This window comes from Erinaceus europaeus, chromosome 10, assembly GCF_950295315.1.
Source record: "Erinaceus europaeus chromosome 10, mEriEur2.1, whole genome shotgun sequence".
In the NCBI taxonomy this organism is placed as follows: domain Eukaryota; kingdom Metazoa; phylum Chordata; class Mammalia; order Eulipotyphla; family Erinaceidae; genus Erinaceus; species Erinaceus europaeus.
This window is the reverse complement of record NC_080171.1, coordinates 24,545,222-24,617,310: the sequence shown is the minus strand read 5'-3', so window position 1 is coordinate 24,617,310 and position 72,089 is coordinate 24,545,222. Positions and strand designations below refer to the sequence as shown.

The window sequence follows — 72,089 nt, the reverse complement described above, 5'->3', positions numbered from 1 at the left end:
CCACATGTGCCCTCAAGGTTGCTATTGGCATGGCCATAGAGTTTATGTTAAAAGATAGTTCCTGGGAATCGGGAGGTGGCGCAGCAGGTTTAGTGCAGGTGGCACTGTGGGTTTAGTGCAGGTGGCACTAAGTGCAAGAACTGGCTTGAGGATCCCAGTTTGAGCCCCCGGCTCCTCACCTGCAGGGGAATCACTTCACGGGCGGTGAAGCAGGTCTACTGGTGTCTTTCTCTCCCCTGTCTTCCCCTCCTCTCTCCATTTCTCTCTGTTCTATCCAATGACCACAATATCAGTAATAACAACAATATAATTACATACAATAAAACAACTAGGGCAACAAAAGGCAAGATAACAAAAAAAAGGGGGGGGAATAAGATAGTTCCTGCTTCCCTACACCTTAGAGTCTTTGTTAAAAGATAAGTTCTTTTTCCCCATGAATCACCCAGGACCTTCCAGATAACGGCTGACTACCATGACAAATAATATAAAATATAATCATAAATGAATAGGAAAGATACATCCCCCAATACTCAGTTGGTCAAGGCACCAAACCTCCTTTTCTATAAAGCATTCAAATCAGATGCCCTGCTAACTACGAGAAGCAAATTGTTTGTGTTTCTTCCACAGGAATCCCAGAAAAAAACATCTGGACCCCTGCACACCCTGACATCACCCACTAGATGGCACGACTACAGTGGCAAACCCCCCGAAACCCTAGATGTCACCTGACGCGATCTGAAGAACCTGATTCACAGACTCCAAGGACAGAACTTTTTTACTGCCTGTCTGCCTTTCCTGCTTCTGCTTTGCCTGTCACGTTTTGGCGGTTCCAGCTCACTCTCTACAGAAAAGCAGAATTCCAGAGGCTGACCTTCCTCATGCAGCATTTCATCCCCTGCCATTTCTCCCCCTAGTCGCCTACTTTGGACTGAGACTTTTATCGGACTTCCTGGTATACCCTTTGGACACTTTAGACAATTTTACAGCAGCTTTCTTCCCTTCACGTTGCTGGTTTTTCATAGACTGACCCTGAGTAGTTCACAGACTTTACACACTATTGCCCTGGGCATTAGATAAAAGGAAAGGGGAAGATGCTGGGAAATTATGCCAATGCAGTCACATCTGCCATGTTGTCTCCTCAGGCTACTGCTAGTTCCTGCGGGAGTTGGGACATTCTCAGAGTGCCTGTTCCGCCATGTTGTGCCCTCAGGGCATTGTCTATATCCCCGCGATATCGGGAGTGCTTTGGTTACTCCTCCCCCCTCCCATTCTCACAAGAGTTATCATCCTATCCTGGAGTGCTATGGTTACTCCTCCCCCTTCCCATTCTCGCAAAAGCTGCTCCTATAAAGGCCTTTCTTCTTCCGCACCTCTCTCTCTTGCCAGTGCTCCACTCCGGTGTTCAGATGTAGGAAAGGTTACTGCGTGAGGCGGCCATTTTCGCTACCTCCACGTGGCCCAACCTGCTTCTCTAGCACCCAACTCTGAGGTGCCAGCGCAAATAAAGATTTGTGTTTCCTCTTTGCTCCGGACCTCCTCTCTCTCATCTCTGCAGCCCGCGCTCAACAACATCTGGCTCAACAACAGTACCACACCAAATTTCTGTGGCTCCACCCTCATAGTAATAACCATCACATTTTTCACAGTCTTAGAGATAGTTTACTTTCTGGAGGTTCTTTTGTTTGCTTGTTTTTGTTTTTGGCCTCCAGGTTTATCACTGGAGTTTGGTGCTGGCACTACAAATCCACTGCTCCTTGGGGACTATTTTTTCCATTTTATTGGATAGGGCAGAGAGAAGTTGAGATAAGAGGGGTAGACAGAAGGGGAGAGAAAGGTAGACACCTGAAAACCTGCTTCATCACTTGTGAAGTGACCCCTACCCCCCTGCAGGTGAGGAACCAAGGGCTCCAACCAGGATCCTTTTGCTTTGTGCTATATGCGCTTAACTGGGTATGCCACTGCCTGGTCCCGTGTTTCTGGTGTTTTTTGTTTGTTAGTTTAATTCTTTTTTATTTATTTATTTTCCCTTTTGTTGCCCTTCTTTTGTTGCCCTTCTTTTGTTGCCTTTCTTGTTTAACATTGTTGTGGTTATTGATGTCATTGTTGTTGTTGGATAGGACAGAGAGAAATGGAGAGAGGAGGGAAACACAGGGAAGGAGAAAGATAGACACCATTAGACCTGCTTCACCAATTGTAAAGCGACTCCCCTGCATGTAGGGAGCCGGGGGCTCAAACCAGGATCCTTACACAGGTCCTCGCACTTTGCACCACATGCCCTTAATCTGCTGCGTTACCACCCGACTCCCCAAAATTTTTATTTATTATTACACTGTGAGTTTCTAAACAAGTCCCATTTATAGTCTTTAGTTTCTGAGGCAATTACTCTAGTGTTCTCAACAGGAGAACAATGTGGAAAGGCTCCCTCTATACAGCCCCACTGCTAGGCCACTGAGGTGTAGCTCTTCTCCTGAGTTTCCTGATCAGTTCTCTGTTCTGATACATCAGCACAGGGCCTCCCCCCTGCTGCTCCAGCCTCTGAGGGCAGTAGCAATAGAAACTCACAATTGCATTTGGTGAGTCTTATGGGAGTCCTCCCATCAGCAGTCTTTTTGTTGGTAAAACAGACTGGGGGTGGTGCCTCAACTGGTAAAACTGCTGGACTATTAACAGCTGCTCAATCTCTCCTTAGGCTCCTCTCCATATAAGAGCCACACGTGAATTTACTTATCAGTGACTAAGTGGGTTCTTGAAGTCGTTCTACTCCTGCTTTGTTGAGGTCACAGGTGATCTCCTTTGGTATTCCTAACTGACCCTGGAGAGGAGAGGAGAGAAACACAGCTGATTTGCGGTGTCCTTTTAGGTCTTTCTACTTGTTTTCTTCATTTATTGACTCACTGCAAGCTATTGTGCATTTTTGCTTTCAGGTATATGTTTTGCCCTATTTTATGGATACATGTGTACATATGCCCTATCTCATGGGACCTGGTCTATAGCTAGGTTTTGGAATTTTGTTAGGAAATGAACCACCCGAAATGGAATTAAGAAGTCCTATGAGAAAGGAACGGCTTCATCCAGTAATGATGCTGAAGGGTTGACATTCCACACCATTATGTCTCTGGACACATTCCAAAGTGAAGCATGATGAGGTGGTACTCATTGCTTTGAATAGGTTGGGATCAGACGATACAGTATCAGTTGGTATGAACTGAGAGAAGCATGCAGGAAAGTGAGGCTCACCTTAGAGGTTACAGGCCTGGGGAAAATACTAGCTTTATAGAGGAAGTGGGAGGCTCCTGTTGTCTTAGGGCTTAAGAAAGCAATAGATAGTTATTGCTATAATCACATTGTTTGGCAATTGGTTTAACTTTGAAAATCTCTTTGTTAGGATTTGCTGTATCATACAGAACCTCAACATAATTTATGTCCTTTGATATTATTTGTACATATATCTATATCTTATAAAGTAATGCCACCAGTTGCTTCTGTTCTCCTGGTCTAAGCTTTTAAGAGAGTCAGTATTTCAATGACTCAGCCTATGGTCTGTGCATTTAAAAGTTTGAGACATTCAATCATTTTTTCCCCTCTCAAATTAATTAAATAGTGATTTATATGACAATTTAATAGGAGTGTACATAAACACCATTCCCACCACCAAAAGACTTTGTCCCATCCCATCCTTCCTCCCAACCCCCACCCCACTCCCAGTGAAGCTGAGCATCCACCCTCACCCTCCACCCAGAGATTTTTACTTTAGTGCCCTACTCCAGATTCAATCAAATCCTGTTTTGAGTTTCCCTTTCTGTTATTCTTTCTCAACTTCTCTCTTTATGACTTAGCTTACTTAACATAATTCCTTCTAGCTCCATCCAAGATGGGTCAGAGAAGGTGGGTTCATTGTTTTTAATAGCTACATAGTGTATATATACACTATGTGTATATACTATTGTGTATATATACCACAGCTTTCTCAGCCACTCATCTGTTGTTGGGCACATGGGTTGCTTCCGGGTTTTAGCTATTACAAATTGTGCTGTTATGAACATAGATGTACATATATCTTTTTGGTTGGGTGTTATGGACTCCTTGAGGTATATCTCTAGGGGAGGAATTACTGGGTCACATAGAAGGTCCATGTCTAGCCTTGTGAGAGTTCTCCAGACTGCTCTCCACAGAGGTTGTACCAATTTACAATCATTTATCTAGAACCAGAAAACACCTAGAATCACCAAAACAATCTTGAGGAAAAGAAACAGAAATGGAAGCAACATACTCCCAGATCTCAAACTATATTATAAGGCCATCATCATTAAAACAGCCTGGTACTGGAACAAAAATAGGCACACAAACCAGTGGAACAGAATTGAAAGCCCAGAACTAAACCCTCACACCTATGGACATCTAATTTTTGATAGAGGGGCCCAAAATTTTAAACGGAGGAAGGAGGATCTCTTTAGTAAGCCATGCTGGGAAAACTGGGTTGAAACATGCAGAAGAATGAAATAACTACTTTTTCTCACCAGAAACAAAAGTAAATTCCAAATTGATCAAGGACATGTTAGATGTTAGAGCAGAAAATATCAAATACTTAGAGGAAAACATTGGTGGAACACTTTCCCACCTAAACCTCAAGGACATCTTTGATGATACAAACCCAACTGCAAGGAAGACTAAAGCAGAAACAAATCAATGGAACTACATCAAATTGAAAAGCTTCTGCACATCCAAAGAAACTATCACACAAACAAGGAGACCCCTCACAGAATGAGAGAAGATCTTCATTTGCCATACATCAGACAAGAGTTTAATAACCAAAATATACAAAGAGCTCAGCAAACTTAGCAACAAAAAGCAAATGACCCCATCTAAAAATGGAGCAGAGGACATTATCAGAACATTCACTACAGAAGAGATCCAAAAGGCTAACAAACACATAAATAACTGCTCCAGGTCACTGATCGTCAGAGAAATGCAAATAAAGACAACATCGAGATACCACCTCACCCCTGTGAGAATGGCATACATCAAAAAGGACAGCAGCAACAAGTGCTGGAGACATTGTGAGGACAAAGGAACCCTTCTGCACTGATGGTGGGAATCTAAATTGATTTTAAGAATTAGAACCTAGCAAGGTTTTTTTTCTTTTTAAAACACTTAAAGCCTTTATAGTGGCAGATATTTATTAAAATGTGAACAAAAATTTTAATTAATATATGCATTCTCAGCCAGCTGTGATGATATCATCTCTTATTATAATAGTTGAGAAACATTCATTGATAGCTGATGAGAGTATTAAATGTCTCTAATGTTAAAATACAAGTTTTACGGATCAGAGAGATAGCTCATAGGTACAGAGCCTTCATTACGTGATCCTGATCCAGGTCCAAGCCCTGTCACCATGTGGGAGGTTCTATGGCAACAGAATGCTATGGTGTATCCATTCCTCTGTCTTTCTACCCAAATGGAAAAAAAAAAAGTGTGGTCCAGGATAGTTCCAGGATAGTTCACACAAATTCCAGGTCACTGTTCCACCAAAAAAAAAGAAAAAAAAGAAAACGGAACCAGAGTTACAGCAGCACATTTTACTCTATGTCAGTTCTTTGTGTCTGGCTCTGGCATAAAAATAATGTTAACTCCAAGAAAAGACTTAGATACTCTCCTCACCTACTTCCTATTATAGTTCTCTCACTCACTCAAAGCTAACCTTAGCAAAGCAAAGACTGCAAAAGCTGAATAAGGGCAAGAGACTGGCATACTTTAATGAGGACTCTTTAGTCACTATCAGGCCACCCCATCAGCTGGGGTCCTATTTGGAGAGTCTTGAGATTCCCGAACAGACATAATGGGCATAGACCTCAAATAAATCCCTCTCACTTTGTTGCCTGTCATCTCTATCAGGAACAACACAATAGTCCCCTTTATGGGCCCCCCATAGAACCTTGCCCTTAACGTGGATCAACAATGGTAGAGACTGTACCATCCTCAGAAGGGAGACTGGAAAACATACTGTATGTTCCACCTGAGGAAGATGGGTCCTGAAATTGGGGCAGCTTGGAATGTTCCTACTCATGACCACAGAATGTGAGCTCAGATCTACTGGGATGCAGAGGTCACCTAGGTTCCTGAATATGAGCCCCAGACCAAATCAAGTAGATGGGGTTTACAGTCAACAATATTTATACCCCTTTCCCATACTAGGGAGCTACTCTCTTCCCTGATCCAGATTTCTGTTACTTTTCCAGCCATGACATCATCTCCCCAGACAATAACTTGGATCCACTGGTATATCAGATTTCATGCTCAGGGGGAAAACAAAAATCTAGTATAGCCACAGACCCTTTGGAATATAACTAAAATATGCCTACTAGCTATCTACAAAATGGATGACCACCACCCCCCAACTCTTCATCTGCACTATTCCAGCCTTTAAGTTCATAATTTATGAACAATTTGTTTGGCTTTATATGTTAACTCTCTTTTCAGCCACCAGTTTCCAGATGCTAGCAGGATGCCAACAAGACTTCCCTGGACAGACAAGCCCACCAATGTTTCCTGGAGCTCAGCTTCCCCAGAGCCCCACCCTACTAGGGAAAGAGAGAGACAGGCTGGGAGTATGGATCGACCTGTCAATGCCCATGTTCAGTGGGGAAGCAATTACAGAAGCCAGACCTTCTGTATCCCACATTTACTTTGGGTCCATACTCCCAGAGGGTTAAAGAATAGGAAAGCTATCAGGGGAAGGGATGGAATACAGAGTTCTGGTGGTGGGAATTGTGTGGAGTTGTACCTCTTATCCTATGGTTTTGTCAGTGTTTCCTTTTTATAAATAAATAAGAAAGAAAGAAAAGAAAATCACCTATAACACCCCCCGGTGTAATAGAACTTGTAAACTTTAAAGGTTTTGTTTTCAAAACTGCTCAAAGCAAAGTGACTCCAAGTTATCACAAATTATTGACTCCAAGTTATTTGGATCCAGGTGGTGGTGCACCTGGTCAAGCATACACATTACAGTCATAAGGACCCAGGTTTAAGTCCCTGGTCCCCGTCTGCAGGGGGAAAGCTTCATGAGTGGTGAAGTAGGGCTGCAGGTGTCTCTTTGTCTCTCTCCCTATCTACTTCACACTCCCTTCTCAATTTCTTTCTGTCTCTATCTAATAAATAAATAAAAATAATTTTTTAAAAATAATTTGAAAAAAATATGTAAAGTTTTTGTTTTCAAAATTGCTCAAAGCAAAATGACTCCAAGTTATCACATTTACTTTTTTCCCCATGTATTTGGGAGGTTAATGGTTTCCAGTATAGTTATACAATTTCTCATCTCCCCATGAGAGATGTCTGTAGAACACTTTCATCCCAATTTATGTCATTTCCACCATGCATCAGGACCTGAAGGCCTTCTTCATCATCTCCTTCCTTCTCCTTCCCCTCTAAGTCCTTTGCTGTTACTATTCTTCTTTTCAGACACATAGCTGAAAATTATTCTTTTATCCAATAATTGGACATCCAATTTATAAAAAAAAACATTAAATCCTCAGTATGCACACATATAACAAAATTTCCATTCTAAACTAATGTATTTCTATTAAATGTTGAAAATTTTCTAATATGATGGCCCATGTTTAAATATATTTAAAATGAAGCTATCAATCTAAAACTAACATCATATAATGTTGTATTTAAATCTAATAGTCAAGAAGACATAGAATGTTTCTTTAACAAGCATAACCCAACCAGTTCTTCTTCCAAAAAAAAAAAAAAAAAAAACACTGTAAAAATCTGAATAGACATAAAAGGACCAAATCTTGTGTTTTCATCTTTATATCCTTATGAATTAGCACAGGTTGATGTGCTTTCAGTATTTAATAAGCATTGAATAAATAAACTAGTATTAAAATATTCTCTTTGAATTTTTATCTTTAAAATTTATATTAGGAAGAAGCAAATACAACAGTATGGGCATCATTTCCTTCAATAAAGTGGAAGGAAAAAAATAAGGCCATTATAAGAAAGAAGAAGAAGGAGGAGGAAAAGGAGGAGGAGGAGGAGGAGGAGACGAAGAAGAATGTTTGTTGCTTTTCTTAGTAGAGGGAGAAAGTGAAGTGAATCTGCTGCTACTTCATAGCCATGCCTCTAGAAGTCCCCCGCAGATAATTTTCATACCACTGATATGATTGTCCAACATGGACATTGAAAAGGAAGGGGGGACCTTCTGGGAGGTGTGGCCATGAAATAAATCTGGTCTGCATTGAGCTGCGCCATTTTGGCCACTTCAATTTAAGTGCAGCAAGCAGTGAAGGTTTTTCCTAGTGCCAGAAGAAAAGAGAAAGGGACCACCCAAGTGGAATTAAGGAGTCCTATGAGAAAGAAAATGTCTCACCCCAGTAATGATGCTGAAGGGTTGACTTTCCATGCCTGCCGTCTCTGGACACATTCCAAAGTGAAGTATTCATAGAGTAGGTTGGGATCAGCAGGTGCAGTATCAGTTGGGATGAATTGAGAGGAGCATGCAGGAAAGTGAGTCCTACCCTAGAGGTTCCAGGACTGGGGGGAATTGGGGCTTTATTGAGGAAGTGGGACGTTCCTGCTGTCTTAGGGTTTAAGAAGGCAATAGTAATTTATTCCTATAACAAAATTATTTGGCACTTTGGTTGACTTTGAAAATCCCACTGTGGTCTTGCAGTGTTTCTATTTATAAATAAATTTTTTGAGAAAAGATAAAGGGGCTTAAAACATCTCAGTCAATGACTTGGGGGGGGCTACAAACAAACAATGAGCACTTATGACCACAAGACAGCCCCAAGCAACCACCCTCCCCCACCCCACCCCATCCTCTGAGGATCAAACAAGAAAAGCCTAGTGATGCCAATAGCACCACCTGCTGGCCAGCAATAACCAGCACAATAAATGTGCAAACAGGGACAGAACTAAATGGCTAACCATGCCATAGCAATCAGATAGAAATGAAACAGAGGAACTCCAAGGAATTATAGATTTAGAGAGACTCTCAATACATACTACATAAAGATCAGTATGAGGACTCTCTAAGAATCTAAGCAAGACTTGAAAGAGCACTTTACTACGGAATTAAAACCCACAAGAGAGGAACTCAGCACAGATTTTGCTAAGAATCTTAAAAGCTTGGAAGAAGAAATTTAATCAAATTCACTATGCAATTAGGAAGCATGAAAGAAAATGTTCAAACAGAACTCCAGGGTGTAATAAACACTCTAAGTGCAATTCACACTCAGGTAGAAGGCTTTGGAAGTAAGCTCACACATGCAGAAGAAAGAACTTCAAATCTAGAAGATACAGCCAGCCCACTCTTTCGATTTAAAGATGAGGGAGAGGAATGGTTTAGAAAGACTGAAGCAACTCTCTGTGAAGTTTCAGACTCCATCAAAAGATTGAATATAAGAATGATAGGTATATCTGAGGAAGAGGACAAGGCCAAAGGCCCAGAGTCTATTTTCAGAGCAATTTTAACTGAGAATTTCCCTTGTTGGATATTACACCAACTCCCCTGAATCACTGATGCTGTGGTCTATTTACATAATCATTGTTTTGCCTGAGACCCGCCCTGCCTGTAGGGTATTGTTTTATCCCATTGATTAGAACCTTTGAAACAGCTGCTATGGAAGCTTTCTACATTGGAGCTCTTTTCTTTTCTCCACCCCCTCTCCTAGCCATTTCCTTTTCCCACTTGCCACTTCCGGTTAAAGATATATATAAAGGCATTGTCTCTGATCAATAAAGGCATTGCATTGCTTCCCTCTCCACCACAAGTTTCTGGTCTCTCTCCCACATTGCTGAGTAAGCAGCAGCTCATATTGGCTCTGGTCGAGTTCTCTCCAACCCAGAGAGCACATGCCCGGGAAGAAACACCCACGATGCTAGCCCGGCATTCCCTGACTTAGGAAACCCTCAGAACATTCTCATTCAAGAGGCAAAATGCTCACCCAGATTTATAAATACAAAAAGATTAAACCAAGGCACATCATTGTAAGAATATCAAAACTCAATGACAAGGAAAACATTTTGTAGGATGGTAGGGAAAGGAACAAAGTTACATACAAAGACAGAGCTATCAGATTTCATCAGATTTTTCTACACAAACTCTAGAGGCAAGGAAAGAGTGGAATAACATATTCAAAGTTCTAAAGGAGAGGGAATTACACGGAGAGAGGACAAAAAGAGAAGAGATATTTAGATGTAGTCGTAGGGTTATTTGTGGCTTGGAGGGGGAGAGGATAGAACCTGGAAGGAAAAGGGGGCAAATATGTTCAAATGTAGATGGATAGCTGTACAGATAACAATTAACCCATATTTGCAGCCTTGGGACAGCCTTGATGGTCTGCAATAGAGGGACTTGGGACTCAAACTCTGGTGGTGGAAATGGTGTGGAATTCTACCTATGTTGACATGTAACTATGTAAATCATTATTGAATAGCCAATTAAAAAGGAGGGAAAGTATCTACTATTAATGCTTATGACAGATACAAGCACCTTTCAAATGTTAATTGTTCATAATAAAACATAAATATGTTAAATGAGGTAAGCCAAAAGGAGAAGGACAAATACAGAATGATCTCTCATAAATGGAACTTAAAAAATACAGGCAGATAATGTCTATGTTCAGTGGAAAGGCAATTATAGAAGCCAGACTTTCCACCTTCTGCATTCCACAAAGAATTATGGTCCAAAGGGAGAAGAATAGGAAAGCAGTGTGAGGATAGATAACATAATGATTATGCAAAGACACTCTCATGCCTGAGGCTGTAAAGTTCCATATTCAATGCCCCACCACCAACAACAACAACAACCATCACCACTATAAAAAAAGAAAGAAAATCTCTCTATACCTCCCTTTCCTCTCTCCATTTCTGACTATTTCTATCCAATAAATAGATAAAGATAATTTTAAAAAATTAGGAAAGCTATTAAGGGAGGAGATTGGATGTGGAATTCTGGGGGTGGGCATTGTGTGAAAATGTACTCATCTTATCCTATAGTCTTATCAATATTTCCATTTTATAATGTTTAATTAAGTAGATTAATTTTAAAAAGCTAAAAATTATTGAGCCTCATCAAAACTTGTCAACTAGCAGACTCTACAATCCTTCCAAACTTGTCTCTGTCTCTTTGCTGGTGTTTCTTCCTTGGCATACCCATCAAGTTTGATATGGGGGCTCCAATTATACTTAGTGAAGTTGAAGCATATAACTAAAAAAACAACTGTGCTTCACAACAACTGACATCACACTAATCTCCTAAACAAGAATGAACAAGAAATATGTCTATATATGGGCAAGGCAGTGGTGTGCCTGGTTGAATTCACATGTAACATAAGCAAGAACCTGGGTTCAAGCTCCAGGGTGAAGCAGTACTTCAAGTGTCTCCCTGTCTCCTCCCACCCCAATTCTTATAAGATTACAGGTAAATAATTCTACATCATACCTACTACCAAAGATCTGTGCTCCACCCCCCTACCTCGACATTTCACCTACCAATAACTACCATAGTTCTCACAAAATCATAGAAACAGTTTACTGTTATGCCCAGAGGTTCGAGTCCCAATATCACACAAAGAAGACCAGAATCACATGAAATAGCAAGAGCTTTTATTAGCAAGCTTAAGCTTGGGCCACCGATACCCTTTCAAGCAAGGGGAGAATCTGCAACCCTGATCATTTTTCATCCCACCTTTTTGTGGTTATCACAGGATGGGTACAGGTGGAAATATTTACTCAGAACAAAGAACAGTTGGTTTTGGGTTTATGGCTGTTCTCAATATTTAGGGCTTTTCTTTAACCTCACATTTACCACCACCCCCTTTTTAAAGGAAGCATATTATCTTACCATGCAAAAAAAATAAATGTTAACCATATAGTCTAAAAAAAAAAAAAAAAGAGGGAGACTTTCTTTTGGAGGCAGGGCTACAGAGCAGCAGCAGCTGTGTTTCTTTCCTCCCCTCTCCAGAGTCAACTAGGAATACCAAAGGAGACCAACCACTTGGGACCACAACAAGACAGGACTAGAACTACTTTGGGAACCCACCAAATCACCCGTGAGTGCAAACACATGTGGCAGTCATGGACAGAGAGGAGCCTAGGGAGATATTAAGTGGCTGGTAACTGTCTGGCAGTTTACCAGCTGAGACACCACCTCCACTCTACTTTGCCAACAAAAAAAAAAAAACTAATAAAGGGAGGAGAGGACTCCCCTAAGACTCACCAAATGCAATTGTGAGTCTCCATTGCTACTGCCCTCAGAATCTGGAGCAGCAACAGGGAGGCCCTATGCTGACACCAGGGGACAGAGAACTAACTAGGAAACTCAGAAGAAGATCTATACCTCAGTGGCCTAGTGGTGGGGCTGTAAGAGTCTCTTTGTATAACCACTGGATTATCTCTGCCCCACCCTGCTTTATCTCTTGTAAGGAGTCAGTGATTAAGCTAACAAGACTACTTATAGTTTAAAAGCCCTCAAACTCCCATAGCCTACAGGGAAGAAAAAGAACAAAAGAGGCTTTTAAGCCACTGTGCTCCAACTCAGGATTAAAATAATATTGAGGGAGTCTGGCGGTAGCACAGCAGGTTAAATGCTGGCAACACAAAAGGCAACGACTGGCATAAGGATCCTTGTTCGAGCCCCCGGCTCCCCACTTGCAGGGAAGTTACTTCACAAGTGGTGAAGCAGGTCTATCTTTCTCCTCTCTGTCTACCCCACCTCTCTCCATTTCTCTCTGTCCTATACAACAATGACTACATCAATTACAACACAATAATAACTACAACAAGGGCAACAAAAGGAAATAAATATTAAATAATAATAATATTGAAAAAAACTGTCAATTTCCACAACTGTGAACCCTCTGATTACCTCACTTAGAGACAAGTCAATCCAGGAAAGAATGATCAGTTTTTTGAAAAGTACTAAGAGAGTGACCTCATAACAAACTATATAAAATGGTTAAACTAACAAGAATAAATATTGGAGAAATGAACCAGGACGACAGCCCAGCTAAAAGCCCCACAAAGGTTGAAGCACAAAATAATGAGGTCAACATCCAAACACTAGTTAAGGAAATAATCACAGGAGTGAGTACAGAGTTTGAAAGAATTGTCATCAGAAATGCAGCAGCAACAAATGAAACTTTGGAAGAAAACACTAATTATTTCAAGGTTATTAGAAATAATAACCTTGAAAAATAACCTTGAAAGCTGAAATAGCTGAGCTAAGAATACAACTAGATGAACAAGCTAAAACAGTATCAGAACAGGATAACAAAATATATGAATTCCAGAAAACAGTAGAGGGGAGAGAGAATAGAATAAATGAAGTTGAAGACAGAATTAGTAAGATCAAGAACAAATTAGAGACAACTACAAAAGAAGTAAGAGATCTCAAAAAGAGATTAAGAGATACTTGAAACAACAACAGAGACCTATGGGATTACTTTGAAAGAAATAATATACGCATTATTGGCTCACCAGAGGAAGAAAGAGAGGGAGGGGAAGAAAACATTCTTCAGGTCATAATTGCTGAGAACTTCTCTAGTCTAGAAAACATCAAAGACATAAAGGTTCAAGAAGCCCAGAGGGTCCCAAACAGAATTAACCCAGACTTAAAGACACCAAGAACCATCCTATTTAGAATGGAAAGGAATAAGGATAAAGAAAGGATCCTGAAGGCTGCAAGAGAAAAACAAAGAGTCACCTACAGAGGAAAACCTATAAGATTAGCAGTAGACTTTGCCACACAAACATTACAGGACAGAAGAGAATGGCAGGATATCTACTGAGTGCTCAACAAGAAAGGCTTTGAACCAAGACTACTGTATCCTGCTAGATTGTCATTCAGACTAGATGGAGGCATAAAAACCATCTCAGACAAGCAACAGTTGAATCAACTGTCACCAAGCCTCCTCTGAAAGAAGTTCTGAAAGGTCTCTTATATAACAGTCAGACAACCATAAATAGGTCATATATCAGAACACTCTAAAAATCTACAAGAATGGTGTTAAAATATCTTCAGTCTTTGATATCAATAAATGTCAATGGCCTGAATTTGCCTACTAAAAGGCACAGAGTAAGAAGATGGATCAGAAAACACAACCCAACAATATGCTATCTACAAGAAACCCACTTAACAAGACAAACACTGACTCAAAGTGAAAGGATGGAAAACTATCATACAAGCCAATGGCCCACAAAAAAGGGCAGGAGCAGCTAGTCTCATATCTGACATGATAGACTTTAAAGTAAATAAAATTTTAAAAGGTAGAGATGGACACTACTTAAAGCTCAGAGGATCAGTCAATCAAGGGGACGTAACAATTATTAACATCTATGCACCCAATGAGAAGCCATCTAAATGCATCAAACATCTACTGAAAGAGCTACAGAAATATATTAACAGCAACACAGTCATAGTAGGGGACTACAACACTCCACTCCCTCAACTTGAATGATCATCCAGGCAGAAAATCAATAAAGACATAAGGGAGATAAATGAGGAGATAGGTAAACTAGAACTATTGGACATTTTCAGAGTCATTCATCCCAAGAAACTGGAATACACAGTCTACTCAAGTCCACATGGGTCATCCTCAAGGATGGACCATATGTTATGCCACAAAGACAGCATCAGCAAACTCAAGAGCATTGAAATCATCCCAAGCATCTTCTCAGACCACAGTGGAATTCAACTAACACTTAACTGTCAAAAAAAGATTAGTAAGAGTCCCAAAATGTGGAAGCTCAACAGTACACTCCTTAGCAACTACTGGGTCAAAGAGTAAGTCAAGGAAGAAATCAAAATGTTTTGAGACTTCAATGAAAATGAAGACACAAGCTATCAAAATATTTGGGACACAGCTAAGGCAGTACTGAGAGGGAAGTTCATAGCCATACAAGCACACATTAGGAAACAAGAAAAAGCACAAATAAATAGCCTGATTGCACACCTTAAAGTCCTAGAAGAAAAAGAACAAAGGAACCCTAAAGCAAACAGAAGTACAGAAATGACTAAAGTTAGGGCAGAAATCAATAACATTGAAAATAAGAAAACCATACAAGAGATTAACAAAAGTAAATTCTGGTTCTTTGAAAGACTGAACAAAATTGACAAACCTTTAGCCAGACTCACAAAACAAAAAAGGGAGAAGACCCAAATAAATTGGATAGTAAATGAAAGAGGAGAAATTCAACATATGGCTTCTATGAACAACAATATTCCACCAAGCTAGAGAACCTGGAAGAAATGGATGATTTCCTAGATACCTACCAACTTCCAAAACTAAGTAAAGAGGAAGTGGAAAACATGAACAGGCCCATCACAATTAACAAAATTGAAACATTTATCAAAAATCTTCCCAGAAATAAAAGTCCTGGACCAGAGGTTTTACAAATGAATTCTACAAAACCTTCAAAAAAGAATGTATACCTCTACTTTTAAAAGTCTTCCAGAAGATTGAAGACACTGGAATACTCAGTCTCTTATCTCCCTGTGAAAGTTTTAAGCAGGAAACTCTCATCCACAACTTACATCCATTTACATAGGAGGACTTCAAGATTCTCTTCATCCCACCCACATCTGCAGAGTCCTTTGCTTTGGTGCAATACACCATACCTATGTGCTTCTCTCTATGCACTCATTTATTTTTTTCATTAGTGATTTAATAACGATTAATAAGATTGTAAGATAATGGGCTATACAGTTCCCACCACTAGAGTTCTGTGTCCCATTCCCTTCATTAGACCTATTCTTTATCTCTCTGGGAATATGGCCCATAATTCTTTTTTTTTAATTCACTTTTCTATCCCTTGGGCAATATTTTACTATACTATGTCAAACTAATAAATTTTACCTCAACTGTTTATTCACAGCTATTTCCATCAGTTGCCAAGCCAATAAAATACATAAACTCTATTATTTTTTTCCTTTCTTTTTTTAAATTTCTTTATTGGGGAATTAATGTTTTACATTCAGCAGTAAATACAATAGTTTGCACATGCATAACATTTCCCAGTTTTCCATATAACAATACAACCCCCACTAGGTCCTCTATCATCCTTTTTGGACCTGTATTCTCTCCCCCCACCCACCCCAGAGTCTTTTACATTGGTGTAATACAACAATTCCAGTTCAGGATCTACTTGTATTTTCTCTTCTGATCTTGTTTTTCAACTTCTGCCTGAGAGTGAGATCATCCCATATTCATCCTTCTGTTTCTGACTTATTTCACTTAATATGAATTTTTCAAGGTCCATCCAAGATCTGCTGAAAACAGTGAACTCACCATTGTTAATAGCTGAGTAGTGTTCCATTGTGTATGTATACTATGACTTGCTCAGCCACTCATCTGTTGGTGGACACCTGGGTTGTTTCTAGGTTTTTGGTGATTATAAAATTATAAGATATCAGGGATATGATTCTGCACCATTCCTACAACCAGAGTTCTGTATCCCCATTTCCTTCACTGAGCTCTACAGAGCCCTTTATGTCCTCTTTATCACTTCTCACCCACTGGGAATATGTGTTGTTAAAATTCGGAGGCTCTTGCTGGCCAGGCTAGCTTCACGGGCAGGTAACAGAGACAACCAGAGAGACATACGGCTGGCCAGGGAAGCTTTATTTCTTTATTCAGGAACAACGATTCATAAACTAAACCAAACTAATCACCAACAAAACTCTGCTGTCTCTTTGCAGCGGCAGCGGCACTCTCTCTTACTCTGGAACTCAGGAACTCTGCAACTCTTCAACTCTCCAACTCTGGAACTCTCTAACTCAAGCGGGGTTCTTAGGGGCGGGGCCAAGCGGGCCCACAAAACTAACTGGACTGATCCAATTCTCTTGGCGGGGGAGAACTACCCAATGTAAAGCATACAACAATGAATTGTTGTTCCTGAATAAAGAAATACAGCTTCCCTGCCCAGCCGTATGTCTCTCTGGTCGTCTCTGTTACCCGCCCGTGAAGCTAGCCTGGCCAGCAAGAGCCTCCGAATATTAACAACAAATGGTGCCCATGTGGACCTGACCTGCGCATCTCTCAGATAAATAAAGACAATTTGGCTACCTATGCACTATGGCCTTCTCTTCTGCTTGTGAAGAGATCTCCAAAGGCCTCTGCTCTTTCTTCAAGAGACTGTTTTGCTGTTTCTGGAACATTTATCTCTGGACCACTCTGTGGTTTCCACTCACTCGGGCGAACTCAGAACAGCCAGCGGGAATAGCCAGCGGGCAGGAGGCGAGGCGCGGAGCTGCTGTTTCCACCTGGTTAAACAGCCAGCCAGCCAGCTGTGCCCAGACAACCCCGCGCACCGCGCCCGCAGCCCCGCAGCCCCGCAGCCCGCAGGAGGCTGACGCCAGCCCACAGGAGCCCCATGCCACCACACAGGAGCCCGATGCCAGCACGCAGGAGCCTGATGCCAACATGCTGGAGCCCGATGCCAACATGCTGGAGCCCGATGCCAACACACAAGAGCCCGAGGCCAGCCCACAGGAGCCGGCTCTCCACCGCGTGGCGCAGGGCACTGGACGTGTGATCCCTCCACGCTGCTTGGCCTCTGCGAGCAGGGCAGCAGACATGGCAGGGCCATGGGGCAGGGCCACAGCGGCCTATCATGGTCACCACCCCTGGGCACCTTGGCCCACGCCTTCTACAATGCTGGCCCACCTGCCCTCTTGCTATAAATTCTGGAGCTATCTCAGACCTCCTGGACCCCCAGGCTCCCTGCCGAAACTGGGCACACGAGATCTCCAGCTGCCAGTCCGGTCTGAAGGCAGACAAGCTGGAGTACGCAGAGATTTGTACAGAGATCACAACCTGCAAATCCTAAAAGTGAAGCTGCGCGGGAAGCCACCTCCGGATGGTGAAACCCCCCCCAACAACTAAGACAGTACAGATTTAAATTCGTGTTTAAAATGACATGTCTTCGTAACAAAGGTTTCTCTCCTTGTGTATTAATGACCATGTTTATGTGTATGTTTAAAGTTTGATAAACAGTAACTTTAAGGTTAAAATCTTACTAGTCAAAGTTAAATGAAAAATGTTTTCAACTTAATTCTCATAAAGATAAAATTAACTTACATTTAAAGTCTGAGGTAAAAATTAGTTAACAATCAATATATTTTAACTAAGTTGGTCTAAACAAAAGGTTAAATAGACTTGTTGATATGTAAAACTCTCCATTACCTTCTCTATTAGAAATGGTAGATCGCACAATGGCTATGCTAATTATTCTCATGCCTGAGGTTTCCTTTCCTGCGCAGCACAAAAGATGGGTGTAACAGAAGGTTAAAAAGACGTTGTTGATATGTAAAAGTCTCAAATTCCTTCTCTATTAGAAATATGCTAATAACAAGTTTTGTTTCATAGTAAGTAAATTGCAGCCAGCTGCCTTTGAGACTCTAGGCCGTTCCCCACCCCCATGCAAATGTCCGTTGAGACAAGTACGCCCCCCAGAGGCAAGAAATGTTTTTTTAAGCTGATAAAGTTTAGCCCACAGAGGCAGATATGGCCCCCTCAGGCCTTCCCTTAGCAGTACACTGGTTCTTGTTACTTGCTTACATGTTTCTCCATGTTTGTGCCAGTTTCTTTTTTAAAAATGCCTGTATGATATATGTTTCTGTTCACCCCACACCCTTGATACTATAGTCATTTAGTTAAAAAGAAAAGGGGGAATTGTTGTATGCTTTACATTGGGTAGTTCTCCCCCGCCAAAAGAATTGGATCAGTCCAGTTAGTTTCGCGGGCCCGCTTGGCCCCGCCCCTAAGAACCCCGCCTGAGTTAGAGAGTTCCACAGTTGGAGAGTTTCAGAGTTGCAGAGTTACAGAGAGAGAGTGCTTGTGCCGCCGCAAAGAGACAGCAGAGTTCTGTTGGTGATTAGTTTGGTTTAGTTTATGAATCGTTGTTCCTGAATAAAGAAATAAAGCTTCCCTGCCCAGCCGTTGTTTCCGCATCTCTGTTACCCGCCCGTGAAGCTAGCTGGGCCAGCTAGAGCCGCCAAATTTTAACAACAAATATGGATCAAAGTTGTTTTGGGGGTTTAGAAGGTAGGAGTTCTGGATTCTGTAGTAGCTTCTCCACAGGACAGGTGCATTGGCAGGTCAATCCATACACCTAGCTTGTCTCTATCTTTTCTTAGTGAGGTAGAGCTCTGGAGAGGTGAGGTTCCAGGACATATTGGTGGGGTAGTTTGCCTATAGAAATCAGAATGGATTCTAGGGTCTGCAACCACAAGTCACTTTTCAATATCTGGGATGTTCCTTAAGATATCCAGAACACTCTTCTTTAATTCAAAACATGTACACTTGAACATAAACACAGTTTATCTCACTGTGGGATAACTTTTAGTTCATTCAGCCATGTAAAGTAAGTTTTCAAAATTTCCTTCATCTTTATCATTGCTAACAAGTGTGTCTAAGAGGATTGAGAATGCTGATTTGAGTCCTTTCTGACTCTGTTTCTCAGATGATTACTTCTGGACCTTTAGAAAGGACTTCTTTTATTAATAGTATTATTTATTTATAAAAAGGAAACACTGACAAAACCATAGGATAAAAGAGGTACAATTCCACACAATTCCCACCACCAAAACTCTGTATCCCCTCCCTTGATAGCTTTCCTATTCTTTATCCCTCTGGAAGTATGGATCCAAGGTCACTGTGGGATGCAGAAGGTGGAAGGTCCGGCTTCTGTAATTGCTTCCCTGCTGACATTGACAGGTAGAATGTGAGGTCTGATCTACAGGGATGCAGAGGTCATATAGGCTCCTAAGCTAAATATGGGCCCCAGATCAGATCAAATCAATGGGGCCTACAATCAACAATATTTATACACCTTTCCCATATTTGGGAGCTACTCTCTTCCCAGATCCAGCTTCCTGGTCCTTTGTCCAGCCATGATATCATCTCTCCAGACAATAACTAGAAAGGATTTCTTAATGTGCTAGTCTTGGTGTTGCTATGAAAACCATATGGAGAAATATCTTTTTGAGGACAGTTGAAATATTAGGTTTCAGGCAGCCTACTCAGTTCACCCTTGGGAACATGTATTTGATTTTACATATGATAACCAACAAAAATGTAATTCCATAATCCACCACCTATGTCATTTAAATTTCTGCACTGACTCATTTCCTGATCAAAGGGCTTATTAGCTATCTACATTTATAGCTGGCTGCATTATTATAATCAAGCTCACTGTCTTTGGATGCCATTCAAATGAGACCACTTCCTTTGTAAATTTCAAGCCTAAGCCTGCAATGTCCTGCAGACTCATTTACCCTACCTAGTCTTTCTGAACCCAGTCACAGTAACTTGACTCTCCAGGAATGGCATGCTCCTTAACAATGCTAATTATACCTACTTTCCTCAACTCAACTACAACTATCCAGGAGATGTTGTGATTTATTGCAAAAGGCTAGGTCTACCCTTGTTTCTTAAAACCTAGGCTGGGAGGAGGGCGAGAGTATTTTACAAAAAACTGAGGGATTTTACCTATGTATCAATAACTGTATTTACTATAAGTCATTATTCCCATCGTAAAAAAAAAAAAAAAAGGAAAGAAAATCCTTGTAGAACCATAAAGTTGTTTTTGAAAATAAATTCTTGAAAATTCATGAGTTGTTTAGTGGGATTTTCTTTGGATGGCGATACTTTCCTGAAGATTTTTTAAAATTTATTAGTTACATTTATTTATTTATTTATTTATTTATTTATTGGCTAGAGACAGCCAGTAATTGAAAAGAAGGGGGGAGAGAAAGGGAGAGAGAGACACCTACAGCCCTGCTTCATCACTTATGAATCTTTCCTGCTGCAAAAGTGGGGACCAGGGGCTTGAACTCCAGTCCCTGCACATTGTAGTCTGTGAACTCAACCAGGGGCACCACCGCCTGGCCCCACTTTCCCTGAGATTGTAACTTTTTTCATTGGCTTAGAAACCAGAATTGATGAAGAACCTCAGTCTGTATGGAGGGCAAGTAGTTGTTCATTGAGGGACTCAGTGTAGATGATCTTCACTGTGGTGTTACCCATGGTTTGGGGAACAGAGTCTGAATTTATTTTTGTCATAAACAGGGCTTCACCACTTCAGGTTGATTTTATTTTTAGGATTGGTTCCTTATTTTATTTCATTTTATTTTATTTATAAAAAGGAAACACTGACAAAACCAAAGGATAAGAGGAGTACAACTCCACACAATTCCCACCACCAGAACTCCATATCCCATCCCCTCCCTTGATAGTTTATCCCTTTGGGAATATGGGCCCAGGGTCATTATGGTGGAAGGTCTGGCTTCTGTAATTGCTTCCCTTCTAAACATGGGCATTGGCAAGTCAGTCCATAGTCACAGCCTGCCTTTCTCTCTTTCCCTAGTGGGGCAGGGATCTGGGGAATCAGAGCTCCAGGACACACTGGTGAGGTTGTCTGTCCAAGGAAGTCTGGTTGGCATCATGCTAGCATCTGGAACCTGGTGGCTGAAAAGAGGGCTAACATATAAAGCCAAAAAAATTATTGACTAATCAAGAACCTAAAGACTGGAGGCTGATTTTTTTTTTGCTTGTAATTTTTGTTTTGTTTTCCAAATAGATACAGAGACAGAAATAAGAGGATAAAGGGAAAAGACCACACACAGTATTGAAGTTTTTGGATCGTGTGCATGACAAAGCAGTTACACAGTTCAGGTGAGCTATCCTGCTAGCTCCACAGCCTGACTTTTAATCTTACACTTCACTAATGGGACACACCTATAACCTGGAAAAATGTGAGCCAGGAGTATCACTGAGTTTGTTTGTTTTTTAAATTTTTTTATTTAGAAAAAGGAAACATTGACAAAACCATAGGGTAAGTTTTACATAAATCCCATTTGAACACTGGTCATTCCTCAGTCATGCCACTATGTGGCAGTATTGTACAATGGCACAGCAGACTCGTTAGCTTTTATTCTCTCTAACCTAGAAATGTCAAAATCCAGATAAAACTCACATACCATAAAATTCACCATTTGAAAGTGTATAGTTGGTATCTTATGGCGTTGTACCTGTTAGAGTGCACAAGTTACAGTTTACAAGGACTCACGTCAAGCCTCAACCTACAGGGTTTCGGAAAGCTTCATGACCAGTGATCAGTGTTTCAGATCCCTCGCTTTTTCCTTCCTCCCTCTCTCCCTCCCTCCCTTCCTTTCTTCCTTTCCTTCTTTCTTTCTCTCCTACTTTCTTTCTTTCTCTCTCTCAACCACCACTTCCCTCTCACTTTGTCAAATAAATAAAGAAAATACATGAAAATTACCAAAGTGTTCAATTTAGTGATTGTTAGTATATTCAAAAGAATGTTCACCCATCACCCTTAATCCCATAGCATTTTATCAGCCCCCAAAGAAACCATGTATGCATCATCAGTCACTCTCCATTGTCCATCTCCTCCCAGCAACTCCTATATAATCTGTGAGCCAAAAAATTTGCATATTCTACACATCTCATCCTAGTGGGAGCATATACTATATGACCTTTCCTGTCTGGTCTTTTTCACTTAGCCTAAGGGTTTCAATGTTTCTTCACATAGTAGCATCATCAGCTCCTGTTTCTTTTTAATAATGAATAGTATTCCAATGTGTGGATAGTCCACAATGTATTTATGCATTAAAAATGAAGGACATTTGGATTGGTCCTCATTCTTACTACTCCGAGTAAAGTTGTTATGAACATTTGTGTGCAAGTTTTCACACATGTCTTCAATTCTTTTGGGAGCATGTGTAGGCATGAGATTGGTGGGGGGTGTGGCAACTCTGTATTTTTTGAAGTTGAACAAATGCATGATGCCGCCAAGAGTAAATAAGTATGCTCATTTCATGGTACACTTGTAGAAAAGTTAGGAGCAGAGATAATAAACCAGAGTGTCTGAGTTTGCATTTAGGTCATGCCACTTCTTAGCTGTGTCAATGTAGCAGGTGACTTAAGCACTGTATCTCCATATTAATGTGTTCTAAAATAGGGGCAATAATAGAATCCTCCCCAAGATATTGTAAAATTTATATGACTGAATATATGAAGATCATAGAGATACAATTTGTGATCATAAACAAGCAGATGTTCTGCTGTTTCTTCTGTTTTTAATCTTTCTTATAATTATTACATTTTGTTTTGTTGATTGAACAACTGAAAAACACAATGATACCAGATAAAGTTTGTGATTAAAATAGAGTAATCACAAATAACAGTAATTTTAAGGTAGCAGTAAAGTCAAGCGTTTTTGGGCAGGTGGTGATTATCTTTCAGAGTGTAGCCTGGATAAGACAGGCTTCATATGGTTCAGTCCAAGCCTGGGATAGCACGCTAAGAAAACATAGACTGACAGCCAAAGCACTGAAGAATGACACACTTGCTTAAGGAGTCACTGCAAATGCTCTGCAGTTGAAGGCTGCATTCCTAAGATCTTCTTCAGGTATTTTACTTTCTACATTTCCCCCTCATTACCACGGGACTAGTGCAGTAGCAGTGCAAAAGATTTGCATGTGAGAGGTCCCAGGTTTAATCCCTGTACATCAGTAGCCACATAGGAGCAGTGTTCTGATCAGGAAGAGGCAGGAACTTCCTCACCCCACGCCAACTTTGTTTAGATATATAGATATTGAGGGAGAGATGGAACAACACTATAGCACCAAAACTTTCCCCAGTACCATGGGAACAGGCTTGAACCTGGATTACTCCAGCAAAGCAGGCACCCTCCCATATGTCTGGCAGCTCTGAGAGATATTTATCTAACTGGAGCTGAAAAACAGCTCACTCAATAGGATATACGCCTGAAATGCATGAAAATATGTGTGAACCTCAGCATTCAAACCCTGGCCCTACAGGGGATGCACCATGACACTTTAAGAAAGTTCTGTGGGGAGTCAGTGGTAGCACAGCAGGTTAAGCACACGTGGAACAAAACTCAAGGACCAGCGTAAGGATCCTAGTTCGAGTCCCCAGCTCCCCACCTGCAGGGGGGTTGCTTCACAGGCTGTGAAGCAGGTCTTCAGGTGTCTTTCTCTCCCCCTCTCTGTCTTCCCCTCCTTTCTCCATTTCTCTCTGTCCTATCTAACAATGACAACATCAATAACAATAATAACTACAACAACAATGAAAAAAACAAGGACAACAAAAGAGAAAATAAATAAATAAATAATAAATAAATAAAAGTTCTATGAATGGAAGAGTAGTGCTGTGGTGTTTATCTTTCTCTGTCTTTCCTTCTATCTCTGACTTTTTCCCTCCCATCTATATGTATATATATATATATATATCTAAAAGAATAAATAGAAAGAAAAATTCCCTGGAAATGGTGGGATTCCACTTATGTGAAGCCCTAGCACAACAGAAAACAAAACCATCATCATCATCAGAGGGGAGATTAGAGCATTTTCACCTAGAACACCAACTTGTATTGCCTGAAGCCTAAAAGCCACGGGTTCAACCACCAGCACCGACCTGTTCCCGTAGCTGAGTGGTACTCTTTTCCTCTCTTCCTCTCTCTCTCTCTCTCTTCTACAGCCTCTCTCATTATCTGTTTCATAGTAAATAAATAAGTCTTAAAATATCTACCCAAAGTAGCTATTTATAGTTCTCTCCCTCCTCAATCTCTGTTGACTTCCTCCTACCAAAGCCCATGCAGCTCACATGACTCTAATCTCATCGTGATTCTCTTCCTCCTGTACCCTTGAGAATTTTGATCTGGTCTCTTCCCTTGGGAACATGCTTTAGTCTAAACAGACACCAGACTCTGATGCTCAAAATGATCTACCTTATTAAATAAATTCCCCCTATTTACAGCTTTCACAAGAAGGCTACAATATCTGTTTGTGCCATCCATGAAGAGAAAACAGCAAATCCAGGCTTTAGTCTTTTTTTTTTTTCTGTTTGTTTGATTGATTGATGTTTGGTTGGTTAGTTGGTTGGTTGGTTAATTGGTTAGTTTGTTGGTCTTTTGGGTTTTTGTTTCCCTTTTATAGAAAGTACCCCTCTAAGTGATACTAGGTCAGACAGTGCCCCCACATTTCTTCCAAACAGCCTGCCAATTTATTCTCTCCCATGCAAGCTTCTCATCTTTCTCCTGATCTCCAAGAACACATCAAAAGAAACTAATTAGCTGGCCTGACCTTATTGTGGCTACAGTATACTTTTACCAGAAATCAGCAAATTACAGACATCCCTGTAACTGATGGAGCCTGTGAAATCCGGTGATATAGCCTGGCAAAAACAGCTCATTTGGATAGGGTGCTGCTTGCCTTGTGAGCAAACCAGATTCAAGCCTGGCCCTCCACCACATCAAAGGAAGTGCTACAGCTTCTATCATTCTCTCTGCATATAGATACTCACAACAACCCAACAATCCAGAAGCAATGTAGGACTATCTTTCCACCCAGGCCTATCCCAGCCTACACTGGATCTAGAGAAACTAGTCATCTTTCTCCCTTGAGGTCTTGCCTTGAAAGAGTTAGGCTTCAACTGGTACAAGTACACCAGCACTGCTCCTGTCTTCCCAATTCTCCCCAGCTTTCAAAACCAGTGTCTGTTAGCGAGCATAAATCAAACCACCATCCACTGCAAGGAAGCAAAGATGTTTATTGACGAATTGCAATCCGGGCCGAGATGGTGACTGGTGTTAGTCTACCAAGCCCGACCCCGAACAGGGCTCAAATCACACAATTTATAGAAATTCAGACTACACTCAGGGAGGGGGAGCACATCACCTTATCAACCTACATCCAAGAACAGGCTATAGCAAACACAAAATCTAATCATTTCAAACTTAGCAAAAGCATGATCCATTCAAAGCAAAGCGTGGGCTAGTTTCAAATATAGTAAGATCACACAACCAATAGAATTCAACCAGGCAGGGTCGCCACATCCTCCCGCCATCAGCTATGACCACCCATCCGGTAGACAGCACACCACAAAGTCTGTGCAAAGGTCCTGATAAGGCTTGTCCCCATGCAGGGTCCTTCGAACAACTTACAAAACAATGGGTGGCCTTCACTGATTAGGTCCTGTTTATTCAAGGGGGAAGGGGCAAGGAATTTTCCACTTCACTCAGCAAGACAACTTAACTCTAAAGGAACTTAACACTTAAAACCTAAAAAGAAACTCAACCAAGAAATCTACTTAATAAATCATTAATATTTAAGAGGGGGGTTCCAATGTAACAGCATGTTATTGCCTGTCACAGTGTCACTTTCCTTTTACAGTGCTAATATGAACTTCTTTTTTGCATTGTCAGCTCTACTTTGTACAACATCAGCAAGAAATTCTGGGTCAGAGATCTCCCATTATGACTCTAAAATGTCTGTAACTCCAGTCCACAATTCACACTTAGCATACTTCTCTGCCTAGCTTGTTCATGCACGGGTTTCTGTGGAGTCTGCTTCCCATTTAACTTTGTACTTTGCCATACCTGGTTAAGTTCACTCCCAGGTAGAGGTCATGCACACAGCCTTCACACTGATGCTTTAGCTGGTAGCATTTCTCAGCTTCACAGGCTATATTGCTTTGTGTGCCCTAGGAAAAGAAATTCTGTGATTATGACTCAGAGCCTTTTCCTCACATCCTTGGCACGCAGCTACTTTTGATTGGGGTTGTTTGTTTGCTTTCCAATTTCTGATGGAAAATGAACTGAACCTGTCATTTTGAAACTTAATTAATAGCAGTTCCCAAGGACAGGTCACCAAGACAATTGCAACAAGTTTCTGAAACGACTGACGCACACTTCTTTAGAAATTATTCTTTTGACTAGTTAAAACTAGTTTCAGTCATTTGTTTACCAGCACAGCATTTGTTTCATTTTCAGAATAATTTACTTTAGAGAACTCTCATGATACTGTGTAGACCAGAAATGTAATAACCTACTTTGAAATAGCATGTTAAAACAGATATCTCATCTTTGGTTACCTTTGTTCCCTCACTACTAATATCCATCTGACTTATTTTACTCAGCCTAAGGCCTGTCTTTATGGCTGCAAATGACAGGGTTTCTTGTGTTTGGATAGCTGAGTAGCATTTCCTGTATATATATATTACAATGTCTTTGGTCATCCATCCATGAGCACTTAAGAGTATTTACACACTTGACTAGTGTGAATAATTTCATCATGAATTTGTGTTTTTATATTATTTAGACTAGGCTAAGTTGTTGAGCAGCTGTTTTTATTTTATTTATATTCTTATTTTATCTTTAAAATCTCCTCACTATTTTCCTGAATGGATGCACCAATTCCTATCCCCCATCACTGCATACAAGGTTCTTTTTACTTTCTATATTCTTGTCAGCATTTGTTCTTCAGATCTTATTGATAGTTGCTACTTTCCAGGGTATGATGTTATATTTTATTGTGATGTAATTAGCCTTTTTCTAGTAATAAAGGATGCAGAGCAACTTTTCACATGGCTATTGACCATTTGTATGTCTTCCTGTAGAAGTGTCTCTTCAGATCCTCAACCTATTTTTTTATTTTATTTTTTATTATCTTTATTTATTTATTGGATAGAAACAGCCAGAAATCAAGAGGGAAGGGGGAGACAGGGAGAGAGACAGAGAGACACCTGCAGCCCTGCTTCACCACACATGAAGCTTTCCCCCTGCAGGTGGGAACCAGGGGCTGGAACCTAGGACCTTGCACACTGTAACATGTATGCTCAACCAGGTGCACCACCACCTGGCCCCCTCATTTTTTTATTTTTAAATATCAGGATGTTTGACTTTTTTTGTTATTGGGCTTTATGGACTTTCTATAAATTTTGGGTATTAACACTTATCTGATATTTGATTTGCAAATATCTTTCTCCATTCCATGTTCTACTCTCCAGGAGCTTTTAAAATTGAGGTGGTCCCATTTGTTTATCTTTGATTTTATTTTTAATCTTTTTATTGAGAAGGTTAATATTTTACAGTCACTGGCACATAAGTAGAATTTCATTGTGAATCAGGACCCTAAAGTTCTTTTCTGCTCCTCTTTCTCCTTCCTTCCTCATAGTTCTTTGCTTTGAGACAATACACCAGTCCAGGTTCACATTTCACTTTGTGTTTTCCCTCCCAGCCCCTATTTATAAAGTCAGCTTTGCTTTTGCTTTTGTCTCCCCTGACATTGGAGAACTATCCTAAAAGACATTACTAAGGTTGATGCCAAAGAATTTCTCACCTACGATTTTTTTTTCTGTGTAGTACATGATTTCAGGTCTTATATTCAAATCATTAGTCCATTTTGAATTCATTTTTCTGTGTGGTGTGAAATAGTGGTTTGAGAATGCCATACACTAGAAAAGACAGAAACACCACCTACTGGAGAAGTTGTGCAGGAAAAGGGATTCCCCTATATTGCTGGTGGGAATCTATATTGGTCCAACCCTTGTGGAAAAAAAAAAAAAAGAGTCTGAAGATTCGTCAGGACACTAAAAATGAGCCTTAGGACCTGGCAATCCCTTCCCTGAGGATATACCAGGGGAAACAAAGACATCTATCCAAAAAGACATGAACACTTATGTTCATAGCAGCACAAACTTGGAAGCAACCCAGATGCCCAATGGCAGGTGAGTGAGACAGGCCAGGAGAAGAAAGAACAATACTGAGTGATCTCACACATAGGTAAAAGCAAAATAAAGAACTGTAAACATAAAATAAGATCTGGAGTGTTTACAGTGTACTGCACCAAAGCAAAGGACTCTGGATAAAGAATGGAGGGGACAGGATGGAGAAACACTGGAAACCTGGTGTATAATGGGGAAGGGAGCCTTAGATTGGGGCAGTAAATGTCTCTGAGACACATGTCAAGGGGAGATGAGAGTCTGTGCCTATGTGTCATAACTTATACTGTAAACGATCACCCCCCAAAAAAATATATATATAGTGGTCTAGACTCATTCTTTTGCATAGGACTATCTAGTTTTCCCAACACCATTTATTTAAAGACTTTCCTTACTCCATTTTATATTTTTAGTTTCTCTTCCATAAATTAGTTGCCCCTGTATGTGTCATTTGTCTCTGGTCTCTTAAGTGTGTTCCACTAATCTGTGTATGTCTTTTTATTCCAAACCATGCTGGGATTATTATTTGTTATCATTATTATTGCCTGTTAGTAGTGTTTTGGTTGGAAACATAAAACCATTCTTGCTCTTTATTTCTTATAATGGCTTTGTTAAATCAGGGTGTTCTGTGGTTCAAACTGAGGTGGCTTTTTTTGTTGTTCTTTCTGTGAAGAAGTCATTGTAATATTAACAGAGACTGCACTGGATTTGCCAGTTGCTGTTGGCATAATGATCATTTTTACAAGGTTACTTACTCCAATATTCAGCATGAATGCTGAATATTTTTAAGAACATGCTTATTTACTTATTGTTAGATAACCTTTTCGGTGAAATGTTGATTTATGAAACTGTTGTCACAGATGTAAGGTCTTTCTAATAGGTTTCGAAGCACCATACCATCCATTGCCAACTTTTCATGGTCCTCCACCATTGGACACTGGGTCCCTCCCACTCACAGTGCACTAGGCAACTTTGCTTCCTGTTTTGGGAGACTTTTGCAGTTTCTGGTAGTACCTTATGGTTTTCAGAGTACAGGTCTTCCACTCTCTTTGCTTAACTGATTTCTAGGAATTTTTAATCTTTTTTGGTGCAATGGAATTTTTTTATTACATTTTCTGATGGGTTCATCATTTGGGTACGGAAATGCAACTGGTTTTTCTTTTCTTTTTGTTTATTTTTGCTTATTGATTTTGTACCTTGAAGCTATGTTTTCAACAATTTTTTTTCAAAGGAGTTTCTTGTCCTTCAACTAGAATATTACATTCAAAGTTGGCTCCCAAAGACGGCAGGATAGAAAGACAGCACTTTCTTTTAACAGGCAAAACTTCCCTTCCCTCCCCCTCCCCCTGTCCCAACCCCTACTCCACCCCCCACACCCCACCCCCACACACACATCCAGCACACCTACCTTCTTCCTATCCTTCCTCACTCTCTCTCCCTCTCCCCCTTCCCTCTCTGGGCTGATGCTCACTTTTTCAGACAGAGACAGATACAGACACACTGCATCACCAAAAACTTCTTCCAGTTCTTGGGGGCCAGACTGGAGCCTGGGTCCTTTGCAGAGCAGACCAAGCATGAAGAGGGTAAATGAGCTTTCATTATGTCGAGGAACACTGAGGAAGTCGCAAAAAAAAAAAAAAATCTACTTAAAAAAAAATGTTATTTCCCATTACGCACCTACTTTCTAGAGAAAAAAGAAAAGAAAGAAAGAAAAAACCACGTGGGCCTGATGTTTTACTGTAGAATTCAGAGTAAGGTGCCAGAGCGTCCCATCGCCTTGCATCCGCAGGAGAGAAAGATGGTGACAGGATGTAAATTTTCTGGATTTTTGAAGCTCTTGGTCAGCATTCGTTTTGGAAGCTTGACTTACAAGAACTGGTAAATTTTCGCTTTTGGTTTCGTTTTTATCTACTTGCGGGTTCCAGGAACTCAGTATCCCGACCACTGCTTTCCCACTTTGAAGGTCGCCTGTGGGCAGAGGGGTGGGGGGGGTGGGGACAGCGGGAGGCGGGTGCCAGCCGCGGGCACTTCGCGCTGGGAGTTCGCAAGAGTTGGTTCAGCAGCCCTGAGGTCACGCCGCCAGGAGGCTCCGCACCAAAGGCCCCCAGGCTCTTTCCAGCCCCATTCACCCCTCCAGGAACTGCTCCCAGCCAGAACACTCTCCATCTTGGGGACCAAGAGAAAAGAAAAAGGATGCGCGGAGTTTTGAGGAGACAGTAGAGCCAATCAGCTTTTGCAAGATAAAGAAGGACACAGTGATGTATCTGACCTTTTGAGCATACCTTGTAGGTAAAAGTTTCTGTACATTCATCCTATGGTCTTGAGGTAGGTCTGTGGATGATTTTCTATGGATTAAAAAGGATTCTACTAAGTGATTTTAAAGTGTATCTATTTATTTTTTATTTATTTATTTAAGGAGACAGAGACAGACCAGAGTGCCAGGAAATTGAAGTCAAGGTCTCCAAGTATGCAAGTCCTATGCTCTATATCTAGCCCTTGAATCACACAAAATGTGATTTGTGTACACAAGTAAGCTGCGTTTAATAGTTTGCCAGTCTAGTAGAGATTTCATAAATTAGCTCTTCATCTGTTAATAGTTTGAGCTTTCAGCTTGCTTGGAGACAGAATGTCAAACTCCAGGACTTAATATATTTTACTTATTTATTCATTCTACCAGAACACTGATAGCTGGTCACTGAGCCTAGGAGCTCAGAGTCTCAGGCATGAAAGTCACTATGCTGTTTCCTCAGACCTTAGGGTTTTTTTTTTTTCCTTTAATCAAATCGTAGTTTATATATAAGGTAAGAATGGAAAGAAACCTTAAATCAGCAGATAACAGTGCACTTTTTATTCTAATTTTGAGAAAGAAAGCTAGAATTATTTTTCTGGAGTAAAATTCTCTTTCTGGACTTTCTGGAATTATCATCTCTGTCTTTCTAATAATCTATTTCTCCTAGCAGCGTTACTTTCAGGAGATAAAGAAATATTATTTCCATAATATTAGCTAGATTTCTCCTAGGGTCAAGCCTAATTGATTCCCTATCCTGAATGAACCACCAGTCCTTCCTTAGCTTACATTGTCTTGTTTTGTTTTGATGATGGGTTCTGATCTGGGAATTCAGATATACTATCATAGTTTCTTTTTTTATATTTTTAAATTTATTTTTATTATTTTTATTTATTGGATAGAGACAGCCAGAAATCAAGAGGGAAGAAAGAGACAGAGAGGGAGAGAGAGAGAGAGAGAGAGAGACCTGCACCCCTACTTCAACACTTGTGAAACTTTCCCCCTGCAGGTAGGGACCAGGGACTTGAACCTGGGACCTTACGCACTATAATGTGTGTGCTTAACCAGGTGCGCAACCACCTGGCCCCCTATCAGACATGATCTCAGTGTTCTCACGGATTAGCTTGTTGATGTGGAGGTTAGAGGTTAAAAGATTTGTTTATGCACCTAGTCTTTGTATTGTCTCTGTTCCTCCACTGTTCACAGCTGTACTTCAAAGGAATGTAGCTTTGTGAAAAGGGATTTAGTAAGAAATCAGGTAAATATGAGATCTAATCCAGTAAGCCTGTGGTCCCTCTAAAATTTTCAACTGAATTCACTAAAGGGGAAGAATTCAACAGCTTGTGACAAAATCAGTTGTGTTCCATGAGTAGATATCATGTTCTGTTTATTCAATAGTTCTTTGCTGGGGATTAAGGGCTTCTGCCTACATGTATTTATACTAACATAACATTAGTATTTTACAGTAGTGTTGTAATCATCTCTGATCCAAGAAAAGAACACATAGCTGTTTCTCAGTAGTCTCAGTTCAACAATCTTTGTGTTTTCCCAGTCCCGAATACCCTTATTCTACAGAGTAGACAGGAAGAGAGAAGGATTGTGCACTTGACACTAGCAAGAGGGATGATGATCCTTTTATTTTATTCTGTCTTCATAATTGTGTGCACATGTGCATGAGCAGGAAGGATTCATGCATGTTGATAAGACGCAAGTAAGCCTCTGTCAGGGGGCTCCGCACCAAAGGCACCCAGGCTTTTCCCAGCCCCAGAAAAATAGACCCAGAGAAATAGGTCAAAAAGTGATTATGGGGCTGGAAAGATAGCTCACTGGTACATCATCTGCAGTATCATGTGCTTAACCCAGGTTTGAGCTCAGCACCATAAGAAAGGTTCTATGGCAACAGAAGAAGTGTCAATGCTGTGGGCCCTCTGTGTGTGTGTGTGTGTGTGTGTGTGTGTGTGTGTGTGTGTGTGTGTGTGTGTGTCTATACCTCTATTTGAATGGAAACCTGATCTAGGGGCTGGGTGGTGAAGCACTTGGTTGAACGTACACTTTACAGTGTGCATGGACCCGGGTTCAAGCCCCCAGTCCCCACCTGCAGGGGGAAAGCTTCACAAGAGGTGAAAAAGGGATGCAGGTGTCTCTCTGTCTCTCTCCCTCTCAATATCCCTCTTCATCTCAATTTCTGGCTGTCTCTATCCAGTAAATAAATAAAGATAATTTTAAAAAGGAAATTAAAAAAAACCCATCTAAACAAAGAAATTATACATGTGCAAGTCTCCAGTTCCACATACACACACATATACACCAAAAAGGTAATGTGAGTAAATTATAATATTTCAAGAACATAGTTTAAAATATATACATATACATAAATATACCCAGATTAAGTATTGCTTTAAAATTAGTATTATTATTTTAATCTCACTGTTAGAATATGTTATATTACTGTAATAGTAATGCACACATAGCAAGTGCCAACAAGGTGTTTACTTGCAAAATGGAGGGCATGTACATATTTTTAAACATGTTTCCCCTTTATTGGGGGATTAATGCTTTACAGTCACCAGTAAATACAATATTTTGTACATGCATAGCATTTCTTAGTTTTCCACATAACAATACAATCCCCACTAGGTCCTCTCTAAAATTGTTTTTAATTTGATTATTTCAGTTTGAGAATCATCTGACCCCCCCCCCTTTTTTTTTTTAGTGGAATCAAGGCCTTGAACTTGCACTCTTTTTATAATTTTAGAAACCAATGTTAAAGGCTAGTAAGATACCTTACCTGGATAGTGTGCTTATTTTTTCTTACACATAACCCAGGTTCCAGTCCAGCTCCCAATGTACTGGGGGCAACTTAAGTGCTCTGACATCTTACCCTCTCCCCATCTATTTTTCTGCCTCTATCTGAAGAAGTCAGCTTGGAGCAGTGAATCCCGAGTGACAACCAAGATAGTTAAAAAAAAAAAAAAAAACCTAGTGGAAGGTGAATTTCTTTATACTTAACCAGCAGTTCCAGTTAGGCAAACGTACTTCAGAGCCTAGCCTGGGACCTGACACATAGTAAGTAATAGTGCTTAGTAAATAATTTCTGAACATTCCAATATTTAGGATATGCGTAAAATGGGAAGTAATTTGATACCAAAACAACAGAGGAACTACATAAATGGTATGGAACCTGCAATTTTGTTTTATAACTAAAAGAGATATGGCTTTGTGATTTGCTTTCTACTTCTTTGTGAAATCAGTTTATAGATGTGCGCTTAATTCTGTCCTTAATGATGTTACATTATATGAATATTCAAATTTCATTCAGCCTCCTGGGCTATCTAGGGTAGTGCCAGTTTGGGACTAGTAGCAACAGTGCATTTCTGGAGCAAGAGAAATAGCTCACCAGGTAGTTTGCCCAGCCTGCCATGCACACAACCTGAGTTCAAGCCCTGACCACCACAGTGGAGGAAGCTCAGGTGCTGTGGAGTTTCTTCCTCTCTGTCTCTTTCTTTTACTCTTTATGTATATACCTGAATGGAGGAAAAAAAATCAATCCAGAACAGTAAAACCATATATTACAGAAATAAAATAAAACAAAAGCAAACTAAAAAAAAAAAAAAAACCCTTTAGACACATTGGTACATACAGATGAGAGGGTTTCTTTCTTTTATTTTTCCCCCTGTAGAATATATTTCTAGGAGGTAAAACAAAGTTCTATGACATATATATTTATGTATTTAATGGTGGTTACCAATTTGCCCTCCAGAAAGAGTTAAGCTATTTCATATTGCTACTATTAGTTATAAAAACAAACAAACAAACAAAAAGCTTGCTTATAGCCTCAAATTCGTAAAGAATAATCTATAGTATTAAAAAAATTCACAATTTAATCAAACTAAATAAGCGAAGATGGCATCTCATGCCTTAAAATTATAACTATTAAATTATAATTTTAATGCATTAACCATCCATTTAACACATTTAGGTGTCATCAGTATTTTTCCTTTTTTTTATTGCATAGAGATAGCCAGAAACCAATAGCGGAGAGGATGATAGAGAGGGAAAGAAAAGGAGTGCACCTGAAACACCACTTTACCACTCACAAGGCTTTCCTCCTGCAGGTGGGGACTGGGGACTTGAACCCGGGTCCTTAACATGTGCACTCAACCAGATGCACCACCACCCAACCCCTGGTATTTTTTTATTTTCTGCTCTGTATGCTAGACCCTTTGGTCATTTTTCTGTTGAGATGTAAGTAGTTGTCTACTGATTTCAAGAACCATTTTCTTGAAATCAGTAGACAACTACTGATTTATTAGGAACATTGGTTTTTCTTGTACATATGTATGTAGCACTAATTAATTATGAGTTTTGTGTATAAACAATGATTGAAGAGACCCTAGAAGGGAAAACTGACTTTTCTCTCAAAGTACATTAAGTGTATGACATATGAGGAAAAAATGTTAAAAATGAACAGTGACTAAAATATAGTACAAATTTATTTACCCTCCTACTTAAGTATAAGTGCCAAGAGAAGAGTGGTTTTTCTTTAGTGTTAATTGCTATATCTATATACCCAGTCCCTAAAATAGTACCTAGCACAGAGAAATAGCTCAATTGAGGTTTGCTGAATGAAGCAGTTGGAAGAATCTGAGCATGAAGACAAAATGCAGAATAGAATCTAGGCTGATAACCCTGGAAGACTGACTAGAAGTCGTTTACATATTAGTATGAATTGGTTGAACCCAACAGTTTCACCTCACTTCTACTATAATTGGGGAAAGTTCACTGAGTGAATAAGATTTATAAGTTAGAATAAGGGTTTTGTAAGTTAGAAGAGACTTGAAATATGACAACAGGGGGACAAATGACAAGGTTGGCATAGTGATGTGTAAGCCATAACTAGTTAAATGGTAGGGTGAAAGGACTTGGTAGGATAAAAAACTGAATGGCTGGGAGATAGCTAATCTTCAGATTAGATAGTTTTTGTTTTAAATTTTTGCATAAAACAGGTTGGATTTTTTTTTTTTACTGATTTAATAATGATTGACAAGGCCATAGGATAAGAGGGGTACAGTTCCACCCAATTCCCATCACAAGAGTTCCGTATCCCATCCCCTCCATTGGAAGCTTTCCTATTTCTTCCAGTGCGAGTATGGACCCACAGTCATTATGGGTTGCAGGAAGTGGGAGGTCTTGTTTCTGTAATTGCGTCTCCACTGGACATGGGCATTGGCAGGTCAATCCATACTTCCAGCCTATTTCTATCTTTCCCTAGTGGGGTAGGTCTCTGGGGATGTGGGGTTCCAGGAAACATTGGTGGGGTTATCTTCCCAGGGATGTCAGTTTTCATCAGTCACATTGTTATTATTATTGTTGTTGTTGTTGCTATTATTATTAATTAATATTATATTGTGTATGACACTGGGATGTTAAGTAAAGGTATTCTAAATTCCTTATTGCTATTTCCATACTTTGAAATCACTCAGTGTCAGTTATTAGAAACAATTTCAATTAAAACTGCTAAGTGCCACTTGGACTGGAGTTGGTGTATTGCACCAAAGTAAAAGACTGGTGTGGGTCTGGGGAGAGAGTACAGGTCCTGGAAAAGGATGACAGAGGATCTAGTGGGGGTTGTATTATTAGTTGGAAAACTGAGAAATGTTATGCATGTACAAACTATTGTATTTACTGTTGAATGTAAAACGTTAATCCCTCAATAAAGGGAAAAAATTTTAATTTTTTAATATTTATTTTCCCTTTTCTTGCCCTTGTTTTTCATTGTTGTTGTAGTTATTGTTGTTGTTTTGATGTCTTCGTTGTTAGATAAGACAGAGAGAAATGGAGAGAGGAGGGGAAGACAGAGAGGGGGAGAGAAAGATAGACACCTGCAGACCTGCTTCACTGCCTGCAAAGCAACTCCCCTGCGGGTGGGGAGCCGGGGCTCGAACCGGAATCCTTACGCCTGTCCTTGCGCTTTGTGCTACATGCGCTTAACCCGCTACGCTACCGCCCGACTCCCAAATTATTATTTTTTTTAATTCAAAAAAATAAAACTGCTAAGAGCCATCATGTTTGGGTAATCAATTATTAAGTAAAGCACTGTTCTTTTTGTGTTTTCATTCCAGAGAAATGAGAATATTTAGTATCTTTACACTCATGGTTTACTGTAATTTGTTGGAAGGTAAGATATCATAATATTTTATTAAGTCATAATTTTAATATTTCAGTAATAAATAATTTTAGTCATAAGCTTAAAAACCAAAATATTAATCTTAAATGGATATTATTTTTCTAGCTAGTGAATAATTCAATATTTCCTTTGTTCAATATGACCATATCATATGGGGGAAACTTAAAATGAATCATTATCAATTTATTAATTATTCATTATCTATTTTACAGAAATAATTACTAGAAACATCTGGAGAAATGTTTGTATATCATTTTGTATATTGTTATTCCTTTGAGTTTTTGTTGTCCTGTTTTTGGTGGCATTGGGCCCTTTAGTATGTGACATTCTACTATTCCTTGGCTGGTTTTTCTCATTTTTAATTCAGATGAAGAGCTAGAGAGACAAAGACACAAAAAAGATGGAGAGGCACTACAGTGCTCACCCACCATGGTAGAACTTCCCCGGTGACATAGTGCTCCCATAAGGTGCCAGGGTTTAAACTTGAGGTTTCTTGCATAGTAAGGCATACATGCTACCCATTGAGCATTCTATCTCCTGACACTTACTTGTTTAGAAAGGGGGGAGGTTATATCTATCTATTTTGCTCTGTTACCTGCTTTTCCTAGTGAATATATTCTGGGGAAGAATTGTGATGTACAAGGAAAATGTCAAGGTAGCACAATACTGGCATTATCCTGAGACTCACCCTGAATCTTTGTATCCATGTACCTTTGAGAGTTTAGGATAGTAAAAAGAGAGAACTGTTATAATCTACCTTTCAGACTATATTGAAGGCAAATAGGTATCCAATCAAAGAACATCTTGAAACTATCCCATGAAACAAAGGCATCCTGTGTATAAATAGCTCATCACCATATTTTTTTTTATTAGATAGAAACAGACAGAAATCAAGAGGGAAAGGGGGAGGTAGAGATGGTGAGAGACACCTGCAACACTGCTTTACTAGAAACTTCCCTCCTGCAGGTAGGGATTGTGGATTGAACCAGAGTCCTTGTGCATTATAACATGTACACTCAAACAGGTGAGCCACGGCCCAGGACCACCATGTATTATTTCTATAGTACTGTATGTTTGAAAGTTTTAGGACAATATCTTGTACTATTCTAAGTCAGGGATGACATATAGTGTCACCAAACATGTTTCAAACCCACTGGACATGAGTACTAAGGAAGTAAGTTTATTGTGTAAGTGATCAGATGAAGTGTTTGTGAACCCTCCCTCATTCTGAATATTATTATGGTGGAATCTTCCATCTTCTGAAGATTGGTTGTCTTTTTTTTTTCAGCCTTTACTCTCACAGTCACCAAGGACCTGTACGTGGTAGAATATGGTAGCAATGTAACAATGGAATGTGTATTCCCATTAGAAAGCCCATTGAACATAAATTCACTGATTGTCTATTGGGAAATGGAGGACAAGAAAATTATTCAACTTGTGAATGGGAAGGAAGACTCAAATGTTCAGCACAGTAGCTACAGGCAGAGGGCACAGCTGTTGACAGACCGACTCTTCCTAGGAAAGGCTGCACTTCAGATCACAGATGTGAAATTACAGGATGCAGGGGTTTACTGTTGCTTGATCAGTTACGGTGGAGCCGACTACAAGCGGATTACTTTGCAAGTCCATGGTAAGAATTTTGATAGTCAACCCAACTTTTGTTAAAAACTATGTTCTAGTGTTGAGAATTTTTCATTCTTAGAAGTCCAGCATACTTTTCATATTATGGCAGCTTATTCATTCATTCATTCATTCATTCATTCATTCACTCATGCATTCATATATACTTATCCAATGAATATTTTATAAGCACCTCCTACTTGACATCCTTGAAAATCTCATCCCAGCATGACAGAACCATGTTCCATGGCTTACTTGGTTTCCCTGTAGATAATATTCCTGTTGTTATTATCATTGTTATTACTATTATTATAAAAGGAATTATAGTACTGGCAAACAATTCAGATATTATGGAAGGGAATAAAAATGAACTAGAAAAAAAATTCCATTCACTTCCATACTATTGTTATTTGTGGGTTCCTTTAGGAGTTATTTTATTTTAGACTATTTTTTATTAGGCCTGCCAGCATTTTCTTCCTTTGGACATCCCTATGCCAAAATCAAACAGATAGATTAGAAACAAACCCTAAAGTAGACTTCAGTAAGACTTGAAGTCCAATATGCTATGGGCATCACTTTACAGCACTCATAGAAAATATAATGAAAAAATCTATACATTTTTATGACTTATAACCAAGGTATAGATAATAAAAATGGGACACAGTTATGGCTACTACTCATTTAATAACAGATAGCAGTTTGAATAGATGTCATCTAAAGTGACATTTTTGTTCTCCATTTTCATAACTTTCTAATTTTAATCCTTTCTGTACAACTGCTATAATAAAATAAATCTTGCTTTGATGTTCTTATAAGGTGTATATAGTAATGTGTTCAACTTTTTTCATTGAAAAATTTATACATCTAATCATATTTTAGTGGATAATTGAAGTATATACTTTAGAGAAAAGATAGTGTAAAAAAATTTAAATAAACTTGAAATCTATCTGTGAAGGCAAAATGTTGGGCTGTTAGTAAAGTCATGACTCGTTTTTTTGCATAGAAAAACAGAACAAATATGGGGTGACTTTTCTGACAACCAAGTATAATTAAATAAAGTATAAAGACAACAGTTCTTCCCCAGAAATGCTATAGACTGCTCACTGAGCATATGTTCATTTTGACAGTCTATATCAGTGATATCTTGGAGTATGGAAGAGGAACTGTGAGTGTCAGTTCCTGAGTACAAATGTGTCATTAGGTCACCTGGGTTCATTTTGGGGTTATTATTAAGTAAAGGAAAACACCAGAGATGACTACCTTTACTTTCGTTGTGAAGATTCTTAGAACTGAAAGCTGAAAGGATTCTAGGCAAGCAAAAGCAGCTAATTCAAAATTCCAGAGACCAGAAATCCCCCCCTCCCCCAAGAATCTCAGACTTCCCACATGGCAACTAACCTTGTTATGAGTGTGGCCCAGATTCAAGCCCTAGCACCACTTAACAGGTGGCATGGCAGTGGGAAGGTTCAGGGGAGAATCATGTCTCCCATATATATATACATTTTTTTAAATGAAAACAGCTACTTGAATAGTAAAATGGTATGTGTGAGGCAGCATACACACAACTAAATATTTACCCTTTCATCTTGTCATTGCTTAGCTAAAATCACACTGAAGCTCAATATATAGAAAGAGTTTACATTGATCATATTGATCATAAAAGAGTGACTATTGTAAACTTAAAATCAAAATTATATAAGAATTTGAATAAATGCCTGTATTTTATGGTAAACTGTCGGGTCTCTGATTCTGGTTCAATTTGTATGACTGTGTTCAAGAATATACCACTTATCTTGTGAAATAAGTTTCACTTTAATTTCATTTTACCTTATGCTTTCTCCAGAACACTAGTATTAACAACAGCAAGATTTAGATATGGTGATAACCCAAGTTGATATTTGCAACTTTTCTTCAGTCCATCAACAGATGTCAGGCAATTACTCACAAAATGTTAAGAAATGACCAAGCCATAGCCCTTTTATTTATTGATGCACTGAAGAAAAATTGAACCTGACAGTCAAGTGAAAGGAAATAAGGAGTATAAATTTTGCTTCCAGGAATCACCTTTCACCAGCCTGTAGGGAGTATGCAAACCTTAGAGCAGCCATCCTTAGTGAGAAAGGGTATTCTTCCAGGTAACTGCACTTTGCACTGCATTTTGTAAATATACAACTCCCTTTGCTTATCTTTGTTTTCCTTTTTTTTTAATATTTATTTTCCCTTCTGTTGCCCTTATTGTTTATTGTTGTAGTTATTATTGTTATTGTAGTTATTATTGTTGTTGTCATTGATAGATAGGAGAGAAATGGAGAGAGGAGGGGAAGACAGGGGGAGAGAAAGACAGACACCTGCAGACCTGCTTCACAGTCTTTGAAATGACTACCCTGCAGGTGGGGAGCTGGGGGCTCGAACCAGGGATCCTTCCACCGGTCCTTGCACTTTGTGCCACGTGCACTTAACCCACTGCGCCTGACTCCCTTGTTTTCCTTTCTTATTGTTCTACACAATAAGAAATGTGGCACTGGTGATTTATTTCAAGGATAGGTGTCTAACAGAGTAAAGCAAATAATCAATCAATCTTTCCAATTTGCATTATAAATCTTCCCAATTTGCATTATAAATTACTAAATGGGCATCCAGTTTTTGTCTTTTGCATACAATGAGCATTTAAGCTACACTGAAAGCAAACCAGCCTCAGCTTTAATTGCTCTGAGACAATGTCACCAATAGGACGTGTGGTGAGTGTCTTGCAGGAATTTTTAAGGAAGTAGAACTCCTGAGTCACTAGAATATGCAAAAGATTTCACTGTCAGGCCTCTCTTCCCATCACTGCAGACACATGGTAACAGTTTCCCCAAGGGAGTTTACTCTCTGTGGGATTTTAAAGATGAAGCATTTCAAAACTGAAGTTTGAAAGAGTTTAGTTTTTAAATTAACTCACTAGGTAGTATTGCTTTGTGCCTTTATGTTTGTTAACTTTAATATTAGACTCTCAGACACCTGAATTTCAATTGAAACTATTGTGTTTCCTTCATCATTGAACTTTATAAAGAAATAAAATACCCACCTCTACTTTGAAGACCTTACATGAGATTAGGCAACTGAAAAAAAAATATTGTGTAGTTATTCTGATAAAGCTAATTTGTTCTAATGGACCAACGATTAATTACTGTCATTCTCTCCCAAACTCATCTGTTCCCTCAAATTCCCTAGCCAGTCCTTTTTTCTCTATAACATTATTTATTCCTCATCTACTATGTAACATACCCTTATGAATACACCTACCTGTTGTGTTTATTGTTACTTCTTTTTCTACAATCTGCTTTTCTCAAAGGTATAAATTTAGTCTGTTTTATTCATTGTTATACCCCTCAAGCCTGACATATCATAGAACAGTAAAGTGAGAAGAACATGCAAAAAAAAATTGAACCGTAGAAGCAGTAGCATTAAAAAATTTAAAATATGAATATTATAATATGTGTTCTGGGTGACATCTTGCAACACAAAATAGAATAACGTTAAGGAGAAATTAGCAAAAAAAAAACATGAATTGTGAATTTAGTTAATATAAATATACTAATGTAGATTCTTTAGTTACGACTTTTATATAATGCTAGTGTCAGAGGTTAATGACAGAGCAGCTGGTAAGAGATATGCTAGAACATTTCAACTTCTCTATAAATTTAAAGCTATTCTTAAAAAATATATTAAACTTTAAAAAACATCATTAATTGTTGTCTTTATTTCCATTTCTCTGACAATGACTTGGAGCATTTTCCATATTTCTGTTGGCCTTTTGTATCTCTTCTTTGGTGAATATTCTGTTCATATTCTCTCCCCACATGTTTTTAATTAATAATTTAATATTGTTTTACAAAATGATGAGATAATAGGGGTATAACTCCACACTGTTCCCACTACCAGAGTTCTGTATCTCCACTGCCTCCATTAGAAATTGCATTAGTTTTCCTATGATCACAGAAATGGCTTGACTATTATTTCTAGAACTATTTATATTTATATATTTGTCCATTTTTTCCCCTATAGTCCTGCATTATCTTCTTTTCTAAGTCACACCTACACCCATTGCTACTTCTGGATGCCCTTCCTTTTTTTTTTTTCTCTCTCTCTCTCTCTCTTCATGTCTTTATGGAATTGGAATTTAGAGCCCTCTGGTCATCTTCCTCTAACTTTTTTCCCCTCTGGAGTTATGAACCAAATTCTTCATGGGTGCAGAAGGTGGAAGGTCTGACTTCTGTAATTGCTTCTCTACTAGACATGGTTGTTGGCAGGTCAATTCATATCTTCCCCACCCCACCCCCCAGCATGTTTCTATCTTTCCCTAGTAGGGCAGGGCTCTGGAAAGATGAGGTTCCAGGACTCCCTCACTGGTGTGGTCTTTTGCTCAGGGAATTCAGGATGGAATCATAGTTACATCCTTAACTTTGTGGCTGAAAGACAGTAAGATATAAAGCAGGACAAAATGTTTAATAAACAGGAACCAAAAAGTAGGAATAGAGTAGATGAGAATAGAGATCTTAGGGTGAAAAGAATCTAGGAAGCCTATTTTAGATATGTTCGCAGGGGCCCATGCATGACTTGAGCTTGAGCTTGCTTGAGCTTGCTAGCTAACATGCAGATAGACTAAAAATATTGTCTAGAAGATGGTATTAAGAGTTGAGAATAGGGCTGGAAAGTTGGATTAGAACAGAGAGTAGTTCCAAACGTGAAGAAAGTATATAAATACAATTAACTGTTGGCTTCATCAATCTCTTCCCACTTTTGAATGAGATATCACTGTACTCCTGTAACAATGTCATGCATCAGAAAGGATAGTAACAACAAATGCTGCAGAGACTGTGGGTGAAAGGAACCTGCACTTGTAGTGGGAATATAAATTGATGTAACCCTATGGATAGCAGTCTGGAGAGCTCTCAGAAGGTTAGAAATGGACCTACCCTTTGACCTGGCAATTCTTTTCCTAGTCAAATACACTTATCAAAAAAAAAAAAATCTGTGTACACCTATGTTCAAAACAGGACAATTTGTAATAACCGAAACTTAGAAGCAACCTAGATGTCTAACAATAGATGAGTGGCTAATAAAGTTGTGAGATATATATAAATACTCAGCTATAAGAATGATGAATTTACCTTCACCTTATCTTGTATGGAGCTGGAAGAAATTATGTTACATAACATCAGACAGGAAGAGAAGGATGAACAATGAATATGGCATAATCTCACTCATGGACAGAAGTTGAAAAATAAGAACAGAAAGAGGAAACATAAAGTAAAACCTGGACTGGATTTAGTGTGTTTCACCAAAACAATAGACTTTGGGAACTAGGGGGAGAGGTATTTAGGTCCTGGTGCATGATGGTGGAGGAGAATCTATACTGGGGGTGAGAGTGTTTTGCAGAAAAAATTTGCCCATGTATCGACAACTATACTTATTATTAACCACTAATCCCCCAACAATAAAAAATCATTCAGAAATACATATCCATTTTTAGAATGGTATTATACTCTTTTCTTAATTTCTAAACCTTGAGCTAAAGTTTAAAAAGTAAATTGCACGTCAGAATCATGTCTATTCATTAAATAAAGTCTAATTGAATAGTGTTAACCATCAGGAGTTCATATTCATGTATATCACTTTACAAAAACAAAAAGAAAATATGTGAGAATAAATATCAGAAGAAAAGGATTGAACCCATGTAAGAACTGTAAAACTTTACTGAGAAACACTCTTGAAAATTTTTGAATAATAAATGGGCAGATGGTTTATATTTAGAAAGACTGAAGATTTCAAGATGACAGTTCTCTTAAAATTACATTTACTTTGAGATCAATAAAAGCAGTACTGTGCTTTGTATGGCAGGATAGCTGTCCTTTATAAACCTAAATTTGGCCTAAATATGAATAGAATCATTGAGACAGAACTAACAGGGACTTCTCACTGTTGATATATCTGAACACTAATATTATTTCTTTGAGAACCATTCTAGACTAATACCCTTTCTAATCTAGATGGCATGTCTAGTTTTGTGCTCAATAAAAGCTTTGACTTCTTTTTGCTTGTTTGTTCATATCCTAGCTCCATACCACAAAATCAACCAGAGGATTTCTGTGGACCCAGTAACCAGGGAATATGAACTAATCTGTCAGGCTGAGGGCTACCCAGAGGCTGAAGTCATCTGGAAAAACAGTGACCACCAAGTTCTGAGTGGCAAAACCATAATTACAAAGTCCAAGAAGGAGGAGAAGCTTCTCAATGTGACCAGCATTCTGAGAGTCAACACAACAGCTAACCAGGCTTTCCAGTGCACTTTTCAGAGATCAGGTCACCAGGAAAACAATACAGCTATGCTTATTATCCCAGGTAGCATTCTGAATATTGCCCTGACAATTGCTAATGCTATCCCTTGTCATCTGGTATGATGCTTGTTCATTAAATGCAGGCAATTTATTGTTTACTGGATAAATGAATGAATAGGACTATGAAAAAAAAGTCATCCTGCTTCCTCATCCACTTTCATGGAACTCATGCTATTATTTAACAAACATTTATTTTATTTAATAAGTGAGGTTTTGAGGCTTATATATGGAAAAGCAAGTTCAGGAAGAGATGAATGCTGGTGGTAATTTAAAAAAAAGAAAGGGAAATTGAAGAAAAAATAGTTACTTAAGTAAGAACTACATTTCAAATTTGTATTATTTGTTAAAATACCTCAGCTAACTCTCAGACTGTTCAGAGTCTATTATCTCATTTATAACCTGGAGGGCTTATGTTTGTTGTGACTGTCATGCCTAATTAATAAGCTTATCTTGAGACTTAGAAGATGAACAAACTTTGTAAGCTACATGGCTATTCTTATGCCTGTCTTTTTAAATTTTATTTATTTAATTTATTTATTTATAGAGACAGAGAAATGAAGGAAAGAGATGGAGAGAGAGAGAGAGAAAGAGAGAGAGAGATACCTGCAGCCCTGCTTCACTGCTCGTGAAGCTTCCCTCCTGCAGGTGGAGACTGAGGACTTGAACCCGGGTCCTTGTGCATGGTAATTTGTGAGCTACACCACCTCTTATGCTTTTAACACTTGGATTAGGTAGTCATGGATTGTGACTAATGCTTGGAGGTGGGATTTAGCAGTCTTGGAGCACTAGATCCATTGGATCTAGTCTTCCTGCAGAACATTACAGAGATTGGCTCTATGAGTTCCAGTGATTTGATGTCCAGAGATGTTGGAGTTCCAGTGGCGCAATCGATTAGCACGCAGTACTTATACAGATGTCCAGAGATGTTCCAGCTGTGGAAAAAGAAAGCAAATGTGGATTCCTGACCATGGCCACAGATGTGTAAGATAAGAGTTCACTGGCAGTGCCAGTTGGACTTTGTATTCCATCTTTGCCATGTACAGTAGATTGGTAGCTTCTGTGCAAAATAATCCAAGTGATCCTTAGTATTGAGCATCCAGCTGCTGAGGTCCTATGATTAGCACTTTACTAATGTTAGCCTCACAATATGGTTATCATTGTTTCCATTTTGTAGGCTGGTTAAAGGACTTTCCAAGAGATCTCAAAGCCAGTGAGTGGCAGCAGGATTTAATCCCAGGTCTATCCATTCCAGACCTGGGTTTCTTTCATTTTTCCACACAGCTTCCATTTTCGTATCAGACACCACACCATTCCCACTACTTATTGCCCAAGAGTATTTGATATTAAGAAAGTGAACCTAAAGTTTACCTCTGTTAAATCCCAAGAATGATTCTCCTCTTGACTCCTTCCTATCAAAATACTATTCTTAGCAGTTTCCTTTGTTTTTCAGAATCACATAAACCAAATGAGAGAACTCACTGGATAATTCTGGGAGCTGTCCTGTTGTTCCTTGTAGTTTTAACAACCATCTTCCCTCCTAAAAAAAAAGGTATCTCCTTTAATATAGTGGCCTTCATGTGGGAAAATGTATGGGAGTGCTTTTTTGCTTTTTGTTTGTTTGTTTGTTCATTAATTTTTAATGTTTTATTAAGGGGGGATGAGTGATTTACATTAAATGCAGTTGTTGGTTCACGTGTAAAAATTCTCAGTTTTCTGCAAAACACGCTCACCCCCAGCCTAGGTCCTTTTTCACCATCATGCACCAGGACCTGAAAGATCCCTGTCTCCCTCTTTCAAAGTCCTTTGCTTTGGTGTAATACACCAAACCCAGTCCAAGTTCTACTTTGTGTTTTCAAAACCAGGGATGCTGTATCTTCTATAAAATGCAAAGCAGTCCCTCAGGATGAAAAAATGTCCCATCCAAAATACATTCCTTTTGGAAACACTGATTTATAAAATGCTATTTCTAATTTAGCTTATCCTACGATGTGAATCTGTGTGGCATTTCTTCCTCTAGTCCTGCTGGTTTTGATTAACTGTAGCACCAGTAACAAGGCAGCATGACAGCAACTTGGAGCATTTCCAAAGTAGGGAGGAGTGGATCATGACTCAGGGAAACCTAACTAGCCTTTGCTACGCAGCACAAAAACATTTATCAGATTAATAGCCATTGTAGTGAAACTGAGTGGAAATGCTTGGTGAAGATCATGTAGGTAAAAATCTTAAAATATGTACTGGTTTCATTTGAATTTCAGTTTTATATTAATTGCACAGTTATAGTGAGTTGGTTTCTGGTACCTTACGTAATAAAAACAGTTCCTTCTACAATACTGAAACTTTTACCATAGGGAATTTAGCAAGATTTCTTACTTTCACCATAGGGCATTTAGCAAGATTTCTGTCTATATGTAGTATCTAGGTTGTTTTAAAAATAATTTTCATGTTTTAATGTTCATACCAGGAAGTCAGTTAAAATCCAAGAAATGAGTCTATTCTAATAATTTCCTCCCACTTGAGGATGATTCAGTATAAACACTCCCCCAGTACTTTGAGAAATATATTTATGGATCCTGTGATGATCACCATATAGTATTATCTGATGTCTAATAAGGAAGTAGAAAGTGGAAGGGAATTCCAGTAGTCGTTGAGAAATTCCCTATAACCCCTTCAAAGTGTGGGTGAATCTGGGAAAGTGGTGTAACTGAGGGTGTGGAGGTCAATTGTTTCTAAAGAAAAAGTATTTAACAGAACTGAAACAGTGAGAATCAAGTTTCAGTAAGATAATCATAAAATGGAATTTATTTCTCCAAGGATGTAACTGATACTGGCATGAATTTTAGATATTTTCTTATTCAAAAAACAATCAGTTGGCATTGGGAATGACTAGAAAACCCATGAATAATGTACTTCAGTGTATGAATATGCTTCATCTCCAAGGAAAAGATTGAAAATGAAGGTGTACCGCCTGGGCTGATGACCTTGCCAGTGTGTCCTAAAACCTTGCCTTTCCATTGCCAACCCTACTAAGGAAAGATAGAAACAGGCTAAGAATTTTGATCAGCCGGCCAATGTCCATGTCCAGTGGAGAAGCAATTACAGAAGTCAGAAATCCTTCTGCACTCCATGAAGAATTTTGGTCCATACTTCCAGAAGGGGAGATGTTAGGAGAAGATGACCCGAGTGGACCCTGAACCCCAGTTCCCCAGGGACCAGGAACTTTTGTGACCAGGAACATTTGGTTTTGCCCAGTCACTGGGAGGGAAGAGAATTTAGACAACACCTGAGGAAGTCAGGCCCAATTTTCCTTACCTTACATGGAGGAAGAGAAGGCCCCCTGAAAGCTGTAATAGGTATAGGTGTGGCTTAGAAAGGATGTGAAAGTAGAGCCTTAGGAGTGAATAGAAATGGGCATCAGCTTCTGCATAGGGTTATCTATCTTTTCCCTAGTGACCCACATACTTTCTATGGTGCATGACTTTTCCTGATTAAAATTTTAAACTATCTGAAAAAAAAAAAAAGAACCTTATGAGGAATACATTGATAGAGTGGGGGGGGGTCTTTAAGAAGGGAACAAAAATTAGTCATTTGAGTCTTAGAGAGAAATAAAGAAAGAAAGGAAGAAAGAAAGAGAGGAATAAAGGAAGGAAGAAATAAATTAGGGGGTATATACTTAATGGAGTACTACTCAGCAATTAAAAAAAACTTTTCTGTGTCCTTTGAGACAAAATGGATGGAACTCATACTTAGTGACATAAATAAAGAAGTGAAGGACAACAACCAGGTGATTTCACTCATATGTAGAATATAGAGACTTGAAACACATGAACTTGGAAAAAAAAACATCAACCCATATCTAAAACCTTGTGAGAATTACAGTGGTTATTACTGGGGAGTGGGGGTAAAGGGGCACAGAACTTTGGTGGTGGGACTGGTGTGGAACTAGACCCTATTGTTATGTAAATCACTCTTAAATCACTAACAAAAATTTAAAATAAAGAAAATAGAGAATGAAGGTATATGTTCCTAAAAGATATTTGTAATCAAAAGTTCAACTGTTATAATAAAACTGCTAGAATAAGCTATAGAGTATGATGTCTACCAGATTTTCTAGGTAGTTAAAAATGTTTCTTATGAACATGAATTTTTTTAAAATACTATTTATTTTTAATATTTATTTATTATTTGATAGATACAGAGAAGAATTAAGAGGGGAGGGAGAGATAGGGAAAGAGGCAGAGAAACACCTGCAGCTCTGCTTCACCACTCATGAAGCTTTCTCCCTATAAGTAGAGACCAGGGAAGGAACATGAATTTTATTTTATTTTATTTTTTTAAATTTATTTATTCTTTATTTTTATATTACATAATTACAAGTCAATAATGGTTTGAATCCACACCATTCCCACCACTAGAGTTTTAAATCTTCACTCACCCCACATGGGTCATGGGGACATGACATGGGCCAACCATCATGTCTACAACTATCTGTCCACATTTATACATAATTGCCCCTTTTTTCCTGATTCAATCCTCTCTTCCCCTCCAAACCACTCACGACAACAAACTACCGCCATATGTCTCTCCTTTTCCTTCTCTCTCTCTGGGTGCTGATGGAGCTGGGATTCAGAGTCCTCTTATCTTCATCCTATCACTTCTCCCCCACTGAGAGTATGGATCAAGGTTGTTTTGGGGGAGCAGAAGGTTCTGGCTTCTGTAATTGCTTCTCCACTGAACATAGGCATTGATAGTTCAATTCATACCCCCAGCTTGTTTCTATCTTTCCCTAGTGGGGTAGGGCTCTGGAGATTCAAGGATCCAGGACACATTGGTGAGGATGTCTGCCCAGAGAAGTTGGGATGGAGTAATGGTAGAATCTGTAACTTGGTGTCTGGAAGGTGGCATGACCTAAGCTGAGACAAAATAGTTAATGAGCAGGAACCAGAAAGTAGGATTAGAGCAGATGAGATTAGGGGTTTTAGGGTAGAAGAAACCTAGAAAATCTGTTTTAGGCAGGAACATGAATTTTAAACTCAGTCATTGTGTGATATGTAGAGTTGTGTTATGTGGAAACTAACAAGATTTTTTTTAATTTTTTTGCAAGTGAAAATGCTGGATGTGGAAAAATGTTGCAGCAAGGATATGAAGTCAAAGAAGCACAATGGTAAGAACATTAGTAAGGATCAGGAAGCTGAAGGAAACAAATTGTTAAAAGAAAAATCAATCAGGCACAATATCCCCCCACTTTTTTTTTTGGTTGTTGTTATTGCAGGGACTCAATGCCAGACTTCGAATCCAACTCTCCCCAACCATTTTTTTTCTTTCTATTTTGTTGGACAGAGAGAAATTGAGAGGGGTGGAGAGGCAGAGAGAGAGAATGAGAAAGATAGACACCTACAGACCTCATGAAGCATACCCCCACACCTGCAAGTGGGGAGCAGGGGCTTGAACCCAGGTCCTTAGTATGATAATGTATGTATTTTATCCCAGGTGTCCTGCTTCCTGGCTCCTCTGTTTCCTCCTTTACAGAATGCTGATTATTTGAACTTCTGACTCTTCCTAAGAATGTAGCCTAAAGTGGTCTGGGAGGTGGCGCAATGATAAAGCTTTGGACTCTCAAGCATGAGGTCCTGAGTTTGATTCCTGGCAGCACATGTGCCAGAGTGATGTCTGGTTCTTTCTCTCTCCTCCTATCTTTCTCATAAATAAATAATATGTTTTTTTTAAAAAGAATGTAACCTAAAGTCTTAGGAAAAAGGCTCCAGTCAATTGTGTTGAGATTTTTTTTTTTTTGTCTCCAGGGTTATTGATGAGGCTTGGTACCTGCACTATGAATCTACTATTCCTGGAGGCTATTTTTCCCTTTTTGTTGCCCTTGTTGTTTATCGTTGTTATTGCTGTCATTGTTGTTGGATAGGACAGAGAGAAATCAAGAGAGGACAGGAAGACAGAGGGGAGAGAAAGACAGACACCTGCAGACCTGTGAAGCAACCCTGGTGCAGGTGGGGAGCCGGAGGCTCAAACCAGGATGCTTAACGCTGCCGGTAATTGTGCTTTGCACCATGTGCCATGTGGGCTTAACCTACTGCACTACCGCCCCGGCCTCTGTGTTGAGATTTTAGGAGAGGAATAGGAGGAGGTAGATTCTCTCTACTAAGCTTCTATTGCTCTACACCCTGCTTCTTCCTGCAGCAGGCAACCAAATTAATTCATATGGATTGGTAATAGATGTACAATTGATTGATAGTTAAGATAATAAGTAAAATGTGTATATCAGACACTGTTATCTGCTTATATATTCATGAACTCATTTAATACCCCCCCATCAAAGAGATAAATTCTAGAACTAACACTATGTGATAAAAGAGAAAATAGAAATAAAGAAGATAATGTAAATTTCCTAAGAATACACAAGTGACAAAAATCAGACTTTGAAGCAGACTAAATTGATCATAGAATTTTACTTTTAGCCTATCCACTTAATTCTGTTTACCACAGATGCCTATATTTATGAGAATACAGAAAGACTTCATCCAGCTGATTTACTAAGAAGAAATCCATATTGAGCTTTATAATCCTCTTTAGCAGAATTAGAAACTAAATTTCTCAATGAGCTCAAATTTAATGTAGTCTAATTAGCTTGGACAAGTTCAGCCATAGTACTCATTTGTGGTTGTTCGTTCATTTGCTTGTTTGTTTTTGTTTTTAACCAGAGTACTGCTCAGCTCTGACTTATGGTGATGTTGTCTAGAGACATAAGAAAAGTAGGGGCAGGTGGTGGTGCACCTGGTTGAGTGCACATGTTACAATTTGCAGGGATCTGGGTTTGAGCCCCCTGGTCCCCACCTGCAAGGGAAAGCTTCACAAGTGGTGAAGCAGGGCTGCAGACGTCTCCCTGTATCTCTCCCTCTCTACCTACCCTTGTCTCTCAATTTCTGGCTTTCTCTACTATCCAATAAACAAATAAAGATAAAAAAAATTTAAAGAAAAGCTTTGGATTTTAAAACATCAGGCATGAAAAACTTTTGAATAAACATTGTGCTATTTCCCCAGCCCACTCATATGTGTTGTAAAGCTCACTAGCTCACTAGTTGCTTAATTCAGTTGTCCAAAACTGAAGGATTTTTCAAGACAAGGGACTCTGAGTTTTTAAACCAGAACAGTCCTGAGCAAACCAGGATAGGACATAAATATAATCTGATTTTTTTTCCTCATGTTGTACATCTACAAGTATAAGGTGTGTTTCTTATTCGATTTTTGTTACTTTTCTCCAATGCTTCCTTCTCCATGTAATGAACACTCCTTGATCTCTCTCCAGATACACAATTTGAGGAGACGTAGTGCAGCACTGAAACTGGTGATCTTAAAGTAGGAATTCTCCGTCTATGGTTTTAGTTCATCAAGACCAGAGGAATGCAGTAAGCTAGTAGGCTTCAGATAATGAAAGACTGAAAAGGCCCTGTCTCTGAAACTTGAACCTGTCAAAGAAGAGAAGGAAAACTAAAAAAAAAAGAGGTAGAAGAAAAGGAAGCGTGAAGGTAACTTTGGAACTTCAAAATGATTGGGAGACTCCTCTGCACATAGGAAAGGAGAAAAGATACTTCTGGATAGTGGATTTCCATGGAAATTATTCATCTTTTATCTTAGAAAAGCAGGTTGAGGTGCCTAGGTTTAATGGTCAGTTCATGCAGCAATGCCCTTTGCTGTCATGCAGTGTCATTGTTTGTCTTCTGAGTGACTGAGAATTCTAGTTTTGCACCAGTATTTAAGTGTGAGTTATTCCTATTTATTTTTAATCGGTGGGGCCTTTATCATGTGAATGTTATTGTAAGTAACTGCTTTGTAAAATGTATCATTGCAAAGTTAAAATACAACATCTAAACCAAGTTTACTGTTTAGCAAATTAGAAGCATCCAGTAAAATGTGCAGTGTTTGGAATGTGCTTGATAGTCTCTGTGACTAACAGATACAGGCTGGATTAACAACAAGCTATTAGTCTGTAAAGGATATTTACCCCACTAACACTTTAGTTGAATTGAATCATCCTGGCCACAGATGTTACAAATTCCAGTACTCTTTCTTTTAATAGTTTTATTTATTTATTGGATAGATAAAGAGAGAAATCAAGAATGAAGGGAAGATAGTCAGGGGGAGAGGCAGAAATGCATGCAACATTGCTTCACCGTTCGGAAAGCTTCCTCCCTGCAGGTGGGGATTGAGGGCTTTAACCTGGGTCTGTGTGCATTGTAGCATGTGCACTCAACCCAGGTGTGCCACCACCTGCTCCCCTGTATTTCAATAATCTTATTCATATACCTTAAAATAAGGTACATTGCTAGAGTATCTAGTGTCTATTCCTTTTTAAATAGCAAGTGTACAACTATGTGGTTTCCTACATAAATTAACTCACATAATCCGTGTAACAGCTGTGTTGTGGTAAGCAATGTTATTATACTTCCTTCCCAGTTAAGGAAGTAGAGAAGTAAAGTATGTTGTCCCAGACATTAAACAGTAAGCCTCAGATTTCCACTGACCTATTTGAATACAACTTACAGCTGTGTTTGACTTCAAAGAATGCATTCATTTGGCACACATTTTGGAAGTGCCTTTGCATGCTCATCACCATGACAGGCAGAATTTACAAGTGTGAACAAGATAAAGAACCTTCTTCAAGGAGATATAAAGGGGGAAGCTGATAAGAAAAGCAATTATGATGATTTTGTGAGGTGTCAAAGCATAATAGCTGGAGAAGAATGAGAGTATGAGAGTGCAAGAAGGAAAAAAAAAACTAGAATTCCTGCAAAAGGAATTCTAGTCTGGGCAGCCAGACAGGGTCTTCCTACAAAGTTTATAATACTTAAGGATTTTAATAATTAGAGTAATCTAATTTATGAATAAAAATCATTATTTTCTTTTGTAACTGTGGACAATAACAAATTCCATTATACTTATTCTTGGTGTATTTTCTCTTATGTACAATCTGATGTTTATTTATGTATTGCTTAGTAACTTTTTGATTTAAAATTCTGTTTAATTCAAATGGAATATCTACACTTCCATGATTCAAAATTCTGAAAGTTCAATAGGAGACATTCAGAAGTTTCCATTTCAGACCACTAATATAGCTCACCTATCAGTACACTTGCTTTTTCATGCACTTGACCCAGGTTTGATCCTGTTTCCTACAGCACCAAGGGAAGTCTCAGTGCTGCTGTGTCTTTCCCTTTCTTTGTTTCTCTGTCTCTCTCTTTCTGTCTGTAAAAGTTGGCTGAGAGCAGTGAAGCCCCTTGACAATAAAAAGTTCCCATTTGAACCCTATAACCATTCACTTTTCTCTTTCTAGAAGCAATGACTGTTACCTTTTATTTTTGCATTCTCATACAGGTATTCTATGAATATATGTAGAAATAAATAAATGACAGGTGTATAATTTTTTCCTCTTTTTACCTCATTGTAACACATTATATGCCTGCTGTGCACTTTGTTCTTTTTATTTAACACATTATGTCTTAGATAGTAGCTGGAACAAACTTGGAGTTCCCAAAAGTCAGGCATTATGTTTTGTTTGTTTTTAGGCCATCTTTTCCATAGCCTCTTAGTATCTTTTGTAGTACAAGCCATACATGTATTCAACCAGCATTTGTAGCAAACATTGATGTCACTGAGTTAGGATTTGATTTCCTTTCTCAAAATGAGACCTATAGTTTCTCAAGAGTACACTGGACCCAGACGGATGACCTCATTACTAACTCTGTATGACAGAATCATGTCTGAAACTTATTTTTCCTGTTTACTTTTGAATATAAACTTGCCTTTGATATTGCACTCACAACATTGCATGTTCTTTTTGAAAACCTCTTTAGAGTACCTTACCTCTGGAATTCTCATCTGTGTTAGAAAAAGGCTCATGAGCTATGGGTGAACCCTGGGGTCTTTTTTCCAATTTTCATCACTACACAGGTCTCTTAAAATGTTGCTGTCCAAAAGTGGTGAGATTCACAAGTTCTCTTAGAAATCCCAGAAAATTTCTGTCCACTGTCATGTACCTGGATTAATGGCAAGGAAAACTGTTGTTTTGCTATGTGTCGAGAAATTTTTTTAAAAGTTGAATTGCTAACTGAATTGCCCTGCTGTGTTTTTTGACATGTTCATATGTACATTTCCTTTGTATGAAGCACAAAGAAAGACAGTTTATACATCTTATACTGAATCATAATGTCACTTTGTGATGGATTGATAAGGCACTTTATTTTATCCTTTTCTCTTGTGTTCATGTAAATGACATATACAGAAATGGTATTTTAAATCTGCATTTGATTATCATTTGTTAAATCTGCATTAATTTATCAAGTATCTTATTTATTTTGGTCCTCTGTGCATCAGCATGCCTATTTTTTTCTATGTGGTTTGTAAAACCATTTCTGATTTAACTTCCCAATGCAGACATTTACTAGAATAACTACAACTACATTTCTAGTCATTTCGTTTATAAATTTTGTGTTTATACAGAATACTCTTAAATCCTACATTATACAAATTATTAAAAAGAATTACTTCTTAAAAATAATATGTGTAAATGTGTTTTTTCTCATTCATTTGATTGCCTCCTTTAGGACAATACTAAGAATCAAAATTGTGTCATCAAATTGAAGATCTGAAGGAAAGGAGGTGGGAGAAAAAGGAGCAATGTTCAATAGAGTATAAGGTAGATAAGAGATGTCCCAGCTGGTAAAGAACACACTTTATCTAATAGGAGCACCTGTGTGGCACTGAAAGAAGCTTTAACAGTGAAGCAGTACTGTGAAGTCTCTCTTCTCTCTCCTTCCTTCTCTCTCTTCTTCTTTGTCTCTGTCTGAAATCATGAGAAAAAAAAAAGTTGACCAGCAGTAATGATAATCATGCATACATAAGGCCCCAGTAGGTAATAAATAAAGGGACCAAATAAAATGAGTTTTCCAAGAGGACCTTTCTAAGATCAGTAAGCACAGATATGCAAACTAATGCATATGACACTTTATATATATCACAATTCTTGGATTCTGAAAAGAATGTAAGAAACCTAGGAAGAAGTCAGATTGAGGAATAAGGCCTGATACAAAGTAGGACTATAAGATTCATAATTTTAAAACCAACCTAGCAACACTTGACATTTCAGGATGAATAGAATGTACACGTGTCCTCTGAAATTTCTTAGTCATCAAGTTCACTTTAAAGAGAATTTTAATCACTTTTCTGAATCACACTCTAAAGGGATGATGATTGTGATTGCTAAGAATATGTTAAATACTGTGTTTTTAAAAGAGTATCAGTGTCTTTAGAGAAATAACAATAATATATGTGTGTAGCTTTTGAGAAATCAAAGCAATAAAAATGAGTGCTGGCTGGCTTTGCTAGTTAAAACTTTAGTTGGAGTTTTGCGATATTGGAATGTTCTGTATTACAGGAAAGTTAGCCTGAAAATGGACGATAGTCACTTATTATACTTTCCAGTCTTTTTACAAATAGAACTATCAAACTGGATCTGATATTTTAATCTAATTATCCTAGGAAACATATAGATTATTACTAGTGTAAAACTTGGAATTCAAAATTAACTTGTGTACCCTTAATATCTGTGCCCAGCTTTGTGAACATGGAGTGTTGAGTTTTCACTACCACAGTGCCCCACACTTTCAAGGAAATTAATATAGGAAAACAATTTACCATATTATAAATTTTTATTTTGGGGGGCCAGAACATAAGCTGTTTTTTTATTTTATTTTATTTTTAAGTATTTTATTTATTTATTTATTTTTATTTTTGAGATAGATGCAGAAAGAAAGACACAGTGAGAAACACCAGAGCACTTCTCAGCTCTGGCTCATGGTGGTGCAGGGGATTGAACCTGGGACTTTGGAGTCTCAGGGATGAGAGTCTCTTTGCATAACCATTATGCTACCTATCCCCCCCTTTTTTTTTCATTCTATTTCAGCCTATCTCTCGGTTTCCCTATGGGGGCAGGGCCCTGAAGAAGCAGGGCTCCAGGACATATTGGTGGGGTTATCAGTCCAAGGACATCTGGTTGGCATCATGCTAGCATCTAGAACCTGGTGGCTGAAAAGAGAGTTAACATATAAAGCCAAACAAGTTGTTGACTAACCATAAACCTAAAGGCTGGAATAGTGCAGATGAAGAGTTGGGGGGGGGTCTCCATTTTGTAGATAGCTAGTAGGCCTATAGTTCTATTCCAAAGGGCCTGTGACTATACTAGTTTTTTTTTTTTTTTTTTAACGGTCCAGCTTTCCTTAACTTTCCTTATTTGGTAGCCTTCAAGACCGCCAAATAATTTTTTAACAATATTTAGAACTTTATTCTGACCTATTAAAAATACAAAGATGCAGATTTCATGATTTTCCAAAGGTTTCTGAACATTGTGCTCTATAGGAGCACTTGAAATTGGTGGTGCTAGCCTTTGGTATTAACTGAAATAATGAACATCAGTCCCAAGCCCTGCTATACATGCACACAGTCATATCAATACGGTCATTAGTGATAAAATCCAACTAACTTTTTTTTTTGCCTCCAGGGTTATTGCTGGGGCTCAGTACCTGCACCATGAATCCACTGCTCCTGGAGGTCATTTTCCCCCCCTTTGCCATGTTGTAGCCTTGTTGTGGTTATAATTGTTATTGTTGATGTCGTTCGTTGTTGGATAGACAGAGAGAAATGGAGAGAAGAGGGGAAGACAGACAGGGGGAAAGAAAGATATACAGACACCTGCAGACCTGCTTCACTGCCTGTGAAGCAACTCCCCGGCAGGTGGGGAGCCGGGGGCTCCAACCCGGATCCTTACGCCCTTCACACCATGTGCACTTAACCCACTGCGCTACCACCCGACTCCCCTGTTGTTAAAATTCGGAGGCTCTTGCCAGGCGGGCTAGCTTCACGGGCGGGTAACAGAGACGCGGAGACAACGGCTGGGCAGGGAAGCTGTATTTCTTTATTCAGGAACAACGATTCATAAACTAAGACAAACTAATCACCAAACAGAACTCTGCTGTCTCTTTGCGGCGGCACAAGCACTCTCTCGAACTCTCGAACTCAGGAACCCTCTTCAACTTTTTCACTCTGGAACTCTGGCTGGGTTCCTTGGGGCGGGGCCCCTTGGGGCGGGGCCAAGCGGGCCCGCGAAATTAGCAGGCCTGATCTAATTCTCTTGGCGGGGGAGAACTAGAACCCAATATAAAGCATACAACAATTCCCCCTTTTCTTTTTACTAAATGGCTACAGTATCAAGGGTGTGGGGTGAACAGAAACCTATATCGTACAGGCATTTTTATAAAAAGAAACTGGCACAAACATGGAGAAACATACAAGCAAGTAACAAGAACCAGTGTACTGCTAAGGGAAGGCCTGAGGGGGCCATATCTGCCTCTGTGGGCTAAACTTTATCAGCTTAAAAAAAACATTTCTTGCCTCTGGGGGGCGTACCTGTCTCGACAGACATTTGTATGGGGGTGGGGAACAGCCTAGAGTCCCAAAGGCAGCTGGCTGTAATTTACTTACTATGAAACAAAACTTGTTATTAGCATATTTCTAATAGAGAAGGAATTTGAGACTTTTACATATCAACAACGTCTTTTAACCTTTTGTTACACCCATTCAAGATGGAGACACACCCTAGTTGTGGGCAGGAGAGGGAACCTCAGGCATGAGAATAATTAGCATAGCCATTGTGCGATCTACCATTTCTAACAGAGAAGGTAATGGAGAGTTTTACATATCAACAAGTCTATTTAACCTTTTGTTCAGACCAACTTAGTTAAAATATATTGCTTGTTAACTAATTTTTACCTTAGACTTTAAATGCAAGTTAATTTTATCTTTATGAGAATTACGTTGAAAACCTTTTTCATTTAACTTTGACTAGTAAGAATTTAGCCTTAAAGTTACTGTTTACCAAACTTTAAACATACACATAAACATGGTCATTAATACACAAGGAGAGAAACCTTTGTTACGAAGACATGTCATTTTAAACACAAATTTAAATCTGTACTGTCTTAGTTGTTGGGGGGGGGGCTCACCATCCGGAGGTGGCTTCCCGCGCAGCTTCACTTTTAGGATTTGCAGGTTGTGATCTCTGTACAAATCTCTGCGTACTCCAGCTTGTCTGCCTTCAGACCGGACCGGCAGCTGGAGATCTCGTGTGCCCAGTTTCGGCAGCGAGCCCGGGGGTCCGGGAGGTTCGGGATCGTTCCAGAATTTATAGCAAGAGGGCAGGCAGGCCAGTTTTGTAGAAGGCGTGGGCCTAGGTGCCCAGGGGTGGCGGCCATGATAGGCCGCCGCGGCCCTGCCCCATGGCCCTGCCATGTCTGCTGCCCTGCTCGCAGTGGCCGTGGAGGGATCATGCGTGCAGTGCCCTGCGCCACCCGGTGGAGATCCGGCTCCTGTGGGCTGGCCTCGGGCTCTTGCGTGTTGGCATCGGGCTCCAGCGTGTTGGCATCGGGCTCCAGCGTGTTGGCGTTGGGCTCTAGCGTGTTGGCATTGGGCTCTTGTGTGGTGGCATCGGGCTCCTGCGTGGAGGCATCGGGCTCTTGCGTGCTGGCGTCGGGCTCTTGCGGCTGCGGGGCTGCGGGGCTGCGGGTGGTGCGCGGGGTTGTCTGGGCCCAGCTGGCTGGCTGGCTGTTTAACCAGGTGGAATCAGCAGCTCCGCGCCTCGTCTCCCGCCCGCTGGTTCTTCCCGCTGGCTGTTCTGAGTTCGCCTGAGCAAGTGGAAACCACAGAGTGGTCCAGAGATAAATGTTCCAGAAACAGCAAAACAGTCTCGTGAAGAAAGAGCAGAGGCCTTTGGAGATCTCTTCACAAGCAGAAGAGAAGGCCATAGTGCATAGGTAGCCAAATTGTCTACTTATCTGAGAGATGCTCAGGTCAGGTCCACATGGGCGCCATTTGTTGTTAAAATTCGGAGGCTCTAGCAGGCCGGCCTAGCTTCACGGGCGGGTAGCAGAGATACGGAGACAACGGCTGGGCAGGGAAGCTGTATTTCTTTATTCAGGAACAATGACTCATAAACTAAGACAAACTAATCACCAAACAGAACTCTGCTGTCTCTTTGCGGCTGCACAAGCACTCTCTCGAACTCTCGAACTCAGGAACCCGCTTCAACTTTTTCACTCTGGAACTCTGGCAGGGTTCCTTGGGGCAGGGCCAAGCGGGCCCACAAAATTAGCAGGCCTGATCTAATTCTCTTGGCGGGGGAGAACTAGAACCCAATGTAAAGCATACAACACTCCCCAGTTACATCTTATTTTTAAAGCATACTTCATATATTGGAGGAGGGGTAGACCAGTTCCGACATATGCATTGAGGAAAATCAAAACAGTAGAGCACAGAACTGCTGTTATCTCCCTAGTTCCATAATGAACTATATTTTTTAAAAAGTTAGTTTTTTTTTTTTTTAAATATTTATTTTATTTATTTATTCCCTTTGTTGCCCTTGTTGTTTTATTGTTGTAGTTATTATTGTTGTTGTTATTGATGTCGTCATGGAGAGAGGAGGGGAAGACAGAGAGGGGAAGAGAAAGACAGACACCTGCACACCTGCTTCACCACTTGTGAAGCGACTCCCCTGCAGGTGGGGAGCCGGGGTTCGAACCGGGATCCTTATGCCGGTCCTTGTGCTTTGCGCCACCTGCGCTTAACCCGCTGCGCTACAGCCCGACTCCCTAAAAAGTTAGTTTTAAAAAATTTTTAAAAATTAATTTATGCGTGAAGGGCGTAAGGATCCTAGTTCCAGCCCCTGGCTCCCCAACCTGCCGGGGAGTCGCTTCACAAGCGGTGAAGCAGGTCTGCAGGTGTCTATCTTTTTCTCCCCCTCTCTGTCTTCCCCTTCTCTCCATTTCTCTCTGTCTATCCAACAATGAACGACATCAACAATAATTTTTTAATTATTAAAAATAATAATTTTAATTATTAATTAATTTTAATTATTTTTTAAAAGTTAGGATGAACCTGTCGACGCCCATGTTTAGAGGGGAAGCAATTATAAAAGCCAGACCTTCCACCTTCTGCAACCCACAATGACCTTGGGTCCGTATTCCCAGGGGGTTAAAGACTAGGAAAGCTATCAGGGAAGGGGATGAGATGCGGAGTTCTGATAGTGAAATTGTGTAGAGTTGTACCCCTCTTATCTTATGGTTTTGTCAATGTTTCCTTTTTATATATTAAAAAAAGGGAAAAAATTAAAAATCTAAAATAAATGAAGCTACATTGGTACTACAATGAGCTATTTAAAATGAGATTTTGTTGCAATTGTTTATTATATACTTACATCTTTTCCGTCAACAGAAAAATGTGAAATGAGCATTTAAAAGTAATGTATGTAAGATTGTGATGTTAATATTTATTAGAGAGTAAATGCCAAACATTAGATGAAATACACTCTTCTGTTTCTTAACTGTGAATCTCGCTTATTTTGAGTCTGGTTTTCACTAGAAAGACTTGATCTTATTTGGATCCTGGATGAAGAAGATGTGTTTTATCCACTCAGGCAGCTATTATAAAATACCCATACAGATTGGCTTATAAACAACAGACAGTTATTAGTCATGTCTCTGTAAGCTGAGACATCAAAGATCAAGGCACTAGCTTTGATAACAAGAGTCTTCTGATGCCTTTTCCCTGTGTCCTCACAGATGGAAGAGAAAAGGGATCTCTATGGAGTCTATCTGAACACTAATATCATTCATGAGAGGGGCACACCTTCATGACCAAAACACCTTCCAAAGACCCAGACATCATCATACCAGCATCCATTGGATTTGAGATTTTAGCATGTTACTTTGGAGGAGAACACATTCAACTATAGTTGTGTGAAAAACAGTTCCTTTCCTTTTCATAAAGGATAAATTAACTATTTGAGAAAATTATTGACTATTTAGCTTAAAATTAGGGGTGGGAATCGATACAACCTCTGATAATAATAATCTGGAAAAATCTATCAAAATTATTAATAATCCAGGAACTGCACAAATACTAACTTTTACTGCAGTTATATTCTTTTATTTATGTATGTATGTATATATTTATTTATACAATTAGAGAAAGGGAGAACAAAAATATCGATTCAACATATGTGGTGCTGTGGATCAAACTCTGGACCTCATCACAGATTCACATCCCCAGCTGCAAGTAATATCACCTCTGTTGAATAATTAAAATTCCTACCATTTCTCATCAATTTTTAAGCAGTTTCACCTATGCTATGTCCTTTGGTTTTAAAAGTCTTCTTACATAAGAGAAGTTTGAACACTATACCAACAAAAAAAAAATCTTTTTTTCTTTTCCTTTTTTCTCTTTTCATTCTTTTTTCTCTTTTAAGCAAGGGGAACAACAAAAGAATGCTACAGTTGAGTTGTAACATTTCCTGCTTCAAACAATCTTAATGATCTTAATGTTCAAATTTTTTTTTCTGTGAGAAGCCTATACAATTCTATTCTAAACTTGGAAGTATAATTTATGTAACACTTACTACAGCTTTATTGTGATATAAGACCATAGGAAAATAACCAGTTTACCACTTTTTCATATTTTTATTTAAAATATTCAATTTCACAATTTGTTTATACTGTTTGATTTCATAAAATAGTGCTAGCTCTTTAAATAAACTAAGAATAATTGAAACATGGTATTGCTAATAATATTCAGAGGTAATAGTGTATGAGTAGGTAAGGAATCAGACTTTTGCCAAACTGTCAGTGTATGTGTCTGCCTGTGGCAAAACCAATGCCCCCAGGCCTCTGTTCATTTGCTAAAACATGATAATCAGCTATGCCAAGCTATATGGCTGCAGCTCTGCCAACTTCTGAACACTTCAAATGAGTATCATAAAGAGAAAGAATTTTAAGTCCATTGTCTTCAGTGACTTAGATTTAGAAGGTGGCTTTCTGGGAGAATGCAGGAATTCTGGCAGTGGGAATTGTATGGAATTCTACCTCTCATCCTACAATTTTGCTTATCAGTATTAAGTTACTAATAAAACATTAATTTTCCTGCAATACTGAAGCATGATTTCTCTATAATAATGTATTATCTACAAGAAAAAGATTAGTTATAATATGAAGTAATTAGGAAATTGACAATAATTTTTTTGTGACATTCTGTTATAGCAGGAAAGAGACGATACTTTCTCTTAAAATCTAGTACACTCATGAGATTCTGCTTCACCTATAAATGATTTAATCTCAAGTATATTTTGGATTACGGGTTCTAATGTTTCCATATTACTAGAACCATGCATCACTGAACAATAGCCTAATGGTTATTTTTTCAAATAACACTTTCCGTTAATGTGTTACTTACTCAGTAAATTTCTATTTAACTTGCAGTTATATTCTTACATTTGCAAAATAAGCTGCGTATAAAGATAATCACTGTGGTTTTTGGTTTTAGTTTTGGGTAGCAAAACACTGGAAGCAACATAAATGCTCACTAAGGGTAACTGATTAAATAAATATGGCACATCTAAACAACTGAATATTCTATGAGTACATAAACAATAAGTTCTCTCTGTGCTAATATGACACAGAGCTCATTTCCGAGGTATATTTACTGTCAAATAAAAACAAGGTACATAAATATAGAATGCTATACTTTTTACAGTATATTAAACCTGCACATAACATGTTTTTACTAGGAATACTTTGCACAACTTATTCAATGACCATTATTCAATGGTTTTCATTCTGGACTTGAATTCAGCTGAGTCAAATTATTTTCTTTCATTTAAGTTTTCCTTACTTTTCACTGGCCTCATTCCTAGCACAACCTCTCAGATATAGAAGCATCATCAGTTTACTTACAGGCTCGGATTAAGTAGCTAGTAGAGTTAGAGTAATGTGATAATATAGAATTATTTACAAAAGTAAATGAACCATACCAACCCACTGTTGATGGTAGCATAAACATAAAAACATGCTTCCTGGGGCCAAGTGTTGGTGCACCTGGTTGAGCGCACATGTTACAATGCACAAGGAAAGACCTGGATTTGAGCCCCCAGTCCCCACTAGCAGGGGGAAAGCTTTGAGTGGTGAAGCAGGGCTGCATGTGTTTCTCTGTCTCTCTATCCCCCCCATCCTCTCTATTTCTGGCTGTGTCTATCCAATAAATAAAGGTACTAAACTTTAAAAAGTAAATAAAATAAAATATTAGAAATTTAAAAAAACATGCTTCCACAGAAATTAAATAGCCGGACTCAAGTGAAGATTTTGTATAAGTGCAAGATAAAACCTTTGGTCAGCATTTTGGGAGCTACTGTTGACAATATTCCCCAAATCTTAGCTTCCTCCTTTAATAAGCTTGGCTTCCCTAGGGTAAACTCTGCCTACTCTAAGACCAAGCATCAAGTTTTGTTGTTGTTTTTTTTATTTTGTTTTATTAGTGATTTTAAAATGATCAACCAGATTGTGGGATAAGAGGGGTGATTTGTTTTATTAGTGATTTAAAAATGATCAACCAGATTGTGGGACAAGAGGGGTACAATTCCATACAATTCCCACCAACATAGTTCCATATCCCATCCCCTCAACTGGAAGCTTTTATACTCTTTATCCCTCTGGGAGTATGGACCAAAGATCTTTGGGGAGCAGAAGGTGAGAGATCTGGCTTCTGTAATTGCTTCTCCACTGGATATGGGCACAGGCATTGACAGGTCAATCCATAACCCCAGCCTATTTCTATCTTTCCCTCGTGGGCCAGGGCTCAGGGGAAGTGGGGTTCCAGGACACATTGGTGAGGTCAGCAAAACACAAAGAGCTATTTTCATCTCAAGACTCAGCAGTGGACAAATAGAAAGAGAAAGACCACTGAAATTAAAAAAAAACAAACAACCAAAAACACTTAGTAAGACAAAACTTGTAAAGTAAAATTTACTAGAAGAGCTTTTTTTGCTGTGAAAATTAAAGACAATGTCATGTCAAGCTTAACTAATAATAGGATGCCGGCCAGACTTCCCTGGATTGAAGACACCACCAATGTGTCCTGGAGCTCAGCTTCCCCAGAGACCCATCCTACTAGGGAAAGAGAGAGGCAGACTGGGAGTATGGACCGACCAGTCAACGCCCATGTTCAGCGAGGAAGCAATTACAGAAGCCAGACCTTCTATCTTCTGCAACCCTCAATGACCCTGGGTCCATGCTCCCAGAGGGATAGAGAATGGGAAAGCTATCGGGAGAGGGGGTGGGGTATGGAGATTGGGCGGTGGGAATTGTGTGGAGTTGTACCCCTCCTACCCTATGGTTTTGTTAATTAATCCTTTCTTAAATAAAAATAAAAATAATAATAATAACTAACAGCAATATCAAATAACTGAGAAACTTTGGCTTTCATTTTTTATTAGTGATTTGATAGTGATTTACAAAATTATAATATAATAGTGTATAATTCCACACCATTTCCATTGCCAGAGTACTGTGTTCCTACTGTCCTCCAGAGGGAAATGTCAATTGTTTTCCCAAAGTCACAGATATGGGTTGATTTTATATCTATGTCTAAACATGTTTTTTCCGTATTTTTTAATTTAATTTTTTATTTATAAAAAAGGAAACATTGACTAAACCATAGGAAAAGAGGGGTACAACTTCACACAATTCACACCAAAATTCTGTATTCTATCTCCTCACCTGATAGCTTTCCTATTCTTTAACCCTGTAGGATTATGGACACAAGGTCATTGTGGGATGCAAAAGGTTGAAAGTCTGACTTCTATAATTGCTTCCCTGGTTAACATGGGTGTTGACAGGTTGATCCATACTCCCAGTCTGTCTTTCTCTTTCCCTAGTGGGGAAGGGCTCTGGGAAAGCAGAGCTCCAAGGCACACTGGTGGGGTCGTCTATCCAGGGAAGTCTGGTGGGCATCATGCTAGCATCTAGAACCTGGTGGTTGAAAAGAGAGTTAACATACAAAGCCAAACAAATTGTTGACCAATCATAGACCTAAAGGCTGGAATAGTGCAGATGAAGAGTTGGGGGGTCCTCCATTTTATAGATAGCTAGTAGGCCTATTTTAGTGATTGATATTCCAAAGGGCCTGTGGCTATACTTGAGGGGGTTTTGTTTGTTTGTTTGTTTTTGCCTAAGCTTGAAATATGATATGCAGGTGGATCCTAACTATTGCCTGGGGAGGTCGTGTCATGGCTGGCAGAAGGACCAGAAAACTGAATTAGGGAAGAGAATAGCTCTCAAATATGGGAAAGGTGTATAAATATTGTTGGCTATAAACCCCATCGTTTTGATGTGATCTGGTGCCCATATTCAGTTTAGGAGCCTATGTGACTTCTGTAGCACTGTAGATCTGAGCTCACATTCTGTGGTCATAAGTAGAAATGTTCCAGCCTGCTCCAGTATCAGGACCCATATTCCTCAGGTGGAAGATAGAGTATGTTGTCTAGCCTCCCTTCGAAGGATGGAACATTCTCTACTACTGTTGATCCAAGTTGAGGGCAAGGTCCTATAGAAGACCATAAAGGGGTCTATTGTGTTGTTCCTGCTAAGCATGATCAGTAACAATGGAGAGAGGGATTTATTTATGGTCTAAGCCCGTCATGTCTGTTTGGGAATCTCAAGGCCCCCCAAATAGGGCCCCAGCTGATGGGGTGGCCTGATAGTGACTGAAGAGTCATCATTAAAGTATATCAGTCTCTTGCCCTTATTCAACTTTTGCAGTCCTTGCTTTTATGCGGTTAGCTTTGGAGTGAGTGAGAGAATTGTAATAGGAAGTAGGTGAGGATGGTATCTAAGTCTAAGTAGACACTATTTCGTTATGAACTTTATACTGACTCACTACAGACTATTGTTTATTTTTGTTTTCAGGTATACATTTTGTCCTAATTTATGGATACATGTGAACATAAGCTCTATCTTACGGGACCTGGTCTATATCTAGTTTTGGGATTTTGTTAGGAAGTGAACCTCCTGGAATGGAATTTGAGAATACTATGGAAAAAAAGGTCTCACCTGAGTAATGAGGGCAAAGGGTTGACATTCCATATCTACCCTCTCTGGACACAGTCTGAAGTAAAGCATGCTGAAGTGGTACTCCTTACGTTGATTAGGTTGGCATCGGTGGATGCAATATCATTTAGTATGAATTGGGAGAAGCATGAAAGAAAGTGAACCCCACCCCAGAGATTCCAGGACTGTGGGAAATATAGGCTGTAAAGAGGAAAGTGGAATTTTCTGCTGTCTTCGGGTTTAAGGAGACAATAGATAGTTATGGCTATAATCACATTATTAGACAATTGGGTTAACTTTGAAATATCCCTTTGTTAGGATTTGCTTTATCATACACAAAATCACCATAATTTATGTCCTTTGACACTATTTGTATATAGCTGATTCACCAGTTGCTTCTTTTCTCCCTGATCTAAGCTTTAAGAGAGTCAATATACCAAAGACTCAGCCTATGTATTAGAAAGAATCAGTCTGTGATATAAAAGTTTTGAGAAATTCAATCAATTTTCCCCTCTCATATTAATTAAATAGTGATTTATCTAACTACAAATTGATAGAAGTGTACATAAACACCATTTCCAACACCAAAAGCTGTGTCTCATCCCACCCCAACCCCTTCCTCCTCCCTCCCCCCCCCAGCCCGTGAAGCTGAACATGCACACTCACCCTCCACCCAGGGATTTTACTTTATTAAAAAAATAAAAAGCTGTGTGGATTAGAAAAGAATGTATATTCCAGCTTTTTTGGGTGAAGAATTCTGAAAATGTCCATGAGGTCTAGTCTATCTATCTCTTCATTTAATTATTTTGTTTCTTTGTTGATTCTCTGCTTTGTTGATCTGTCTGAGTGTGAGTGGGGTGTTAAAAATCTCCTACTATTGATGTATTTTTGTAGTTATTTCAATATATGTTTGATGTATTTACATAGGCCCTCACTGGGTGCACACATTAATAACTGTTAAATCTTCTTGGTTGATTGATCTTCTAATCATTATGTAATGGCCTTGCCTATCTTTTATTACTTTATTTAATTTAAAGTCTATTGTGTCAGAGATGAGAATGACTATTCCTGCCCTTTTTTGTGTTCTATTAGCCTGTAGGATTGTTTTCCATCCATTCACTTTAAGCCTGTGTTTGTCTTGTTGGGTCAGATAGGATTCTTGCAAGCAACATATGGTTGGGTTATGTTTTCTGATCCATCCTACCACTCTGTGCCTTTTAACGGGTGAATTTAACCCTTTGACATTTATTGATATTATGTATTTAATGTATTGTAGTGCCATTATTCTGTCTGTCTGAGAAGGTTTTGACACCTCCATCTAATCTGAATGAAAGTCTAGCAGGATATATTATCCTTGGTTAAAACCCTTTTTCATTCAGGGCTCCATAGATATCTTGCCATTCTCTTCTGGCTTTTAGAGTTTGAGTGGAGAAGTCTGCTGATAATCTTCTGGGTTTTCCCCTGTATGTGACTTTTTGTTTTTCTCTTGCAGACTTTAAGATCCTTTCTTTATCCTTACTTCTTTTCATTGTAACTATGATGTGTCTTGGTGTCTTCAGGTCTGGGTTGATTCTATTTGGGACTCTCTGAGCCCCTTAATCTTAATATCCTTTCTGTTGTTTAGGTCTGGAAAGTTTTCTTCTATAATTTCCTCTAGAATTTTTACTTCCCCTTCCTCTCTTTCTTCCTCTGGCAGGCCAATTATATGAATGTCACTTCTTTTGAGATCATCCCATATGTCTCTGTTGTTGTTTTCAGTGTATCTCAATTTCTTTTTGAGCTCTTTCACCTCTTTCTTAGTTTTCTCTAGCTCATCCTCTGTCTGGCTAATTCTGTTTTCTGCTTCTGTTAATCTGTTTTCCCTTCCCTTAGCTTCTTTCTTCAGTTCAGTTATAATACTAGCTTGTTCTGCTAATTGTCCTTTTAGTTCAGCTATTGAAGTTTTCAGTTCTCTAATTACCTCGAGGTAGCTTGTGTTTTTCCTTAAGGGTTTCCTTAATTCTGATAGCCCTTTCCTCCATAGTTGTCTTCATTTCTGTCATTGTTAGATTTATTATTGCTTGCATACTTTTCTTATCTATGGTTACTTCTGACTGATTTGTCATTTCCTCTGGGCTCCTGTCTTGATTCATTGTGGTAGCAGTTTTATTTGCTCTTTATTTAACCATTTTCTTTTTTATTGATGTGTTCTTTTATTTTTCTGTTCTGTCGTTCTTCAGTTGTTGTGTTTTGAATACAAGCCATGCTATATTAAATACCTTTATGACAAATGTAGTCACCCAACCTCAGAAATTACAACTTAGAAATTAGTAACTTAAGCAAGGATTGATGCAGTTCAACCAATACCAGTTAGCCAAACAACACCTCCAGTTCAAGAAAAAATAGCAACCAAATTTAAAAGAGAAAGGAAAAAAGGGAAAGCAAGAATAGACAATTATGCAAATCTACTTCCCACTGTAAATTCTAGGGATAGAAAGAGGAGAAAAAAGAACTAGAGAAGAGAGAAACACACAGAGAGAGTCCACTCTGAGTCAGATTTCTTCCCCAACATAACTCTCAATGAGTATCAGTGAATTCAGAAATCAAAAGAAGAAGGACAAAAGAAGGAAGAAGGAAGAAAGAAGACAAGAACAAGAAAAAAGAGAAAGAAAAAAAAAGAGCAGTGAAAGGAGTTTTTTTTTTTTTAATTAGCTGGGGGAGGGAGAAAGAGTGGAGGGAAGAGGTAGAGAGAAACAAGTTCCTCTCATACTGGATGGAACACCCAGTCACCTACCAATGGAGAAAACAACAACAGTTAATTTTGGTCAACCTAAAGAAGGAGGGGGCAAAAGGGACACACGTATATAATAAAAGTAATAATAAAATAAAATAGAGTTAAAACCCTAACAGTCAGTCTGCAGCCTGAGCAAGACAGCCAATTGTAAGAAGTATCCAAGAGGAAAAAAAAAAAAAAACACCAGGTAGTCTTTCCCAGGCAAGGGTGAGGCTCTAATTGGCCAGGTATTTTGTCACTCAAATGGAGCTCCAGTTACTTAAAATTAGAGAGAGAAGGAAAAGAAAAAGGGAAAAGGTTTGGAATGACACCCCTGGTGAGCCAGGAATCTTGGTTAAAAAAAAAAAAAAAAGCTCAGTGGGGAGGCTACTAGAAGTGGCTCTCCACCCCCTGGGGGCTGGTTCTGGGGTGGGGCAGAGGGGAGAACTTAAGAAATAATCAAAATATTTCCTGGTCTCTGTTTTTTAATCCAAGAGTGGTCTCACCCTTAGGATCCCTTATTCACCTTCTTGCTGCTGGCCCAGTATCCTACCCTATCCAGAGAATCCCCGGTCACAAGCTTCTGCTTGTTGGAGCACACGCCAGCCACTGCTTGCAAGTCACCATCTTGGCTCCACCTCCTTTTCCATCTTTTTATGGCCAGATCTTCCTTTCTAAGTCACGCCTACACCTATTAATACCTCCCAGTGTCATTTCCTCTTCTTATTCAAATTAGTAAAACAATGCCTGACTACCTCTGGTGTTATCCAGATTTGCTTCCCTTTCAGTGATGGTTTTAAAACAAAGATTTCTGGTGACAAACATTTCAAGTCCTAGTGGAATTAGGGTTAAGAGCCCTCTGGTCATCTTCTATCTTCTCCCTACTCTGGGAACAAGGACCAAAATTTTTATGGGTTATAAATGGTGGGAAGTCTGAATTCTGTAATTGCTTCTCTGCTGGACATAGGTATTGACAGGTTGATCCATATCCCCAGCCTGTTTTTATCTCATAGGGTAGAACTTTGGAGATGTGAGGTTCAGGGACATGTTGAAGAAGTCATTTTGCCAGGGAAGTTAGGATAGATTCAGAATAGCATCTGTAACTTGGTAGTTGAAAGACAGTAAGATATTAAGCAGGAAAAATGTTTAATGAACAGGAACCAAAGAGTAGGAATAGAGCAGATGAGAATAGATAGCCAAGGGTCAAAAAAAGCTAGGATGTCTATTTTAGGTATGTCCTTAGCTGCCCATGACTTTAGTAATATTTGTTTGAGCTTTATAGCTAACATGAAGGTGTACTAGAAATATTGTCTGGAAGGATGGTGTCACAGTGGAGAATAGAACTTGAAAGCTGGATTAGGGCAGAAAGTATCTCCTAAACACTCATTCTCTCTCTCTCTCCCTATATGTCATATCTGAACATACATATTTAACTGTTAACCATATCTGTTAGTCAACCTGAACTGGGGCTCATGTATATTCGTATTTAGCACAGGAGCCTGTAAAATCTCTGAGTGTCTGTCAGTCTGAGCTCACAGCCCATAGTCACTGCTGGGAACCTAGGCTGCACTGATTTCAGGACCAGTCTTCCTTGAGTGTCCTCCCTTTGGAGAGTGGGGTTGTCCTTACTAATGCTACTTTATGGTGAGTACAAGGTCCTAGAGATGCCTGCAGAAGAGCTTATGATGATGCTCCTGATGGATGTTACTAGTGATGGAAGAGAGAGGGATACATTAGAGGTCTAGGTCCATTGTATATATGGAAGAATCTATGGATTCAGGACTTCAGGTGATGACACTGCCTGGTATTGACCAAAATGGCCATCATTAAGTGAGCCAGTCTGTTGCATTTTTCCAGTGTTTGTAATCCCTTCTTTGTCTGACAATCTTAGACTTTCTCACAGTTGTTAAATCTTTGAATATCATTTGTTGTATCCAAGCCCATACTAGGTTTACAGAATCTGGCCATGGAGAAGCTTTGCCTTTCAATCTCTATTCTTCCTTTCTACATACAGATGATTAGTAAATGAAGTAAATTTTGAATGCTAATATATAAGAAATAAAATGTTTTCTTCCTAAAACAGTGGAGGAAATTGGGGGCTTAGAAATTTGATTAAATGATTCAGACATCTAGATGAAAATTACAAAATAAAATCCACAATTACAAAAACAAACATCACCTGTTTGGCCATAGAATTGCTCTAAAAGTTGTATCATTTCAAGTAACTATGAAGGAGGGGGGAAATTTACAAGAACTGAAAAAAATGTATGTATTTTTGGGACTAGAAGAAATTGTTTCAAAGAACTGGAGTCAGAAGATCA

The 72,089-nt window shown here is 39.1% G+C and overlaps 1 protein-coding gene across 2 annotated transcripts; it reads left to right on the top strand.

Moving 5' to 3' along the window:
• The first annotated feature begins 29,957 nt into the window (after positions 1-29,957).
• Positions 29,958-56,981, top strand: CD274 (CD274 molecule). Of its 2 annotated transcripts, none has more exons than XM_060199312.1 (7): positions 29,958-30,434; positions 36,966-37,021; positions 38,319-38,660; positions 44,750-45,034; positions 46,481-46,579; positions 50,132-50,191; positions 52,346-56,981. In XM_060199312.1, the coding sequence occupies exons 2-7, from the start codon at positions 36,970-36,972 to the stop codon at positions 52,366-52,368; spliced, it is 861 nt and encodes a 286-aa protein (XP_060055295.1). In that variant the 5' UTR covers positions 29,958-30,434; positions 36,966-36,969; the 3' UTR covers positions 52,369-56,981. The 2 variants fall into 2 exon arrangements, with proteins under 2 accessions (XP_060055295.1, XP_016050036.1); XM_016194550.2 differs by lacking the exon at positions 29,958-30,434 and adding an exon at positions 30,463-30,881 and having other exon boundaries at positions 52,346-56,980.
• Positions 56,982-72,089: the final 15,108 nt, after the last annotated feature.

Excerpts from the sequence above, each read along its gene's own strand:
- CD274 (XM_016194550.2), top strand. Across the intron at positions 37,022-38,318 it reads TTACTGTAATTTGTTGGAAG|CCTTTACTCTCACAGTCACC; the intron begins GTAAGATATCAT and ends TTTTTTTTTCAG. Across the intron at positions 46,580-50,131 it reads CTTCCCTCCTAAAAAAAAAG|TGAAAATGCTGGATGTGGAA; the intron begins GTATCTCCTTTA and ends TTTTTTTGCAAG.